This window comes from Pelobates fuscus, chromosome 2, assembly GCF_036172605.1.
Source record: "Pelobates fuscus isolate aPelFus1 chromosome 2, aPelFus1.pri, whole genome shotgun sequence".
Taxonomy (NCBI): domain Eukaryota; kingdom Metazoa; phylum Chordata; class Amphibia; order Anura; family Pelobatidae; genus Pelobates; species Pelobates fuscus.
Window position 1 is genome coordinate 364,447,583 of NC_086318.1, and position 72,089 is coordinate 364,519,671.

Consider the following 72,089-nt stretch of genomic DNA (forward strand, 5'->3'; position numbering starts at 1 on the left):
GAAAATAGGCTTATAGCTTCAGTGATTTTTGAAGGGAGAAAAAAAAAAACACCAAAAAAAACAAACAAACTTATAAATGCGAAACGAAAAGTGGCAGGAACGCAAGTACTTACAGTGCTTTATTTAATTTAACTTCCATAATTCACAGCTTCTGGTGGTAAGGAAATTATGACTCGTCTCATGGTTTCCTTGAAAAAGATATAAAAAATGGAGTGTAACGTTCAAATGATTTATTTGCTGGTTTAACAGTTACACATGAATTTACATGACGAATTGGTCTGCATCACAAAATGTTTATCAAATGTAGTGGACTTTCAAAACAGGTGGCTTGGCTATTCACATTTACCAAGATGTCCCGTGTTTTACAATGTTGAGGGTGGAACGGCTTTCCAAAGATATCTTGGAATTCATTATTCAAATTGTAACTCGCAACCTAGTAGTAGGAAGCATATCTCAAAAGCCATCAGTCCATATCATCTCCGGAGTCTGAGGAAGAAGGCGTGCTTGCACTCCTTGCTGTCCACCGGATAGTATTTGTCATAAAAGTCCAGGACATACTCTTCAGTCTTAAACCCAAACTTCTGATAAAGCAGCATGGCCGGGTTATTGGCAGAAACATGCAGGGTGACATCTTTTCCCATGCAGGTCTGCCAGGAGGAAATAAAAATGAACAAATACATATTAAGTGTACATTCTGTAGCTGTACGGAGAGTGCCCTGAGGCAGAAGCCATAGGTGTGGAATTTGTAAACTTGTGTGCAAAAAAAAATAAAAAAAATTCACACCCACCCTGGAGTGTCCCGGTTATGTTTCAATTAGAAAATGCAATCAGAATGTTCAGGCGTTTTCAATATTTTCATTATGGGGTGATCTAGTAATAATTTAAAGGGACACTATAGTCACCCGAACAACTCCAGCTTACTGTAGTTGTTCTGGTGAGTAGAATCATTCCCTTCAGGCTTTTTGCTGTAAACACAGTTTTTTTCAGAGAAAATGCTGTGTTTATATTCTAGCCTGGAGATACCTCCACTGGCCACTCCTCAGATGGCTACTAGAGGTGCTTCCTGGGGCAATGCGTAGACCTTGCATTGATTCAACGCATCTCTATGAGGAGATGCTGATTGGCCAGAGCGGTGTTTGGCTTGTGCTGGCTCTGCCTTCTTGACAGTCTCAACCGATCTAATGCTTTCCTATGTGAAAGCATTGTGATTGGCTCAGAACACCACTTCTGATGATGCCATCCAAGCAGGCAGATGAGGGGCAGAGCCGCCAGCAGCAGACTACAATAAAAGTACGATTTTGCTACATTTAGGGAGGCAAGATGGTTTTTTTAACAGTATATGGTCAGGAATACAGGTTTGTGTTGCTGACCCTATAGTGTTCCTTTTTTTGTATTTGTTATAAACTGTACATATCTTTTTAGTAAGCTCAATTAAACAATTAGTGGTGGTGTTTGTCAATTGCAATGCAGCTGATATTAATGGTACACTGTAGGCAAAATAACTGCCTTATCTCATTGAAGTGGTTATAGTGTCTGGAGCCCCCTGCCACTGACCTTCCTTTCAGTGTTTAACCGATTTTAATGGTTTAATGCTAAGCAAGGGTCCCCAGCATCAAATCTCCTCTGTGCTGCTCGGGCTCGAGTGTAAGCCACCCATTGCTGGTATGAATTGTTAGGATAGAAGGTGTAAATACTTCCTTAGCCATACCTTCAGTGAGGACTTGTCTACGGAAGTCCATGAACCCTCATTCAGTGTTAAAGGTACACAATGCACACCCAGACCACTTTATCTTATTGAAGTGATCTAAGTGCAGTGTCTCTGCGCACTTAACCCTGGAATAGAAAAACTGAAATGTTTCATTGCAGAGTTAAAATTGCCTCTAGTGGCTTTGTGCTCAAAAATGGTTTAACATTGAATAGAAGGATTTAACCAGGGGATTCCAGGCAAATGAATAAGATCAAATAGCTATAGTGTACCTATAAAATATGGTGTAGATTTCTTTTTTTTTTCCATCTGACAAAACTATTCTATACTGTTGAAGAATGGGATACTTGAGATTAGACAGATGCATAAATTAGTTTTAAGCAAATTGTCACAATAATATTCCTGGCAATTGTCAAACAAATTGATTCTGAAGACTTGGTTTGTTCACAAACCAACAGAATCACCCAAATGAAAATAATTCTAATCATCTAAATTAAACGAATAATAAAAAGGTTCTTCAAAGGTTGCTATATCGCAGTCTCTATTAACGGACATACATGGGTTAAATGACTTCCTTTTTTAGCAAAATACAGTTATAACACAGTGTGTTTTATTTTCCTTTACAAAAATAAAAAAAGTTTGTTTCCAGCAGATTCATATATGTGGGATACCCAAAATCTGTGTGTAAAATTACCTCATTTGATTCTAAGATTAATTGCTTGTACTTAATTCCTAATTACTTAAATCAGAAGCAAATCCCATCGTTTCATGAACCAAATAAATTTGATTATTGTTCTTATTACATCTCTTTGGTATATACTCATTCAAAATCTAATCTTGTATTTTTCCTTCCCTTCCAATATTATTAAACTAAGTACTGTCCCCTATATACTGCTCTGTGAATGAAATGAGACTGTTTGTAAAATCACTGTTAGTCTTGCTTGCAAAGAAGCGGTCACCAGAGTATGCAGGCTCTCCTTTATACCCATACATAGATATCTTGGCCATTTGGGTCATAGTATAGAGTTGAAGATCATTTTCTTGTGCTAGTTTGAGGACCTGCAATTTTTGGATCTAGTATCCTCCTTTATAATTTCTCTACATGCTAAAACAACTAAACCCAACTCAAGTAGAGAAACACAGAAGTGCCTGTAAGGACCATACCAAGCCCAGATTTCGTCTTATCCTGTAGTACAATATGGTTATTTAAAAATGAAAGAAAGCGAGAGGAAGAAAATCGGTACCTAATGCACTTGCCAATTACCTGAATTAAGTGGTATATCATAAATGTTGCAATGCCTGCTCTCCTCCATTCTGGATGAACAAACAGAAATGAGATGTAGGCCTCATTGTACTTAACATCAGGAACCATGAAGCCAAAAGCCACTATGACTTTTTTATAGAGCACCACCACGCTGAAATCTGGATACTGCAAACATTCAGAGAGATCGATGCCTAGAATACAAAAATATCATGAAAATCTGTTAGACTCCAGAGGAACTAAGTGGTGGAGTAGCACCAAGGGATTTCAGACGTGTCTGTCCTGAGTCGAGAATAGTGTTTTCATGGAGCTGGAAATTCCAGATACCAAGATGTTGAACCTTTCAGATCTCTTTCACTTGTCCTCTAAGACTGCATACCTGGTGGTTCAGTAAAGCATCATTTAAAGTCTGCCATATATTATGCAGTGTGAAATCTACCAGACACCTCACAATCAGTCCCATCAATATCCTACCTGGCCAGAAGAATTCCTGACACAGGCAGTTAATCGTGGGGATGTGGCTTGGACGAACGTAGCAGTAATCAATGGGAGATTCTGGCGCTGGCTTCCACTTGGGATCGTCTAGATGAGGGTAGGCAAGGATCTCTGTTAAGAGCTGCATCCTCGTAGATTTGGTTTCATAATCACGTCTGGTAGAAAAAGAAAACATTTACATAAGAACTTGAATATGCAAAGAGAATTCACAGAAGAACACATTCTAACTAGCTATTTGCATTTATTCACTTGAGACTACAGTCTTACATTGTAAAGTTGCCAATATTAGGACTGTTGGTCTCTATAGTCTTTCCTGTTTCTGTGCTGGAAGGGAAGACAATAGAGACTGAAAACCGTCAATCTCTGACTGATCCAAGGTGCATATATATGGCTGAAGGATCCTGTCATATACTAAAAAGTTAGGGATGTGTTTTTTTCCTAGATTTTTTATTTATTTATTTTGTTTAACATAAACTTCATTCAAAAAACCTTTTTCCTGACTGCACTATTTTAGGAATCTGGAAATCACGGGAATTCAGAGAGATCACCAAGTGTGGCAGAGAGTTTCAATTGTAAGTTTTAAACAAATGAAACCAGAAACTCCATTAAATACAAATGACTTATCTCCAAACACAACATTTTGCTTACTCAACAGGCATTAAGGAGGCAACAATGTCCTCGCTTTCGACATTTGAGCATCTCTGCAATCAAGAGGTTTTTAAAAAGACCTGATTTCTCTTCTTCACACACATTTATGTGCAGAACCCTTGATTTGAGGACCAATGGGAGGCAAATTTGGGCAAAATACAGGAGGAACTATGGGAGGCTGCATCAAATACATTTTTCAGTGGCATGTTACACCGGTTTTCTAAGACAGTATTGGAAGGCATCCGACAAACCTCTGTTGGTGCTTATGTGGCCATAAATGGACGTACCTCCATATGTGGTGGGACTGTCCTAAATTGCATGGGTTTTGAAGCTTAGCAGCAGGGGTCCTTCAGAGGTCTGTTGAACTTTTTCCCCAGGATGTTTCTACTTTCTCACCCAGTTAACAGAAAGCACACTCAAAAACTATTGAACCTGATTTCTTTAGCAGCTAGACATGATTGATGGCAGGTTATTTGAAAATGGAGGCCCCATCCCTACGAGAAGTTTCAAATACCAAAATAAGACACACATCATTTTCCTTAAAAGCAGAATAATAGGCATGCAAAAGGTGTCAATGATGATTGTTTGTTTCTATAAAATTTGATAAATCTTTTTAAATAGTTAGCAATTTTCAAATATAGTATATAATTTTTCTAATTCCTGTATTATAATCCCTTAATGTCACATTAATATTCCTATAGATCAGCAGTTCCCAAACTGTGTGCCGTGGCGCCGACATGCACACAAGGGTGCCGCGGAATGTTTCCAAGGTGCTATGATTTTAGCACCAAGGAAACATTGCTGCTGAACAGGGACTCTGTCGGGTGCCGCGGTCCTTTAAGATCGCGACCCGGTACCTCTAATGTCGGCTGGCTAGGAGGAAGTGACAGCCTGTCACTTCCTCCCAGCATCCTGCCGGGAGACAGCACCGGAGGAGGCAGCAGCAACCGGAGGAGAGAGAAGCAGAAAGTGCTCCAGACCTCTCACTCCCACCAGCAGCAGGACTCCAAGCCACCCTCATGGACACACAAGGTAAGCTAACAGGAGGGTGGCTGGAGATATTAAAAATTATATTGTTTAATGAACTGTTGGTTTTGTGCATTGCCATGTTAATAGTAAATTAGAAGTACTCACATTATTAAGTCTGGTTAGCATTAAGTATGGTCATATAATGCGTGCATGCTCTAGTGGTGTGTAGCAATATATGTCAATATTCAGTATATTTAAACATCATGAAATAGCACTTAATAGGAGATACAAACAAGGAAAGCATCCCCATAAACTTGATATACCAGTCAAACATAACGATACACTACCTTTAATGCCTGTTGTACTATGGTGAGATTGTATTACCATCTATGTTTTAAACACTTGTGTATGAGTGTGTGTATGTATGTATGAGTGTGTGTGTGTGTGTGTGTATGTATGATTGATTGTGTGCATCTGTGTGTGTCAGGTTGTGCAACTACAGGAAACGTTTGGTTGAAGTTATTGCTGCCAAAGGAGGTTCAACCAGTTATTAAATCCAAGGGTTCACATACTTTTTCCACCGGCACTGTGAATGTTTACATGGTGTGTTCAATAAAAACATGGCAACATTTCATTCTTTGTATGTTATTAGTTTAAGCAGACTGTGATTGTCTATTGTTGTGACTTAGATGGTGATCGGATCACATTTTATGACCAATTTGTGCAGAAATCCATATCATTCCAAAGGGTTCACATACTTTTTCTTGCAACTGTACATACATATTCATATACATTGACACACGCATACACCGACCTATACAGACACACGCACCCTGACACACACAAGCATTGATACATGCACACACCATGATGCAGATGCAACTGTATGTGCATACATCAGCACAACATACAAACACACTCCTGCAATCTAACACAATATTACATTCAAACACATCCCTGATTTCAAACTCCAACAGGATATGCAAACACACCCCTTCACTCAAACAAATACTTCACACAAACATACACCCGCATTTAAAAGTGAACATTACATTCAATCAAACCCTGCAATCAAACGCAAACATTACATACAAACACTCCTATATTAAAACACAAACTATATACAAGCACCTCTTCAAACACCAACACTGTACATTACACTATAGCGCCAGTAAATTCCGCAGCGCAGTACGGATATACAACCTAGAAATTGAGGTGCCTTGGAAAAATATTGAAATATTAAGGGCGCCTTGAACCTAAAAAGTTTGGGAACCACTGCTATAGATGAAGGCTATTTCTATAGATTAAGGCTGGAGGTTCTTGAATAGAGGTTAAAGGGAAACCACAAGAGGTAAGAAAACCACGGTGATAACTGCTAGTGAAGGAAGATCTTATAGGCGAAGAGAGTCAGGCCTCACTTCACATTCAAACTCAGTGAAGAACTGCATTTAACATCCTGCTGAAACACCTACAACTCTCAGGTACTGACTGAATCTTGGAAGATACTCCACCTCATTTATTCCTGGATTGCTACCATATTCTCAGTTACTATAGATTTGTTACCATTTCTACCTGTAGTTTGCCACTGTAATTTTCTGTGCATGCAGTTTGTACTATTATTGTCATTAAATGTTTCTGACCAAAATTTTGGGTGATAGAATTTGGTTGCTAGACTTTTCAATAGTCTATAACACATGGCTCCTCCCCGCCCCCCCCTCCAGCTGTTTGAGATTCTCACTCAAATACCTCTTCATTCCCTTCCTATTTTACCAATAGCTGCTTCTCTGTTAACTCTTTCAGCCATCACCTCCAAACTTCCACTGCTACCCCTCTTGTCTCAAATCCCCATGGTATCCTTTAGATTGTAAGCTCACGGGCCATCTAGCTAAGCACTTTGTATAAAGTCATTGTCCTGTTGCAACACCCATCTTCTGTTGAGCTTCAGCTGGTAGACAGATGGCCTTAAGTTCTCCTGGCTAGATATTAGCTAACGGGCAGGGCTGTCTCTACCTCTTGTATATGTCTGTGTATATTGTATGTTCTCCACAAATTGTGCTGCGCTGCGGAATCTGTTGGCGCTTTATAAATAGCAGTAATAAATAAATAAATACCAAGGAGAGCACTTGTCCTCTTCTCTAGATAGAGGTGATTTGCTAACACTGGCCTCGAACATTATAGTCACGTAGAACACTTCAACTCAATGAAGTGGTCTGGGTGCAGGGGTCCGGTAATAATTTTTCTAGTAACTTCATTGTTTACACTGCAAGGTTAAATTCACCTGTAGTGGCTGCCTTCCTGACAACAACTTGAGGCTCTTCCTCTTCCAGACAGAGTAAAACTCTGGGCATGCTGATAACAGCATATGATTGGATGATTGTGGCATTTTGGCATGCATGCGCTCTATTTAGTCCCCATGGCGACCTGGCGCCTAGGATTCGTCGAGCCCTGTTGTAGGGATCGACCGATTATCGTTTTTACCGATATAATCGGCCGATATTCGGTATTTTCGGCAATATCGGTATCGGCCAATAGGGATACCGATATTGCCGATAATACCTCCCAGGACCGCCAAGCTCATTACAAGCCCGGCGGTCCTGGGGGGGCGGGCAGCAAGCGTTTACTCACCTCCCAGCAGCTCCTCCAGCTCCCCAGTGTAAATCTCGCGAGACCTGTGGCCAGCTCTGACGGCCGCTGGTCTCGCGAGATTTACACTGGGGAGCTGGAGGAGCTGCTGGGAGGTGAGTAAACGCTTGCTGCCCCCCCTCCCACAGCTAAGCCAATGCCACTGGACCACCAGGGATTAACATATCCCCCCTCCCTGGCAAGGCAACAAGCAGGGAGGGGGAACAACAAAAAACAAATAATAATAATTACATTTATATATATATATATATATATATATATATATATATATATATATATATATATATATATAACATTTTTTAACCCCTTCAGGACCGCTGACGGTTCAGGACCGTCAGCGGTAAAACGTGCGTTTGGACCGCTGACGGTCCTTAACCGTCATAACGGTTTTGGGCTACTTACCTGATCGCCGTCGGTCCCACGGCGGCGATCAGCTCTCCTCCCGGTCCAGGGGGACTGCCTGTCTGCCCGGGCAGTCCCCCCTCGGCAGATCAGGACCCCACGTCACATGACCGCAATAGGGGTCTTTGTATCTGCCTGCAGGGGGACTGTCTGTGCTGACAGGCAGTCTCCCTGCAAGTGAAAAATCATTAAATAAAGTGTAAAACAAAAAAATCAGTGTAAAAAAAATTATAATATGTGTATATATATATGATATATATACATGTATTATATCTATATATAATATATGTATATGTATCATATATATAATGTCACACTAAGTGTATTTTTATATTTATATATACGTATATTAATATAAAAATACACTTATATTTAAATTACACACGAATATATACAATATATATAATAACTATATATATGGTATATATATATTATTATAAAATACAAATAATATGTTAATAAAAATAAATAACAAAAAATAAAAATAATTTTTAATAATTAAAAAAAAATTATATATATATATTCAATTTTATTCTAACAGTATTTTGATATTGATATATATATATTTATATCAAAATACACTTAGAATGTAATGATATATATATCTATGTATAAATAAATAAATAAAAATAATACGAAATATACATATGTCCACATACAAAATTACATTAATAATTTCATAAATATACACGTAGACGTCAAATATATAAATATGTATATATATTAAAATTCGACGTGCATATTTATGTAATATTTTTACCTAATTAAGTAATTTTAATGATTGCAATTTGAGGGACCTGCCTGCCAACCCAGGCCAAAAGTCCAGATAATTTAATTTGCTAGCACTGTGCTTAACCCTGTAACTTTCTATGACACCCTAAATCCTGTACATGGGGGTACTGTTTTACTCGGGAGACTTCGCTGAACACAAATATTAGTGTTTCAAAACAGTAAAACATATCACAGCGATGATATTGTCAGTGAAAGTGAAGTTTTTTGCATTTTTCACACACAAACAGCTCTTTCACTGAGGATATTATTGCTGTGATATATTTTACTGTTCTGATACACTAATATTTGTGTTCAGCGAAGTCTCCTGAGTATAACAGTACCCCACATGTAGAGGTTTTATAGTGTTTGTGAAAGTTACAGGGTCAAATATAAGGCTTGATTTTTTTTATTGAAATTTGTCAGATTGGTTAGGTTGCCTTTGACAGCGTATGGTAGCCAAGGAATGAGAATTAGCCCCATGATGGCATACCATTTACAAAAGAAGACAACCCAAGGTATTGCAAATGGGGTATGTTCAGCCTTTTTTAGTAGCCACTTAGTCACAAACACCGGCCAAAGTTAGCGTTTCTTGCATTTTTAACACACAAACAAATATAAATGCTAACTTTGGCCAGTGTTTGTGACTAAGTGGCTACTAAAAAAAACTGGACATACCCAATTTTGAATACCCTGGGTTGTCTACTTTAAAAAAATATGTACATGTTAGGTGTGTTTCAGGGATTTATGATAGATAACGGTGTTACAAGGTCACTATTGATACATTTAAAATATATATATATTGAAACAGCAATTTCCTACTTGTATTTATAGGCCTATAACTTGCAAAAAAAAGCAATAAAGCATGTAAACACTGGGTGTTTTTAAACTCGGGACAAAATTTTGAATCTATTTAGCAGTTTTTTTCATTAGCTTTTGTAGATAAGTAAAAGATTTTTCAAGTAAAAGTCCAAAAACATGTTTTTTTTTTTATTTTTCACCATATTTCATTATTTTTTTTAAATACAATATATGACATAATATAAATACTGGTATGTAAAGAAAGCCCTTCTTGTCGTGAAAAAAACAATATATAACTTGTATGGGAACCGTAAATGAGAGAGCGGAAAATTACAGCTAAACACAAACACCACAAAAGTGTTAAAACTGCTCTGGTCCTTAACGTACAAACATCGCAAAAACAGGCCGGTCCTGAAGGGGTTAATATAAAAAAAAAAAAATATTTAATAAAAAAAATGCCCCCTCACACATACACTCTATTATTATACACATACACTACACAAATACACTGTGTATATAATTCAATAGTGTGTGTGTGTATAATAATGCAGTGCGTGTGTTTGTATAGTGTGTGTGTATATATAATGCAGTGTGTGTGTATAATAATGCAGTGTGTGTGTTTGTATAGTGTGTGTGTATATAATGCAGTGTGTGTGTATAATGCACACTACACACACACACTCTGCATTATATAAACACACTACATTCACTATACACACACTACACAAATACACACACTGCATTCGTTATATACACACACTACACAAACACGCACACTTTGCATTTAGTATATACAGCATTCACTTTACGCACACTACCTACACACTACACAAACACTCTGCTTTCATTATATACACACTAGACAAATACACACTGCATCCACTACACAAACACACACTGCATCCACAATACTCACACTACACAAACTCACACTGCATCCACAACACTCACACTGCATCCACTACATACACACTACACACACACTGCATCCACTACACACACACTGCATCCACTACACACACACTGCATCCACTACACACACACTGCATCCACTACACACACACTGCATCCACTACACGTGGCATGTATATTTTGTGCATTTACCTTTAGAAGTTTTTATTTTCCAAAATGGTAAATGTACAGAATATCGGCAAATTATATCGGCTATCGGCCTAAAAGTTCACAGATTATCGGTATCGGTAATGAATTGATGTCGAGCCTTGTTGTAATGAAATCTTGTTCACAATGTAGTTTTGTTATTTCAGCAGCACTAAAACAATACAAAGTGCTACCTTAAGTGAATTAGCTATATATTTATATACACACACTAGACATTTTTGTTCTCAGTGTAATCATTAGCAAACAAATGAAAACTTAATTGGATAATTCAATAACTTCTTAAAGCAGCGCTGTCATGGCCGTATCCATTTTTTTTTTTTTTTTTTAAACCACCCTACATTTTATTGTCCCCCCTAGTCACCCCCAAATCTACAATTCTACCTTTTTTAACCACCCCACCCACCCTTTAACACTTAGGGCCCCCACCCTCCGCTCATGTAGGGGGGCCAGTACGTTCCCCCCTTTGTCACTTATGGCCCCCACTCGTTTAGTTTATTAGCCACCACTTGCGGTGCATGGGTGGGGGACACTATGTCCACTGGCTGCTTACTGTTTAATAGACATGCCCCTATTTGCAGCACAGTGATTACGGGCAGGAGGTTGATTTCAATCTCCCTTATTTATGAATACTAAGTAATTTATCACACTATTGGGGAGCTATCTCGTAAGCGGCTGCAAGAAGCAGCCACGGCACAAATCGGAATTTCATTCATTCAAATGAAGTTTTGAACCAAACAAAATGCACAATTTTCATCCGAACACGAATGGACAAACGGTACACATTTTGATAGGACGAAATTCTGTGAATTCGCCGGCGCCCTATATACCGTCCCCCCGCCCATCAGAGGAAGAGAAGAGAAAACAATAGGAGAAAGGTGAGTTTGGCGTGACTGTGCCGCGTTAATTCTGGGGATGAATGCATTATATCATTGGTAATTATGTAAATTTTTGAAATGTCAACATATTACTGATTACATACTATATGAAACTGAAAAGAACAGATACTACAATTGACCAAAATGCAGAGAAGCGATAACTGATTACACACTATAATGCATCTCCGTTTTTATGTAGAGAGATTTATATCTAACGAGGCAAAGATCTGCCTCATGCGCAGAGAATTACAGTAAGTGTTTTGTAAAGCGTCCTCCATATGTATAACATAGATCGGATAAACAGACAGATGTAATATCCATAAGAGGAATAATGAAATAAATTATGAATTATAAAGTTCTAACCGCAAATATACAGGTAGTCATTTTAGATTAATATCTCTGTTTAAGTAATATGGTGCTAACATTTAGTATATAAAACCAAAAACAATGTAGACTTATAGAAACTAGTGTGTAAGTCAGAAAGATTATTTATCGTTTAATTAATACAGGGCAGCTTCCTCTCAGGATGTTCCAGACTGTATCCCATACATAAGATATTGCCAAGCAAAAGTGTGGAGGATATAGCGGACTACCTACAGAAAAAACCCAAAATACAATAGTGTAATACAGTAAACCGAGTTATATGCACCAGATAATAATGCACTCACGAGATCAAGGAGTGTTAAGTCGCCTTGGGGTGCCTCCCCTTAGATAATTATGGGGTGTATCAAAGATTGCTTCTCCCCTTATTATGTCATCACCACGGAATGAAAGACTTGGGGAATTTCAAGAAATTTGCTCTACTTTATGGTGCAAGTAAAAATGTGAAATAAAATATAAACGAGGTCCTACGCGATTCGTCTTTACAAAAGACTTCCTCAGGGACCAATAAAACGCATACAAATATTAAAAGAATCCTACAATGAGGATAAAAGCAACATATGGTCTTCCCTTTGCTTGATTGGTGGTTCTGAACGCAACTTCTGGAAGTGGTGCACCGGAAGTGACGTCACGCGACCATCGCGGCAAACCCAGGAAATCCAACTGCAGACTTCTCAAGACATCTGGACATCGCTGGAAACACCCACAGAACCACCAATCAAGCAAGGGGAAGACCATATATAAAGAAAGACTCAGGGGGGAGGGTCATATGCTGCTTTTATCCTCATTGTAGGATTGTTTGTATATTTGTATTTGTTTTATTGGTCCCTGAGGAAGTCTTTTGTGAAGACGAAACACGTAGGACCTAGTAGTTTATATTTTATTTCACTTTTTTACTTGCACAATAAAGTAGAGCATATTTCTTGAAATTCCCTCAGTCAAGTCTTCCATTCCCTGGTGATGGCATCATAAGCGGATAAGGAATCTTGGATACACCCCCCCAACTATCTAAGGCGACTTAGCACTCCTTGATCTCGTGAGTGCATTCTTATCTGGCGCATATAACTCTTTGCTTTCCGTATTACACTATTGAATTTTTTGTTTTTTCTGTAGGTAGTCCGCTATATCCTCCACACTTTTGTTTAGTGCCAACATTTGGCTGCACTTGTGACAGGCATATTTCAGAGTTAAATAATTTAAACAAAACTGAATGAAAGAATGTGCACATTCAGCTCAGAATTGGCAGGTACGTTCTTTCAGCAGGGGAGATCAACAATCTGAAGATTTCCCCAAGCAGCATACTTGATGAAAAGCCAATTTATTTCTAGGCACTAAAGAGCTGATGTCTGAAACAGTATTATGACCGAGTAATGCACAATCCCATCTAATGACTACCGTGTCATTCATTCTTAAGCAGCATATAGTGCAGTGCAATAAATAGAAAATAATCCCTAGACTATAGAGAATTACCTTATATAGGGCTTCAGGAACCTAGCAGTGTACGGGCTGACAATGCTGAGATCTGCTTCCATGGCTTCCGATGCCCCCAGGCGATACAAGAAACGAGTATTTGCCTGCCGAAAGCTCTTTGTAGATGGCAGCGTGTTCTACAGGGAAATTAATTGTTACAGTATGTTAGCACCCTTTTACCCGATTCCATAAATCTATTTCAAGCAGTATCAAAGTATCAACACATTTTACAAACTGTGTGTGCTAGACTCCAGCAAGAACACATGTACACTATGAAAGAGACTAAACAGTGGTCTGTGAACAGGGCTGTCATTAGCCAATAGCAACTGTGTTGTAGCTTAGTTCCATTCATCCGAAGTGATTAATAAAATTGCTCTGAAATGCTGAACTACAAATCCTATAAAGCTTTTCCTGGTAGATGTTTACAGAATATGTTTACCTCCCGTTGAACAGAATGAATTGCTGAGCCACTTGTTGGTGTGGGCAGAGCTCAAGCACAAATCTGGAAAAGCCTCAACTTTAAAAAGTTTTCTCTTAATGCATAATCTAATTAATGTGTTAAAATGTGCGTCTGTGCTTCCAGGGGAAAGGTGGACATGGTATAAACACAGGCTCCGGCCTTGATAGGCATGCTGTCAGTACGGATTCTGGTTATCGTATTGTTATGCTATTGCCACAGAGACCTGCAAGTCTCATTGCTACAAGCTTGTTATTTTCCATGACGAAAAAAAAAAAAAAAAAAACATTTAAAAAATGTTTTTTAAATGTGCGTCTGTGAGGAATCCACGGCCAGTATGGAATGTCCCTTTAAAAAATTTTTTAAATTGGAATGTGACCCAACTAAAGTGCACCCCATAAAATTTGGACTGTGAGACCAGATTTGTAATTTTGATATGTATGCCATCATAGGTAAGAGAAATAGCACTATATCTACTAAAGTGTGAATTGTAAGTGAATGCAAAATTATAGGCCAAAAGAGAAAATTTCAGGGAGCGAACCCTGACCGCCATGCTGATCAGGTGCATATCCCAAGAGCTCCAAAGAAAAAGCCAATAATTCTGCCTTTTCAGACACTTATGGTCTGCATTTCACGTGACTGAAGCTACCTTTCAACCTTGTGGGCTCTAGTGGAATTCATCCAGCTGTGGTTCCAGTTACGTTTGACGAATCTGGCTTGGGGAAGACCTGTGGCCTTCTCCCTAATGGTGAGAGGGAAGCAGTCAATCCCTCTACTTTCTGATTCTTGTAATCTGCAGGGATTCAATAATTCCCTATGAAGGGGCACCTACTCAAAGTGAACCTATGAGGTGTAAGCCTAGGAAACCCCAGCAACGTAGGCTAAGGCAAGTTTGGGGGCTTATATCGATAATTTAACAAGTACATTTTCAGTTTGGTTCTTTTGCCGTAAATGCCAGGATGCCAGGAAATCCTGGCAAGTCACACTTTAGTGAACAACTGTCTATTTCACTTGCTTATGATTGCATTAAAAAAGTCTAGCTAAAACATAACAGAAGAAACATACCTCTTTAAGGAGGGACAGTAATCTTTTGGGAATTAAATCCCATGCTCATCTTTACTTACTTGGATGCCCTCCTTTCTAATGATAACAGAGCTTAACGCAGCCAACAAATCTTACCATATAGTGTCTCACCTACACTAAATGTTTTACTGCATTATTTTGTCTAAACAAAATACCTAATATGCCTTCTAAATAACAAAACTAACATAAAATATCTATAATTTAATCAGTTGAGCATTTAATCAGGAATTAAAATTAATGTAGAAACATCATCTAAAGAAAATAGCATATTTTTGTGGCAAATGGAACTGCACACTGCAGATATTTCCAATTATGTGTTTGAGGTATTAGAGGTAGAAATACAAGTCTCACGATTCTAGAACTAAATGGCTGAAGTTCTTTTTTTTTTTTTTTTTTAAACAGATATATTTCTAATGTCACTGTATTGATTTTACCTTGGAGATCACTTACCTGGAACCTGTCCAAGATCCTCAAGTCCTGGCTTGATGTCTGAAATGCCGGACCAGAGGACAGCTGTCTACTGACAGATCCTTCTCTTGCTCCATACACCCCACCTACGAGGAGCAGGGCAGCATTCACAGCTTGATCCAAGTCAAACAGAGGCATTCCTCGTTCACGTTTTGCTTTACGTACAAGCAGCTTGCGCCTCAGTCTCCTGGCTTCAGGAGTAACAGCAACTGCATTTGGGCAGGCTTCAAGGCGTTTCAAAAGCAACTTCTCTTCATACAGACTTAAAGTTTTATACTGTGTGCTTTTGGGGTTCTCTTTCTCAATAGGAAGAGGTCTCCTTTTGTCATGTCCTCTTTCGATAGAAGGCTCATCAAGTAAGTCACACTCCATCCGCTCTGCTCTTTCCTCTTCACTTTCTATCTCTTGTTTTATCTGCATAGACGTTTTAACCTTTTTTCGACCCACTGTACCTCCTCCTGGTGGCACATTCTGAGGTGGTATATATTCAATCCCCGGATCAATGACACCATCTGCATCCATGTCCTCATCGTCTGTGTAAAAGCAACATCACGAAAACACAACTTAGACAATGTAAAGTTAATCTTCCAGCATGAATCATAACAAAACCCTAAACTGGAAACCAAAAACAACATTAATGCAATTTTGCATCTTTGCTTTATTAACAATATTCTAATCCGTTCAGCATGATTTACAATAAGTCCCTTGTAGCACAATACCCTCATGTTTGGGTACTTCTTGTAGCCACAGCTTTCGATACTGACCTGGAGAAAGTGAACGTGTGATGGAAGACTCATATTAAGCTCAAAACGCAAGTAATTACAATAATGCCAACACATCAAGTTACTCTATGACCTAGGATACAGATCTAGTTTCCCAGGTCATTGTCGAGGGGCATGGTTACAAGTGGAAGGAAAAGCACCCAAAAACACCCTAAGACAGCCTGGTCACATCTATATTAGCTACACACGGCCAATAAAACCATCTAATTCAGTCACAGAAAGGCAATGCTAGGAAAGGTGAGCTAAAAATCTAATGCCATATAAAGAGTTGATCATGATAATAATGGTAGACGTATTGCCCTTGAGTTGTGCACTTAAACCTTGTGCTGAATGGAAGTCAAGAGGATTGTATTAGGATGTAAGATGCTTTTACAATTACTTTTAAATGAGCTACCTCAAGTGTCGTGGTGTGGGAAGCACTGGACTGCATTACTCACCATGAAACAAAGCTTGTGGTGGCATGACATCAGGGATGAGATCAGCCTCCGAAAGTAGACTTGGGGTGGCTGAATGAGATGCAGGAGTACCTGGAGCAGAAAAGTCCAAGGATGGAGAAGGAGATGGGCTTGTTGTAGGACTCCTGTCTGAAGAACTCATGGATGAGAAGTCAATCATTTCCCCCTTCTCAAGCATAAAGTCAGGTCGTTGTCTACTGGAAAGCTTCACAGGAGTAGAAGATGTGCTGCGGTCGGCATAGCCTGCAGCCTCTTTCTGAGCTCTTCTTATGTCCTTGGCTTCCTGAGTGCGTGATCTTTTCTCCTTCAGTTCAATGGCAGACTCCACAGGGTTTCGACTTGCTCTCTTTCGGAGACCTTCCACTGTGATGACAGGCTCCAGAAGGGGTTTTATAGGAACTGGAGACACAATGCATCTACATGACTGAATGTAATACAAGCCTTGTCGGGCACTTTGAAAACCGCGTTCTTATGAAACAATGTGTTGTGTGCCCATAATTATAAAAAATCATCTAAACATGGATTTGCTCTCTATATGGCTAAAAAAATAATTATTCTATAAATTGTGCTAATCAAACTGCCAGCATTGTATATATATATATTTATTAGCTGTACATAATCTTAATGATTTAGCTCGGTGGACTACTGTGCAGCTGGCAAGCTGTGAGCATTGAAGTAAATGCCCCTCTTCCAAGTGACAAGACAGCATCTCACAACGAGAAGCCATGAATTGTGCGATGTCTAAGCTCCACTTATTTCTGTTTTATTTGCATGTTCTATGTTGTGAAGGTAAAGGGATTCCTTCACTTAAGTGTTAGAGCTGGTTTTCACCTTACTGGTATTGTGTTCATTAGGGGGGGAGTGGATGTATTAACGGCCACTCCTTCCATTTAATGGAATCATAGCGTGAGTAGAGGAAGCAAACTTTGGGTAGGTATATTTTTTTAACTATTCATCTGTAACTAGTTGAATATTAACTTTTCACACAAACTGTGTGGGCAGTTTCACTTTAAAAGGGAAGTGCCTGGGTGCTATGATGCAAAAAGAAATGCATCCAGAAAAATAAGGGCGGATTTTTCCAAAGTTTTTTTTAAAGGGCATTATGGCACCTTGGTGCCTGCAGTTATTAAAATAAATCAAACCTGCCTTATATACATTTAAAATGTCAACATGCTAGAAATCTAGGTGAAAGATACATATTGCTCTAAAATATTTTTAAATCCTGAATGTGATCTAAAGAATTATTTAATCTGTACACAAAGCCACTATTTTATGTACCGGAAATCTCTAACATTGTTATAAATAGAGCTTCTTTGTTTCTGATATTCAGGAGCAAAGCTAAATAGGTGCTAATTGAAGACCCCACTATATGGACACCCTGATTGTTGGAATACAGGAAATGAAAACTCACCTTTATACAACCTGATCCTAAGTGCTCCAAGAACAAAGATTGTTTGGTCTATTTTGTGTGAAATTTACTATAATTGTTACATTGTTTTACCGAAGTCGTGCCCATGTTGTCCACAGCAGCAAATAGGAGATAGAAACTAAAGCACTGATTTTATTATTTAAAAATCTCATTACACAAAAAAATAAGCCTGAAACAAACTGGGCTCACCTTGGGTGTTTCCATTCCTGTAAGTGCAAGCAGGGAGACTTGGATGCAAAATTGTGACTTTTTAATCTATTAGTAAAGCCATTAGTCTTAATTAGGGACAAGAAGGTGATACCAAGTCAGTACCAGAAGGTGTGGCTACAAGAGTCAGCAGACAGACCAAAGATGACCAAAGATTTTTTACAAAGCAAAAAAAAGAAAATGGTAGTTGGTATGCAAACCCAACCTGAATCATTTATTGCAGCTATGAACACACAAGTTGAAATTAAAAGAATCATCTTCAATATTATGCAGAATTGTATAGGAGTCCTTCCCCATTCATCTGCCATGGCTATTATGTTTTAATATCTGCTCCAAGCTAGAATGGCACACACTGCTCCTGCTCGTTACTAAGCAGGCTGCATTAACACAGTGTTGCCAAATCTAGGTTGTACTCCCAACAATCTCTTCTCATAATTAGACTGCTCTACTTGCAGGCAGACATGAAAACCTATGAATACTAACAGTTAAAAGATGTACTAGAAAGAGCCAAGAATTCCGAAAAGGTTCCTGTTCACATATGAATGATGCCCAAGAGAGCTTACCATACAGGGTGTTCACTAAAACAAAGATTATATCCTTTGGACTTTATCGTCTTAGTACCAAGAAATGACTGTACCTTTTGTCTTCTGAGTCGTTGTGAGGTACTTTTCTCCATCAGGTTTGAGAATAGGGGGTTTATTGTGAACAAGCTTCCACCATCCTGGCTCCCCAAATTCTTGAGCTCCAGACCGGAAGAACAAGGGACTGCCTACAGACAGGCACCCAGCCACGGTGCTCCACCAAGTAGATGTCTTCTTCCTGAGCGAAAGAGAAGGAAATAACCAATGACGGAGGTCATCGAACAAAGCAATTAATATTCAAGCTTTAGACCTAGTTATAGACACCCAGCTGGCATTACACAGTTTAAAAACTATTCTGCAACCTGAATCGAAGGAGCACTTGAACAAAAAGTTGAGCGGTAACAACATTTTTTTTACAAATAACTAAACAAACCCTAAAGTAACAGAGTAAAGAATATCTAATTTGGTACGAAAATTCTATGGATGACATGTTCCTTAACGCAAGAGAAGGGTAAAACAATGAGAAAAATTTACTTTGATGGAGTTAAAAATGTTCCTGCAAGAAATTTTAGCTTTGAATTTTATAATTACCTTCCAATAGACGCACTGTATCCCTAGCAGTAAAATAATTTGTCTGCTCATGCAATGCGCACAATATTTTCTAACACTGATGGTCATAGAGGACCCAGCCTATCGTTTCATGATCTACACTTTCAGAACGAAGAAGTGCAACAGTGATATTGCATGGCCGTAGAGTAAAGCAGCGCCACTATTTATGAGCAATATAAATCAACAGATGTGTTGTCGTAGTGCTGAAACTTAGCAGCCCATCTACAGGTACAACTAAGAAAATACACTGTGAATTCTACCAAGCATTTTCCAATGCATTATGTATGTAATTCACTGAACAGGTCTCTTGTCACTGTGATCACTGTGTGATCTCTTAAGAGAGATTCATCTGTCTATCAGAAAACATAAGCCAATCGGTGGTCTCCCACTAAAGCTGGAGGAAAAAACTCTGCACACAAATCCATATTAAGTTATGGCATCATACTTAAATGTGCACTTCATTTAACAATTATGCTGTACTAAATGATAAGCAGTTGGGTTTCTGTGAATAGTTTACTTGTTCGTTTTCCACAAAGCTCAAACCAGCAGTTGATGAGGGTACAGTTAAAATAGAATTTATTTTTTTTTTTCTTTAAAGCTTATTAAATATATTGAAACTTGATATTTTATAAATTATGTATATTGATTTATTTGAGAAAATGTAATCTCTTTATCTGGCTGAGCAGACACATTGAGATTCTACAGTTACCTGACCAACTGATACTTAAAGCGGCACTGTCATGGCTGAAACCCCTTTCCCGACTGCACTACATCTAATTGTCTCCGTAGTCACCCCCAAATGCCCCTTTAACCTACCCCCCCATATTACCTATTTTTCCATCTTTGTATTTTGCCGGGACCTAGGTCCAGGGCACCGCCAACTTTGTGTGGGTAGATGAAGTCCCTGTGGGACAGTTAAACACTTGGGCATGTGAACGGGAATTTAATCTATTCATTAATTCGTCAAAAAGACGAATAAATGAATAGAAATTTCAAACAAATGTTCTCTTCGTTCGGTTTATTACAAGGAGGGAGACCTCTTTGTTTGGACCGACTCCGTCCTGGTAATATGTAAAAATTGAAGTGACAGGGAGCAGTGCTCCCTGCCACTTCTTAAGCCCCCCATGTCCGTCCTCACTCTATGGGGGGTCAATATGACCCCCATAATAGCATAAGGGAGATTAAAGTCTCCCAAATGCCCCTACTCACTATGCCGCAAGTAGGGGAATGTCTACTAAACAGTGAGTAGCACTTAACAGTGAGGGGCCCTAAATAAAAATGGGGAAACCTATTGTCCCCCCCCCCGCCCCCACCCATGAGCAGTGGGTGGTAGCCCTAAATTTTTTTTAAAAAGGGGGGAGGGGGGGACACCTGTTGTCCATGGGTGGGGGAGAAGGGGAACAATAGGTAGTCATTAGAGGTAGTCTTAGCCCTGCAAAGTAATTATTGAAGTTTCTATAAAGCTGCAAGGGTTAACATTGCAGGACTAAGGGGAACAGGGACACTGCATCCAGACCACTTAAATGAGATGAAGCGGTCTGGGTGACTATAGTGTCCCTTTAAGGTAGGATGGATACCAAATGGGAGGACTAAAAAGACTGGAATAGAATTATCTATCATAGATTGACCCTATGAGAGTCAGATGGGATTGCATAAGAAAGGTGTCTAGCATCCAGTCAGGACCGAGAAGGTTAAAGAGAGAATGATGTGAGTTTCCACATTAAGGTCCGTCTTAGACTTACCGACTTCCCAGAAGAAACGTCCAGTGTTTCTCAATGAAAGAACAAATGTCTTCCTTCCATCGAAAGTAACCCATTCGACCCGTTCCTTCCAGAGACAGATTATACATAGCCAGCATGACAACCTAAAACAGGAGAGTTGTTTATCAGTGCAGAGACTCCCAGAACCTGATGCAGCTACAAGTTTGCCTGTCTTGAACCAGATATCAGAGGAAGATTTGATCTGATCTGATCTGAACCAGAATCTATCAGGCATGGGAATCTAAGATGCTCCTTAACACAAAATAGATTATTAATATAAACCACATGATAATTTTTTAAAGTAGAAAAAAAAAAAAAAACTCTAAAAGCCCAAAGATATGGAACTCAGCTGAAGAGGAAAACTACATGATTTTACAAGTTTAGTGGAAGCGGGGCAGGTTATGTGACTGCACTGAAGAGAAAGATACATTTGTGAAGGGAGATTCATATAAGAAATTCAATGTATGAAGAAGAAGCCAACTAGGAAAACGTACTCATGATTTGCATAGCAGCTAAGTGATACGTTTCACTGGACAGGTGAGTTTTTAGAGAGTATTTAAAACAATGGAATCCGTGGAAGGGGCTTGTCAGAGTGAGGAAGGGGCTACCACAGGATAGGCGCAGCATGGGAGATGTGATAATTGAAGACATATAAAATAAAGCCACGCACACACAGAGACAGCTTAGGTTTAGAAATCAAAGTGAATTTCCAATTTAAGACCAGAATAGCTGAATAAAAAGCATAGCTGACAGAGAATTTTCCCAGTTAGGCTTTATTGACCTTAAATTTGAAATTCACTTTGAATCCACTCAGAACGTTCACTTCAGTGAATAATCCTGTAAGTTTTTGGAGACAAGACCTGTAAGCTGTTGATGGAGGGACAGGCAAAAAAGGGCATTGATGATCAACAGCAGTTACGTTAAAGAAATCTTATGATGATTTGGAGACCGGACAAAGGAGCTGAGGTGCAAATCAGTTAAGACAGAGATAGCAGTATTTATTATTATTGCCATTTATATAGCGCCAACAGATTCCGTACATTAGATACATATCAGTATTTTGCTGCTTACCTGCTGCCAGGTTAATTTTAACCGCTCAAACTGTTCTTTGCCATCTTCTGAACAAGCAGAGCATATGAATTTGAAAAAGTTATCGCCTTTCAAATAACTTGGTTGATCTCCTCTGAGCTGGACTGAAAACACAATGATTGTATTTGTTTAGAACATGCGTGAAAAATACTTAAAATGCCGCCGGAGTGTGACAAGGTTTATTTAAATTGTTTTAAGATGCATTTAAAAATGAAGGGACTTCTAACATTCAGGCATTTATTATGTTTCAGAGGAGCACAAGGTAACAGATTATTTAGCAGGTTCGGAAGGATATAAATACTAAATGTTTAAGGGAAATAAACATTACAAACTTTTTTTTTTTTTTTTTTTTTAAAGAACACCTAGTATAGATAAGTAATGGCAGTCTGAGGGAAATGGACAGAATAAATTCAACACTTTTAAATACCCAAACTATAACTATTGGGACAGCAAGAAGCACAACATGTTTAATCAGTACTAACAAATAGAGCATTTTCTACTATTACAATCTACTGTAAGTTTTTGTCCCATTGACATGCAATTGGCCTAGATATATTGTGGCCACATACTGGCCCGAAAGTGATAGAGTTATTGGGCCTAAGAAATTAGTGGTCATTGTTGCCATACTAGCCAATGATTTAGAATCATCGCACATATAAAAATAAATGTGAAAAGTGTATAATCCTATTTAAAATCACCTATATCAGCAAACAAATATGAGGATTCACATTTACCATATGGCCCCAGCTTCAGGTGTCCCTTTGGAGGTGGACCATAGGAAGGTATAAATTTGAGGAGATTTTGGGTAGTAATATTACTATAATTCTAATTTGGTATACATGACATACATAGGGAGTATATACATAAAAGCACGATCACTTTAGTTATGACACATTCCATTTTTTTAAAATGTTTGTCACATTAATTTTGCATTATATATATATATATATTTATTTATTCACAATGCTCTTAAAACAGATTATCTAAATATACATTATCTTATTTAGCAATATTTGTCTCAAACATTCATGTAGGACCCACCGATATTGTTGTACTGTGAAGTAGTGGTGGGTTTAACACAATATGGCCATATAGTGTAACTGAATCCCCATATTTGTTGAAATAGGTGATTTTAAGTAGCCTTATCAAATTTAAAAATCTATTATGTGTGTGGATTTCCTTAATCTGTATTATGTATACATTTTGGTCTTTACGGCAGCACCATTCCTGTAAACTGAATGTTTCAGGTGTGCCCCCAATTCCCTCTGTTATTAATACAGAATATAATAATTGTCTGCTTACAATGACACTTGTATCTGAAAAACCGAACATATTAAATTAATGACATTGCAAAAGCTGAAAGAACTTAAATCAAAATTCCTCTAGACTTCCCAACCTAGTACTGAAGCATACTGACTGATAATTTATAGTATTGTTACCATATGTGCGAGAGTACAGCTTTGAGTTCTATGGAGGGTCCCACAAGAAGGTGGGATCCTCAACAGACCGAGCCAATTCCCTGCAGCTGTTACTGGTAACAGCTGGGGAATTGACACTACTTTGTCACGCTCTCTCTTATTATTATTATTATTGCCATTTATATAGCACCAGCAGATTCCGTAGCGCTTTACAATATTACGAGAGGGGGGATTTAACTATAAATAGAACAATTACAAGAAAACTTACAGGAACGATAGGTTGAAGAGGACCCTGCTAAAACGAGATTACAGTCTATAGGAGGTGGGGTATAAAACACAATAGGACAGGAAATAGCAATCAAACAAGGTGGGAGTGAAGCAGAGCTGGAGGAGAGAGTAGAGTGCTGCCCTTTAGGAGAGAACAAGACACAGGTAGAGGTTACTCTGGGAGGCCATAAGCTTTCCTAGATGGGTTTTGAGGCACTTCTTAAACGATTGAAGACTAGGGGAGAGTCTGATGGCGGTAGGCAGGCTATTCCATAGGAAGGGAGTTGCCCGCGAGAAGTCACAGGCAGAGCGGAGAGACCGAGAAGGAGCACTTTTTTTTTTTATTCTTTTTTTTTGTTTGTGCATAAGGGTAACAGGCGAGTTTGTACTGCCACAATAGCTAGTACCGTCGAGTTTGCATTCATTCTTAGTCACTTGGCATTAATGACGTTGCACTTTTTTTTTTTTTTAAAGTAGTTATATAAACAAGATAATATCATAAGCTTAGTAGTGATGGCAATTTAGACATAGACAAACAGAGAAACAGTGTGTCATATTAACTTTGCACAGTTTCATGGGTTAATACAGGAATGTAGGAGGAATGTAGGAGCATGCTAAGTCTATTGAGGCAATGGAGTGTTATGCAGGCTGAACATTGTGATTGTACATAGTCCTATAGATTGTGTAGCGGTTGTGCTCTGTTAAAAGTTTGGCACACGTTTATACTAGTGTTGTCAGTCAATAGGCATACAGAGAATTGCAGTAGGTTAGCGTGTGAGTTGTAGAGCATAGCATATGAGCATAGGAGTAACACTATATGTCTCAGGGGAACAGGAAAAAAGCTATGCCGTGATTGAGGGTGTGTGACTGGTGTGAGTTAAAAGTCATCATTTAGGGGGCGGAGCCTGACTGGCAAGCTGGCTGGACGTGCTCTGTAGGAGCTCCTGCCACAAGAGCCACAAATCTGCCAACTACTCGGGCTGTAATGGCACAATCCTCCTACAAAGGAGCCCACAATATGGGGGTCACCCACTGGAACCCGGTGAGACCAAACCCGACGACCGGGAAGACCGGACGCCAAAACGGCAGCATGGGGCCTACCTTGGGAGGTGGCGAGGGAAGACGGCCGCTTCCCCGCCGCGTGCAAACAGCCGCAAGCGACAATGACGCACACCACCCCCCCCCCCTATGGACCGGTGGGGGAGATCCCGGTCCCCGCCTGGAGGAGAAGCACCGACTCCATACCCCACGACCAAGCCTGCGACCCTGCCAAACAAGGTGGGAGTTGGGGCCTCCAAAATGGCGGACAACGATGCACTCAAACAGCCACAGCACTCACTCAAAATGGCGGCTGCCTGCAGGGGACAGGCACAAGGACGCCAAGCTGGCACACGGCTACTGAGCGACGACCTGCCAGCCCGCATCGACCAACTGTTTGAAGACTTTTGGATAAGGCTGCAGGAGAAGCTGAAACTCGGAGCTGGACGAGAACCGGCACCACAACTATTTGCCTCCTCTCATGTGAGCAACGCCTCTATGGCGCCGAGACCAGGCCGGATTGGGCCCTGTCAGACCCTGCGGAGCAGGGGAGCAAGGGGAAGCCTTAATGCCCCAGACACCTTCGCCTACCCAATGCGTGATACGCCGACGAAAGACGACCCACGCCACATGATCTCCCTCCCAAGATCGGGTAAACGCTTACCCCGAAGACATCTGACAAAGTCCTCACAGGCACCTGCGGCAGAAACCCCATCTAGGCGGCGAACCATACACCGCACACCCCACAAGCTCAGGACACCACGAGAGGCACGACCCCCTGCAACAACTCTACCTGAGCAGAGCACTCCAAGGGGTACCACCTCACCGCCTCACCTACGCCGGACGCAGGCAAACCACAACCGGAGTCAGACACTGCCAGGTTCCACCGCCTACCCCCGGAGGAGATCAGATCCGGCACCGACACGTCCCCAGGTCAGTGAATCGAAAATACCAGCACACACACAAGCATGGGGGCACCTAACCCAGCGACAAAGCCCATCCTTTGCTGCCCAGAAGCCTCTCGACACGAGCCTGCTGAACGCCCCCGGAATACACCAGCCGCACCGACTACCACAGCCCCAACAAGGCATCGGTTGACCTCCAGGGGGAATAGGACTCAAAACCAGGCACAGTACCCTCGGTCACACAGCCCTCTGTGCCCCATTTGAACTCTCACATATGTATACTGGACTAATCTTAACTGCTAGGGCTACCTTAGTGTTTATTAGAGCCACTCAAGTTCTTATCGAAATCTAGCATAACTTGTAACCACTCTCTCAAAGCTCAGGATGAAGCCATAAGCAGCATATGTTCACCCTGCTGTGTGTTAGTCACAGCCCGTTACTAACAAACATATCTCTTGTATGCAGCATGCTCCTTGTTAATAAGCCTGTTTTACATGTGTACACCAGTTGTCTAACCCTACCATTACTGTTATATGCACCTCATAACTTGCCTAGCCTGTACTTAACGGTATGTTTAAGTTTGAATATAAAAACATGATTCAATTAAGCGACTCCCAAAACTGAATCAAATACACCAGTATGCTGGTAAAAGTACCATTACACTGGACACAGCGTCTTAATTTTATTCTATGAGCAGAAAGTGTAAGCCACGTTATTTTAGTTTAACTTATGTTATGAAAATGCTTAAGCAACGACAAGCGACACTGTAAACCGCATAACCCAACCTTATAAAAATGTGCAAGATCAACCCTGTACCTCTGTTTATATGTTTTATAATGCGCTGGAGGATTGCCGTTGGGGTACCTCACAAGCGATTGTACTAAGCTTATGCACTACAAAAATGAAGAATTAAAAAAAAAAAAAAAAGTCATCATTTAAGTAGTAAGAAATTACCATGAGGATGCCTAACAGTTAAACACTTAAACATATAAAAACGATTGAACAGTTAGGAACGTTCACACTTTGAGGGTTATTGTAAAGTTCTCTCCCGCGTCTCTCTGGTCGGCGTCTGTCTTGGCATAACGGTCGGTTAGGTGGGCCAGGTAGCGTAAATAGTCCAGGTGTGGATCGATACAAATCAGTCCGTGAGAGGAGAGCGTGACGGTAACTGAAATGTCTAGGCTGCATATTAGTGGTCGATCACCCCATCCCTTGTCTTGGTACCTGGCTTCTTCGGGATGTGAGAGTCTCGATGGCCCTGATCTTGTCGTGTTGTTTTTCCCATACTTGAGTCGGGTTCCGGTTCCTGCCGGTCCGGCTGCGTGCAGCTCCTCCGCTGGCTCGTTGCGGTGCAGTGCCGGCTTGCTCTTGAGGCCTCAACCTCTGTAGTTGCGAGATGTGCACCGGGAGGCTCACCCTTGCTGTTTTTAATCGTCGGCGCCGTTTAGGGGAGCCACCGATAGCAACCACTCTGCGTCCGCTCTTAGGGCTGGAGATTTCTATGGGCATACTTGCAGAAGTGGTCTGCAGAGTGGAAGCGGCGTGCAGCTTTCTCTCTGTTACCTTCCTCAGCGTCGTCTGTGGGTGCTTTGGACGTTGAATAGAGTTCGCCGGGTTGGGTTTGTGTTTCGCCACTGCTGTTGGCAGTTGCTGTCGCTTCGGCATGTAGGCTCCACGTGTCTGCTGGTTGTGGCTCACCTTGTGTGTCGCTGGAGCTTGCGGTGGCGTCGGCTCTGTGCGGGTGTCAGCTGCCTTGCAGGTATGTTTGTGCCCGCCAGTTGCTCCCTGGACCTGGTGAACAGCTCATCTAAGTTAGCTTCAAGAGTTTGCTTGCCGCGTGTTGTAGAGTTAGGTGCATCCGCCATCTTGGGTGTCGTCTCTCTTTTTCTGCACGAGGGTGTCTCCGCTACCTCTGCTTTGTCCAGGGCTGCGGTCGTCCAGCTCGGCAGGGACCGGGATAACCCCCACGGGTCCACTGGGGTCGGGGGGGGGGAGGCAATGTGAGAGTGCTCCCCCTTCAGCCAGAGAACCGGGAGAGCGGACGCCTCTCCTTGGCTGCCACCCTTGTAGGCCGCAGGCTGCGATGTGGTCGATTCAGCCACGAAGGGTCTCATATCGGGTATCCCCCGATGCAGCATCGCCCCCTGGTTGGGACTATGGCGGTCCACAGCTGGTACGCTTGGGTGGTCGGGCGTTAACACCCAAATCTTGGCCTCAGGCTCAGGAGCTCTTAGCAGGCACGTCTGCTTTGCTCAGCAGGCAAGCTCCGCCCCCAGCTCTTATAGATCTGTGAAGACATAAGAGGGGCTTGATTGTTCAGTGCTTAGGTATGGGTTAGCACTTTGAATTGACTCCTATAGGATACATGAAGCAAATATAAAGACGGCAGAGGGTGAGAGGACCGACTAGAGAGGAAAATTAGTCTGGTGGCAGCATTCATTAGACTGTAGCGGGGCAATACGACTTTTGAATAGACCAATTAGGAGAGGGTTACACTAATCTATGCGGGAAATTACTAGAGCATAGACAAGCTCCTTGGTAGCATCTTGCTTAACCCCTTAAGGACACATGACATGTGTGACACGTCATGATTCCCTTTTATTCCAGAAGTTTGGTCCTTAAGGGGTTAAAGGACCACTATAGTGCCAGGAAAACAAACTTGTTTTCCTGGCACTATAGGGTTATTAAGTCCCCCCCACCCTCAGGGCCCCCCTCCCGCTGGGCTGAAGGGGTTAAAACCCCTTCAGCCACTCACCTTTCTCCAGCGCCGGGCTTCCTCAGAGCTGGTGACCTCTCCTCCTCCTGCCAACGTCAGCGCCAAATGCGCATATGTGGCAAAAGCCGCGTGCGCATTCAAACTGCCCATAGGAAAGCATTACTCAATGCTTTCCTATGTACGTCCAGCGTCTTATCACTGTGATTTTCACAGTGAGAATCGCAGAAGCGGCCTCGAGTGGCTGTCAGGGAGACAGCCACTAGAGGCTGGATTAAACCTCAGTGTAAACATATCAGTTTCTCTGAAACTGCTATATTTTCAGTTGGAGGGTTAAAACTAGAGGGACCTGGCACCAAGACCACTTCATTGAGCTGAAGTGGTCTGGGTGCCTATAGTGGTCCTTTAAGAAAGGGGCAGATGCGGGCTATGTTTTTTGGATGGAATCTACAGGATTTGGCCACATACTGGATGTGAGGCTCAACGGTGAGGCCAGATTCAAGTATGACGTCAAGACAGTGAGCTTGCAAGGATGGACTTTTGTGGATACGACTAACTTGAAGGGAGAGCGGAAGAGGAGGATAAGTGTTAGGAGGAGGAAAGACTAGGAGCTCAGTTTTAGAGAGATTGAGTTTCAGAAAGCAGGAGGACATCCAGTCAGAGATGTAAGAAAGGCAAGCAGTGACACGTTGCAGGATGGCAGGGGAGAGGTCTGGGGAGGAGAGATATATCTGGGTGTCATCAGCGTACAGGTGGTAGAGGAATCCAAATAAGGTAATACGTATGCCAAGAGAGGCAGTATAAAGATAAAATAGAAGGGGACCAAGTACAGAGCTTTGGGGGACTCCAACCGAGACAGGACGAGGGGAGGAGGTATCATTAGAAAAGGAGACGCTGAATGAGCCTTGGGAGAGATAAGAGGAAAACCACGAGATGACAGTCACAGAGACTGTCTGTTTGAAGAAGGAGAGCATGATCAACGGTGTCAAAGGCAGTAGAGAGGTAAAGAAGAATTGGTATGGAGTAATGGCCTATGGATTTAGCTGCGATTAGTTTGTTAGTAACTTTGAGCAGTCTCAGTAGAGTGGAGAGTGCAGAAGCCAGCTTGAAGAGGGTCAAGGAGAGAGATGGAATTGAGGAAGTAAGACATACGGGTAAAGACAAGTCTTTCCAAAAGCTTTGAGGAAAAAGTGAGCAGGGATATGGGACGATAGTTAAAGGGGGGAGGACGGGTCAAGAGATGTTTTTTTCAGAATAGGTACTACAGTGGCATGTTTAAGGTCAGCAGGGACAACTCCAGAAGAGAGAGAGCAGTTGAAGATGTGTGCTAAGGAAGGCACAAGACATGGGGGGAAGAGATCTGATAAGATGAGATGGGACAGGATCCCTAAAGGTGTCCCGGAGATGCTGCTTGTACCAGTGAAGTTTACGTTAGCTTGTTGCGGCGGTGCTCTGTACTGTCTATCTTGAGGCCTAGTGTGGCCTACCTGTCCGATAGGGATCCTGCAGGCCGAATTGCGGCTGAGTCCTGTGTCCTCCCCCCTTGGACCGGTGGGGGTTATCCTGGTCTGTGCTACAAGAGCTCTTGGTGCCCCTGTGTCACCTAACTGAACTCATCCCTGAGACCTGCTGAAGCTTGCACCCGAACACGGAGACTCACTCTAAGATGGCGTACGTAACATTTCCTAACATTAACTCGCCTATACAGCCCGAGGGCGCTCTCCATTACTCATTAGAGCGGTCTCTAAGTAAACTGGATGAAATCTTCACCCGCTTCTGGGCAACATTGGACAATCGCACTGATAGGTCGAATAGGGGAGGAGGAGTACAGGGGCCAGTAATCCTCCTTCAGGCAAAGTTTAACCTATGAATAATGTTCACTCTTCTACATGCCTACCTAGGCCAGAACCTGAAGCATCGCCCATGCAGACAAAGGGCTATCTGCCGTCGGCGATACAGTATCACCAAAGCCTTCTGCCCCCCACAAATGGGGAAGGACATGGACTTCTTAAGACTGAGTCTGTTACATGCAGATGCCAGCCTCAATTTGGACCTTGGGCTGAAAGGATGCCTGGTCTTACTCCCGCTATGCCTGTACCTCCAGTAGCCTCTTACAACAACAATGCATTTCCCGAGCCTAGGGATCAGCTGAATGAACACAAGCTAACATATCTCACAAGTTATATGCTCACATTCAAAACTGCTGTGTTTTTTCCTGTTATTTTCTCTTGTTTTATTAACCCTATGCATACCTTGTAATGCGGGTTTACGGTGATATTGGGGGACCTCAAAGTCCGACCCACTATGAGTACAAAGGTTGTTATGTAGCACCACTACTCGACTGTACATGACATGTCTAAAAGCCAAACTTACAACTCTTGCTTGATATATGTCCCAATCGACAGTTTGATTTAACTGCTTAGCCTGATCTATTTTATGTCTCCACCCAGCCATATACTGAATTACCATGGTTTATTTTATTGTACCTACACTATGCAATATGCCTATCTAAGCTTGTATACTGTTCCTTTAAAAATGGTGCTGAACCCTAGACATCCACTGCTACCCACGCGACTAGCGAAATACTGTTAATACATTGTCTTATTCTGCTTGTAAAAAAAACAAAAGCACCGCAAAAATAAATGTAAAAAAAAAAAAACAGGTTAATTCAATTGCATTTGTTATGTGATTTTGGTAGTTTTTTTAATCTGTTTTCTACCGATCGATTGGAGTGTTGCTGAATTTAGTGCTGTTCATTGGGGTAAACAATATATTGAATGTGACAAATCCCCTAACTTGCAATACTCTCCTATTTGGATGCATTATATTTCTGTCATTTAAAACTATAATAAAAGCAGAATTTTTATTTTTTTCAATAAATAAATTGTGGGGGCATGGCCTGGACACAGAGCAAGCTGGCAACCTCAAAGAGAAGCTCTGCTTACTGAAGCCCTAAATAAGCATGTAGGCAGCATTTGAAAGCAGAGACAGAAGACCTTAGGGGGCTGGCCCGAAGGACAATTCTTTAAGCACGTCAGCAGGTCTCTGAGACAGAGCGCATAGCAACAAAATGGAGCCCTTGTTTTCCATCTCTTCGGAGGCATCAGGAGAACATTCCACCCTCACATTCCCGATGCTTAACAGCGATAAAGAGTAGCATAGGAAGTGGTGTGTAAAGAACAGGGGTCCCACTACCGGGGATCGCAGCAACATGGCATGCTAGTAGGACACATTGGGTATCCTCTCCCTCAACTGCCAGTTAAAATATTACAGAATTCAGATCTACATTACTATGAGAACTTTATCAACAAAGTAAAGGTAGAAAATTACACAGGTGAGTGGAGCAGCCCAGAGGCAGCTTGTTTATAGATAGCGCAGTACTATCCCATTCAAACAAAAGTAAAAGGTCCCATTTCTTCAGGAAACACATTTTAAGGAAAGTTTATCACCTACTCTACAAGATAATTCCTTTCCATTATGCTTCTTTGCAAAAACAACCCAAAAGAGCAGGGGTGGGGGTACTTATGTCTACACACCTGGACTTTCAAGAGGTGTGCATCTGGGAACCAGAGGGCAGGTACATCTTCCTCAAGGGTACTGTTACAGAATATTGCAATACGTTTGTATCTCTATATGCTCTGAACAGACATCAACCCAAATGTATACACCAAGTGCTGACCAAGCTCACATGCTTTCAAAGTTTTCAAAGTACCTCTTAGATTCATTGGTGCACCGTAGCGTGTACCTCAATTAGGTTTTAGAATGATAGAGGTCTTTAAGGGCCCTGCACTTCGTGAATAGTTATAGAGTGTTGAACCCAGGTGTACGCAGCTCCTGTACTCCGACTGAGTACCTCCGTCCTCCTACCTAGCTGCTATCAGGGATTGTGGAAAGCTTCAGCACCCGTTGCCAAAGCTTGACTGGGGACTTTTTCCACCCTGGACCATGCTGTAGTTCTCTCTTTCCATGCAAGTATTATTAATTCTGCCTTTGCCTCTTCAGCTCCTCTCCCAGGCAGGTATCCATACCTTTGTCTACACTGTGAACAGCTACTGCCTCTCAGGCCCAGCTCGTTTTAACTTATCCCAGGAATAAGTGACCAAAGCAGATAGCCAACAGGTCAGAAGACGGTTACTGGGATCTCTGAATAAACCAACCAGGACACACAGTTCCCAAATGGAACTAACACAATGCTTTATTTTAACTCAGGACTAGCCCATATGTGCATTACATCAAACTTACGGTTACAAACTTGAATACAAATAACCAAATCAAATGGGGAAAAATACAGGAACATATTTATGATATTAACATATTTGTAAAGGGGTAGGGACTAGAACATAAGTATAATCCGGGGACTTATATAAAGTTTATTTCTTATGATCATGGTAATGGTGACTACAGTCACACCGGATGGTTGGGACTACACTCTATACTACTTGGTCCTCCACGGATGCTACACCCGGATCAACTGTTTGTTCAACAAGAGCATCTCCCAAACCTCCAATCGGCAGATTTACACCACTATATGGTCGGACCACAGTCAGATTCAGCTAGTATTAGACTCCCCTTTATAAGCCCAAAGGAGTAGTCGTGGAAACTTAATGAAACACTTTTGCAAGATGCTGGTGTCCTTAATCAGACCACACAAGCCCTAGACTCTTAACGAGACATCGGGAATATTGACATTAACTTTATGAGAGGCTCAAAAGTGTGTCATCCTGGCACATTTAATGGAAAGATAAAATACTGAGGGCGATAAAATGCACAAACACAGGAAGGGCACCAGGGCCTAACATAAGGATACTATAAGAAATTCAGAGCAACTTTGATTCCTAAATTCACAAAGGCTCTTAATGCTACACTGTGAATCATGTCCTCCTCCTCCAAACTCTTCAATCCCTCGGTCTCTGTGACACTGTCCTCTCGTGGTTCTCCTCCTATCTCTCCCAACTTTCGTTCAGTGTCAGGTGGACTCAGATATTTTTAAACCCTTGCCCCTCTAATTTAAGACTATGTCCTCTTGCTGTGGTAATTTTTCTTCTTTTAAATATAGTCTCCTCCTTTACTGTGTTGATTCCCTTTACGTATTTTAATGTTTATCATATCCCGTCTCGTCTTTCCTCCAAGCTATACATGTTAAGTTCCTTTAACCTTTCCTGGTACGTTTTATCCTGCAATCCATGAACCAGTTTTGTAGCCCTTCTTTGAACTCTTTCCAAAGTATCAATATCCTTCTGGAGATACGGTCTCCAGTACTGCGTACAATACTCCTAGTGAAGTCTCACCACTGTTCTGTATAATGGCATGAGCACTTCCCTCTTTCTACTGCTAATACCGCTCCCTATACAACCAAACATTCTGCTAGCATTTCCTGCTGCTCTATTACATTGTCTGCCTACCTTTAAGTCATCAGAAATAATCACCCCTAAATCCCTTTCCTCAGATGTTGAGGTTAGGACTCTATCAAATATTCTGTACTCTGGCCTTGGGTTTTTACGTCAAAGATGCATTATCTTGCACTTATCCACATTAAATGTCAGTTGCAACAAAACTGACCATTTTTTTAGTTTACCTAAATCATTTGCCATTTGGCTTATCCCTTCTGGAACATTAACCCTGTTAAATATTTTAGTATCATCAGCAAAAAGACATACACATCCATCACTAAGGACCCTTGAGATAGTGTGATGACGTGTAGATGACTTTCATCATTCATATTGTTTTACGGAAACCAAGGCAGTTCTTTTTCAAGAGATATAAGCCTGAAACTCATGTACGTAATTCGTATTCAGATCATATTCATTGTAATAAGGGCTTAAAATGGTCACTTGCTACTAGCCAGTCTTAAATGAATACTCTAAGCATCAAAATAACTTGGCTTATAGAAGCAATTTTAGTGTATAGATCATGCACCTTCAGTATCACTGCCCAATTATCTGCCATATAGGAGTGGTTTTGTTTGTTTATACAGTCCTAGCCACACCTCCTCTGGCTTTGACTCATACAGCCTGCATAAAAAAAAAAGTTTAATTCTCAATCACAGTGTCTATTATATTCGTTTTATTTCCTGCTGTGTTAATGGGGCTTTAAAGGACCACTCTAGTGCCAGGAAAGCATACTCGTTTTCCTGGCACTAGAGTGCCCTGAGGGTGCCCCCACCCTCAGGGACCGCCTCCCGCCCGGCTCTGGAAAGGGGAAAAGGGTTAAAACTTACCCTTTTCCAGCGCTGGGCGGGGAGCTCTCCTCCTCCTCTCCGCCTCCGTTCCTCCCCATCAGCTGAATGCGCACGCGCGGCAAGAGCTGCGCGCGCATTCAGCCGGTCACATAGGAAAGCATTCATAATGCTTTCCTATGGACGCTTGCGTGCTCTCACTGTGATTTTCACAGTGAGAATCCCGCAAGCGCCTCTAGTGGCTGTCAGTGAGACAGCCACTAGAGGATTAGGGGGAAGGCTTAACTAATTGATAAACATAGCAGTTTCTCTAAAACTGCTATGTTTATAAAACAATTAGTTAACTCTAGCTGGACCTGGCACCCAGACCACTTCATTAAGCTGAAGTGGTCTGGGTGCCTAGAGTGGTCTTTAAGCAGGGGATCAGATATTCTAAATTAAATAGAATGTTCGATAAAGGAACATCTAATTTAAGATTAGATTCCTCTCTACAGGAAATATGTAGGGAGATTGTGCATTTCACATGCAGGGGAGGTGTGACAAAGGTTGCATAAACAAAGTCATTTAACTGTCAGAGATTTGAGTAGTGAAACTGCAAGTACATGATCTATATACTAAAACTACTTCATTAAGCTAAAGTTGTATGGTTGCTTCTAGTGTCACTTTAAAAACTACTAGCCATCGCAAGCCACAGCATACTCATCAGGTCTAAATTTTCACTTGCCAATGGCTAGTGAAAATCTTGAGCCCTGGTTAAGGAAAAGCTGTGCATACACATTAGCGAGCCCCTACTTTCACAAATTTACCAGCATGGAAACAACTATATGGAATATGTATTCCTTACAGGCTACAAAGGACTTACTTGCTGGAATCCATTTTTGACATTTCTCACAATAAAATGGCATTTCTTCCAACCATGGCGAGTCCACCTCATCACCAACATCACTGTTTAAGGAGTCACCACTCTGATCATGAGACAAATCAATAGATGCTTGGTCTTCTGATTCCACTAATAAGAGTGTCTCTCCTTCCACCTCTCCCTCTTCCAAGCCTTCAGAGGTGGATGTCCTTGTGGCATCATCATCAACATGAGTCATATGGGTATCCATCTCACACAGAAAAATACCAACTAGTCCTTCAAGAAACCAATATCAACGTACCTAGTTTACAACACTAGACTAAGAGACCATGAGCATGCTCTAGAGTCAAATCTAGTATAGCATTGAACTAAAGATTATGGTGCAGTTGTCCAATATGCAATGTTCCATAAATGAAGAGAAATGAACTGAAAAAAATATATATATATATATATAAAAATAGAAGGTTGGATGATGTTGAATTTTTTAACATGCCAGCTTCTGCAATTTTTAAGATTTGTTCGGCCTTTCACTTAAGATCATTTTGTCACGTTGAGCCTCAAGCTGTCTGGTCAAATTAATCTGTTCCTCTAAGAGACGGAGGTTTTCCTGTTTACGATTCTGTCTTTCAATGTCCCGATAAACACCCTCACGTAGTCTCTGAAAACCGAAAGGTTGGACAATTAATCAAATTTTAAAATTATTTTTTTACAAATGCATTTATATTGTCATGTCTACACATTTTTATTTAATAACTGTTGTGCTTTTGAAATATAGTAAAAAAAAAAAAAAAAAAATTTAATAGAGAATGTAATACATCATTATGGTCCATCAGGAGCCGGTCATTTCCTCCACTGAGAGCTGGAAGCTCCGGCAAAGAGCTTATGTTAGCTGTCCTGAGCTCATTGGCTGAGAGCGTCAGCTGACTGCTGTCAGTCACTAAACTAAACCCTCAGTGGCTAGCTCAGAGAAGAGAGCATTTGGCTCTCGAAGCTGGGGGGTCACTGGCACGACTGGACCCCAAGAAAATTCTAAGTACCAGGCCACTCCTGGCACCATAATCACTACGCCATGGTGGAATGCAACCATGTAGTTTCACCTAAGGGGCTACTGTACTGTTTGGATGCCATTTAGTTTCTCTGCAAAGATACAGGGTGGCAGAATGAAGAATATTAAACGAAATGTGCATCTACTCATGATGAAGTTTACTGTTGGAGCAAAAGAGGTGAATTTAAAACATAAAGCAGGATTTATGTGCAAATGTTGGTTTGTATTGCTCTCCAAAGTTAAAGAAACGTTAGCTTGGGGTATATGAAGGGTTGGAAGGAATGGAGGTAAAATGCTATTGGCTTATTGTGTTTGAAGTTTAAAGCTGACTTTGAATCTCCCTCATCCAGAATAACAAGTATACCCTCTGATACTAATTAAAGAGTTTGGCAAAATGATAGAAGATTAATTGTATTGCACCTTAAAGGAACAGAAATCTTTAGTCCTAATCTGTTAGTTTAGTTATAGAGTCATTCTCCCTTTTTTCCAATTAATTTTAATAAATTAATGCCTTTTACTTAACCTTTTCTAGTACCGAGGCCCCCTCTGCGCTGTTTACCTAGCTTCCTCCTGCAACATCAGCGATGGTCCAACCAATGCTCCAACTGGAGCTTTAAGGACCTTATGCGCATGCATGCGAGCACCATGCGTACTTTCGATCTTCCCCTACGGAAAGCACTGTGTCAAGGCTTTCCTATGTTTGCTTCCATGTCATCTGACAGTTTTACTTGGTCAGGGCCACAGAAGCGCCATTAGTGGCTGCCAGGAAAACAGGCACTAGAGATGCAGTTTCTTTACAACAAAAAAAACGGCTCAAAGGGACACTATAGGCATCCAGACAACATCATTGTTCCCTTAGCCCTGCAATGTAAAACATTGTAGTTTTAGAGAAACTGCAAAGTTTACATTGCAGTGTTTAGACTGCCTATAGTGGCTATCTGCAATTTGATGCCGTGAAATGACACTGGACATCGTCACGCTTTGCATGAAGACGTTCTACGTGTAAAAAAGAAAAAAGAACATAGTAAAATACTGAGTCAATGATTTCCTATGGGGGAAGGACTAATGTGCATTAGGTTACCCCCAATCACTAACGTTGGGGGAGGAGGAGCCCGACCCAGCCCCGAGTGACATTGGCACTGGAATCAGGTAGCTGAAAAAACGTGCTGTGGGGTGAGTTGCTATAGTGTTAGGAATATAGCTTTATATTACCAACACTATAGAGTTCTTTTAAAAAGAACAAGACAACTGCACCCAGGCTAGAGAGTGTCAGCTGAGCCTTCTAAGCCAATCACTGCCCCAATCCATGACATAAAGCGATATGACACGAGGAGGTAGCATACCTCAGCTATTTTGTTATCGGAGACTGGGCTTCGGAATGTGGGGACCAAGAATATCAACTAAACAAGGAGCAAGCTTTTTTTTTTTTTAAGCAGTGAAGCATGAGCTGGTCCCCCAGGCAGCATAACCACTTCAAGACATTGCCTATAGTGTTAATTTAATAATTACTGCTCTAGGAAGTGGCATGTTAAGTTTGGCATGGCAGATACACTGCAATGCGTTCTTGGTGCCCAGACAGTCGTTTCAACATATATGACCAACCTGTAACAAGGCAATGTCACAAAAATAATCCTTTTAACACAGTTCTACATTGGTGTTTCAGCACTTACAGTTAACAAAAGTAATAACAGAAAGGCCTAAACCCATTGGACGTGGTGGTAACTTGTGCAAAGATACGTTGTAAAAGTAAAAGGTGTTATTTTTTTATATTGTATTACTGTCGATTAGAATATATTTCTGCAGGCACTGTAACCCTGTAATGCACGTCCTACTTTAACCCACCTGGAGTTAGAGAACATATCACTACTGATAATGAATGTCAGTTTCAATGATACATAAATAATAAAGAATTATAACTAGTTATTCAGAGACTCGGGCAATATATAAATAATAAAGAATTATAACTAGTTATTCAGAGACTCAGGCCAGGAATCCATGCACTCATTGAATATTTAATAATGATCACATAATGACAATACAATAAGCGTGCTCTTTGTTGTCCTGATTCACACTGTGTCCCCATGCCTATAGCATGCACCTCCCCATCAATACTCAATCCATATGACCTTTATAAAGTACGTAGAATCACTGGGGCCAAAATAGTGAGAGTAGCAGGAGAGCGGGGTTCGCGCCCTTGACACCCACCTCTCTATCCAGCTTCTGCTTAATGTGGACCCCAATAACCGTGGCCCCGGACAGGAGGACCGAGATTCCAAGGACCACCTTGGATCGCGTAGACATGCTTACGGCTGCGCAGTGCAGTATGGGGGCGTAACCACGGTGGAACGCAAAGACCGGAAAACGACACCGCTGACCCGGAAACACATAGCCGAACTGAGTTATAGCTGTAGAAGGACCCTGTCGTTTCTGAGGATAGGAAATAGCTTGCTAGTTCCTATCCTTCTAATCTAAAGGACCTTTTCGCCCCCTAGTGGTCAGGTCCTGTATAGAGATAGGAACTATCCTGCTCACACTGAGAGAGCTAGTTCCTATCCTTCTAAAGGACCTATTGCTCCACAGTGTTCAGGTCCCCTTAAAGCAGGCTTCCCCAAACACTGGCCCTCCAGATGTTGCTGAACTACAACTCCCATGATTCTCAGCCTATCTATTTCATTCATAGAATCATGGGAGTTGTAGTTCGGCAACATCTGGGGGGCCGGAGTTTGGGGAAGCCTGTCTTAAACTATAGGAACTAGACAGCTCACAGTGAGAAATCTAGTTCCCATCCGGCGAAAGGACTTTTAAAGCTCCAGCTCACACAGGTCCCTCAGGGGTTTATTTACTTAGCCGCTAATTTTAACAAATTACAGTGCGAGAGGCAACATTTGCAGCGTAATTTACCTCAAATGCGAATTCAAAGTGAATTTAAAATTAAAAGTGAAAATAGCAGAACTGAAAAAAATTCTCTAAATCTGCTTAGTTTTTAATTCAACTACTCTGGTGTTCAATGTAAACTTCACCTTGAATTCTCACTTTACTGACTAACCGTGATACCTCTAGAGTAGACTGTAAGCTCCTTTTGAGCTGGGTTCTCGTCAAGCTGAAGTTCCTGTAATATTTTGTAATTGTCTCGTTTATTTTTAACATTCACCCTTTCATAATATTGTAAAGCGCTGTCGAATAAGGTGGCGCTATGTAAATACCAATAATATTACTGCTTTGCATTTTAGCCTTACCTAACTATATGGACATTTGCCACAGCTGAAATAGCTGGTCTGGAAAACCTATCAAACTTGGCTATATTAACAGCGCAGCTATTTTAGCCTGAATTTTGACATTACAGAGATATTTACTAAAGTGAGAATTCAAGGTGAATTTCAAATTTAAGGCCAGGGAAGCTGCACTGAAATCGCTGACTTATAGCATTTTTCCAGTTCAGCTACTTCCACCTTCAATTTAAAATTCACCTTGAATTCTGACTTTAGTTAATAGTCGTGTTTGACACTCTTAATACAGTTTTTAATTGTTCTCAATAAAGCAATTCATACTTTTAGCTTAATATTTATCTTATTAGTCCCTTTTTTTTTGTTACCCCTTTTATTTGGTAATGTGCATGCTTTCAGCCATGCCTCCTTCCCAAATGTCTTGATTTCAGTGGGACAGTACCTGTTTCAGGTTCCTGTGCCATCTTCATTCTCTGGTGTCTTTCTTTTAAAAGAAAGCATAGCACAAGCACATCATTAGACAGGCTTGTACTACACTAAGGGCACTAAGACCATGCGAAGAGCGCTGTAACAGTGCATGGTCGGCCATTAGTGGGCCAGCATGTGTGATTGGCAGGCGGCCTGGTGTGTCTTTTCTTTGGACAGATCTGCCTATCTTCCAGGCAGGTCTGCCCCCTTTGGGCAGAATTTGAAACTCAAGTCGTGTCACTGTCACCCAGAGGTTTCCTACTTCATAGGAAGCTGATGCTGGGGAATATATGCTTCTGATGTTGTAGTAAAGCTCCTTTGGATGGGATGACCTCTAACTAGACATGTGCAATTAGTTTTGTTCCGAATGTAAATTTGGCCGAATTTCGGATGCTTCCGAATTGCCAAAGTGATGAATTCCCGAATTGCCGTAGTCCAGAATTTCACAAGTGCCGAAATTTCTAAATTGCCTAAGTGCCGAATTTCGGAAGTGCCAAACCGAACCGAAATGCCGAAGTGCTTCGGATTTCTGAAAAGTGGCAAAACAAAAGAGGCAGGGAAAATTATGTGAATGATTACAGGAATCTAGACCAATAAGCTAATTCCTGGCATTGGGAGTTCAATTTGATGTGTAAGTGGTTGTGGTGGCAGTAGGGTTAGGAGTATTGTTAGAGTAGGGTTAGGGGTAAGGTTGGGTTAGGGTATAGTTAGGGGCAGGGTAGGGTTAGGGGTAAGGTTGGGTTAGGGTGTAGTTAGGGGCAGGGTAGGGTTAGGGGTAAGGTTGGAGTAGGGTTAATTTTCGGGTAGGATTAGGCTAGGAGTAGGGTAGGGGTAGAGTTACTTAACCTAACCTACTCTTAACCCTACCCTACTCCTAACCCTACCCCTACTTCTAACTCTGCCCCCAACCTTACCCTCTACCCCTACCCTACTCCTAACCCTAACCTTACTGCTAACCCTACCTTAACCCTACTCCTAACCCTACCCTAAACCAGGGGTAGGGTTAGGGCTCAGGGAGCCCTACAAATGTATAAGTGGTTGCGGTGCCAAAACTGCTGCATAGCCGCATTGCCGAATCAACGAAGTCCCGAATTTCGGAAGTCCTGAACCAAAGTCCCAAATGGCCCAAGTCTTGAATGACCGAGGTTCCGAATTTCGGAACGCCCGAACCGAAGTGACGAATTGCTGAAGTGCTGAACCGAAACAAATCCTTTGCCCATGCACATCCCTACCTCTAACTTACATTTAATGCACTGGAATGACAGTACCTACAGCTTTTCTCTATCTATCAGGAGCTCATCAGTACTGATGATCCCGACCAATAAAATAGCAGCAAAGCATCTCAGCATCTTATAGAGAAGCACTGACTCTAGCTCTTCTCACAGAGAAGCATTGCCTTCTGTTTTATGCTCTGACACAAATCAATCAGGAAGAGCACTCTCCAAGATGTCTAAATTACAGTCAGGAGCGTGCATATTAGCAACTTTATAAAAGTGCCAGTTTCCCACCAGAGGCTTCAAAGGACTGGGTGGAAATCAGAGAGACTAGAGTCAGCATGCCTTTATTTTGTTGGTATATGACGCCCATCAAACTATATAATAGGAATAGAAGGGACCTTCCTAACTCTTTGGTGGTCCTTCAGATGCTTTGGAAAAGATAACTAACCTTATCACTCCCCCATTTGGCAGACAATTTCCCCTAGATCTATAGGCCCTTCTCCTGTCTAAGCCACTAGACATTTTAAAGATAAATTAAAACACATTAGCTTCTAGAGTAGTATTACTAGTCCAATTAGCAAATATAAAAATTCCTTAATTTAATTGTCACTATCTTTTGTAAAACCAATGAAGCTATGGAAATAGAGTGACAGCCTAACCTCAAATCATTTCACGAGAATGAACACTTAGCTTTTTCCTAACAAAGCAATTGTTTTCCCCTCTTGCTAATGTAGATTTCCTTTCTGGGGGAGGGGGGAGGGGGAAGATGCAGAGGGTTTCGTACCCCTTCTTTTTATCTGCATCTCTCTTGCTTTTTCCTTTTTGCCCAAATTTTCCCCTTCTTTAACAGTTAGTCTATATCAGGGGTGCCCAAAGGTTAGATCCCCAGATGTTGAACTATAATTCCCATGATGCTTAGCATTTCTTTTAGAATGGGAAAGCATCATGGAAGTTGTATTTTTTTTAATTCTCTTTATTAGTGTTTTGTATATAAAACATAAAAAAAATAAAAAATTACATTTACAAGATTTTTTGCCTTGAATATAAAATCAGTCGCATAGTTGCATAGTTCTTATTATTATTGTATTTGTTATCTTTATCAAGAAGCTAAATATGCGATACATCTGAAATTAATAGTTTTGATGGTACGGGTATTTTATTTCCATATTCAATTGATAACATATTTGGTGTTTAATTAGAACCAGTCAGGTTTTGATGGGCTTTTCTAATTTCTAGTTATGATTAATTTAGCAGCAGTCAGCATATGTAGTAACAGAATCAATTCTTTATTCTTCATACTGGGTAAATTAATATGTAAAAGCATCAATTCAACTCTAATTGGTATCTTTATATTTACTATTTTATTTATCCTTCTACCGACTTCTTGCCATAGTTCTTTAATGATCGGGCATTCCCACCATATATGTAGATAGTCTACGTCCTTTGTACCACATATCCAACATTCTGAGGAGTGGTTAGGAAAAATTCTATTAATCCTTTTAGGGACTAGATGCTATCTATTTTAAATTTTGTAATGTAGTTCATTTAAATTCAAACAGTGACGGTTTTTATTTAAAACCAAAATGTATCTATTCCATTCCTTATGTGGGATTTGCAAGCCAGGATCTCTGCTCCATTTCTCTATAGCTTTTGGGAAATACTTCTTTTCCATTTTATATAGCAGGGAGTTAGCTTTAGAAATTATTTTTTTAGTGTCAGTTAGATTGATGATTTGTTCAAAATATTTTACATTCTCCTCATAGATTGGTTTTAATCTTTTTGTTATATAAGATCTTACTTTCACATAATCAAAGAAATCTTTATTTGTAACCTTTCCTAATATAATTATATCTTCAATGGTTTTGATATCTTTTCCAGACCATGAGATTAGGTTAGTATCAGGTAACAAATCACCTAATAATTCAATTCTAAGAAAAGGGAAAATATTCTCGTCTATGCCTAGTTTTTGTTTTATGTGGAACCAGTTTTTCAATATATGATTTAGAGCAGAAGTTTCTCCAAGAAAATGTAACCTTTTAATTTCCTGGGTTGACAACCAAAAAAGTGAGGAAATATTCCTGTAGGGACCAATTGTCCTAGCTTCAAGTTTATACCAACTTCCTCTTGGGATGAATCCTGGAAAATGCGTATAACATGGGTTAAAAGAGTAGCCTGGACCAATCTTGTCAAATATGGAATTCCTAGGCCTCCATCTTTTATTTTCTTTGACAATAATTTAGCACTAATTCTAGGTCTTTTTTTCCCCATAAAAATTTAGTGAAAGAAGATTGTAATAGATTGACCCAACTTTGAGGGAAATTACTAGGAATTAAACTCAAAATATAGGTGATTTGGGGTAGAATATATGCTTGGCTTTTATAGTGTTTATCTTAACCCACCATGATATTTCTTTCTTTGACCACATATTTAATTTAAAATTAATTTCTCTTATTAGGAGGAGCAAATTAATCTCCATCCATTTTGGGGATTTGTTGAAATTTTTAATCCCAAATAAGGAAAATATTCTTTTGCCCAAAGGAAATCAAACTTATCCATAATCTCTTTTTCATCTGTGGTGTTGTTATGGTACTTTTTCAGTAAACCAAAATGTTTAAGTGTCTATCTGTTCCTGTCCAAATTAAAGAGAATTGAATTGCGTATATACGCTGAAGTAATTCAGTCTGACACACGGAGTTCAGGTTAAAATAACTTCGAGGAAATTTATTGGCAAGTGCAGAATCAGAGGGCGCGCAGGCCCTTTTAAGAGACATTTTCGTCATCATTGATTATCAAGATATCAGTGAATAAACATCATTAATTGGATTAATTGTTAAGTGTCTGGGTTAGTGTCCACCTATCAATATAATTAATTGGATCAAAAGCTAAGTGGTTAGTTCCGTGTCCACCCACCAAGAGGTGGTACTTTTTCGGACACGGGTGGGGGACAAGGGGTCTTGAGCGTCATTTTACTCGGTCGGTGATGTCAAATCTCGTGGTTAGGTGCAAGGTCTCTTATGAATAGAACATTTCATTACTACTGTGTTCTCATGGCCTTTAAATTATACTATGTTGCGAGTTAGGGGAAATTCAACAGTTCCTGGGTTAGTCATATCCTTATGGAGAATACAGTCTTTGTCTATTGTATTAGATGTGCTGAGAAATACTGTCATGTAATGTAGTTTTAAAATGAACAAGTCAGGTTAGGAGGACAAAATGGAGGATTGTCACAGTATAAAGTTAAAATGGAGTTAGTGCAATAATTGAATACAAGTACAATAAGGTTTTTTAATAATTCTACATCAGTCCCCCCTATGAAATGTTAGATTCTAAGAGATAAAAACTTTATTAAGTTAGTACCAGGAAGACGTGTTAACCCAAAGGCACAGAAACCCTGTGGCCGCTAGCTAGGTGTTAATGCAAAGTGCAAGGCTGTCCCTAGTTCTGACCCTGATAGGCTAACTCATCCGTCAGTATGGCTCTCGAACACTTCACACCCATGGGTATCCCATGGCAGCTAATCCACCACTTCTCCAACACGGGGTCTTTACCATTCACTGACAGATGCTGTCCCTAAGTTAGTCCCTTCCTAGAATTCCTGCACTTTATCATCAAAAGGGATGGATTGCAGCGGCAAACAGGGTGAGTTGAGATCCTGGAAATCTTGGTCATCAACATCAAGTAGTGTGAAAGTGGGTGCCGCTTGGTCAATAGTCTTCGTGAGAGCTTTCCTCAGGCAGGGGAAGACACAACAAAAGAGAAGAGCAAAGATAAAAAAAGAAATTAGTATTGCCATACCAATATACATTAAAGCCTTTTTCCAACCCGTCATCCAACCAAACCATCTGTCCCAGGGATCTTTTATCCCGGAATTCCTTTTTAATTCTTCTGAGAGGTCATTTAATTTTGCTATGGCTAATGTAACTTTACCATTAGGACCTGTGTTTTCTGGGATGTAGGTACAACATGTCATGGTGTCGGGCAAAATTTTACATACCCCTCCTTTTTCGGCTAGGATCATATCCAGGGCTATTCTATTTTGGAAGGCCATTTGGGATGTTGCCTGCAATTGTTCGGCTAATCCCTGGAGGGCATCTCTGGTGTAATTAACGAAACGCTGTTGATTGTAATAAATGTAGTTTATCCAATTTAAGTTCTTGTTTGCAGTAACTATGGTAAAAATTGATTCAAATCCTGCAGCAACTTCATCTCTTGCTTTAAATTCATTGGGTACCCCCCTAGGCACCCCAATGGCATCAATGTAAATGTGAGGGTCAAAACTTCCTTTTACTGGGGCTTCACGCTTGGCCTTAGTGTGGCTGGACTCATGGGTGTTGGTGTGTGTGTCAGAAATAATGTGTATAGGCATAATGGCCTTGGCCAATGTACACTCTCCCCACCACTCTGTGTCCATTCTGGATCTTAACTGTAAATCCCCACACAACCAGTAAATATCTCCCAGTGACCTAGTGTGCTGCTGCAGCAAACGTACAGGAACAGTTCTATAGGTAGTACAATAACCTGCGGGAAAGTTACCCACGAATTTACCAATCCCATCATGTTTGACATAGCAAGTGTAATTACCTTTATATACGGTAACACCATGAGGAGGTCTTACATTTTTGGCTATAAGAGGATACTCCGCTGTCCATGCTTGACATTGAGACCTGTTGAAATTATATTGGTAGGCAAAAAGACTTAAAATGCAATTTTCTTCATCTACTGGCAGGGTTAAAGGTACAGTGCCCAGATGAGGCCGGGCACCACCACACACATAGCATGCGGTTCGGTTATGTTTGTTGGCATTATATTTCATCCATTCTAACCATAGGTTAACATCATTAAAACCTGTTTCAGCGGCCATAGTATCTTCAAAGGTGGGGTTAGCAATGGCCATCATGTCCTTAAAGGACTGGATGTGTGGTTTTAATGGGTTTGTGACCATATGAGTAGCTCCTTGCCACTCAGGGGAATTACACATATCTTTAAGGTAGAAATGCCCTAATTTAGTATAGGAACCCTTTTTCCAGTACATTCCCAATACATACTGGTCTGCATCTGTTGGGCTTGGATGCTCAACATTAAGAATTAATTTCATTGGTGTGCCTCCTCCAGGCTTTCTCAGAGTCATTCTTTGAAGGAGGGACCTACCATGATCATCTACTTTAGATAAGGCACTTTTTGGCTTGTAGCCCCAGGAAGGTCCGGCATTCCATCCCGCCGCCCCCCAATGGCCACAATTATGCCCCCATTGTTTGTCAACTACACAAACATATGGATCTTTTACATGAGGGATATCTCTATAGATATTCTGGATTTGTGTTGTAGTGAATGGGCATTCTACGATGTCACAATAATCAAAGGTATAGGTAGCCACACGGGTACATGATGAATTATACCAGAAGGTGTACCCACTAGCATCTTTAGTGATGGCTACTTGCTGGGCCTTAATTAAACTAATTAAGGAGACAATGTACCAGAGGTACATGGTTGTGCGGTATCTGCTTCCTCTGGGGCAGGAGACTTCTTGCAGTGGGAAGCGTGGATCCAATGTGGCCTGCCGGCCAATTTGACGGAAGTTGCGGTGATCAGGAGAACTTGGAATGGCCCGTCAAATCTTGGTTCCAGGGTGCTTTTCCGCACGAACTTCTTAACCAGAACCCAATCTCCGGGAAGCAGGTTATGGGTACCTGTGTTCAGATCAGGATCTGGAATTGAAGAGAAAACTTGGGCATGTATTTTGTTCAAGGCACTTGCAAGTTCAGTTACATAGTCTACTAAAACATCTGATTGAAGCTGTAACTGCTGTGGATAATAACAACCTAGCCTGGGTGCTGTCCCAAATAGAATTTCATATGGGGATAACGAGTGTTTCCCTCTAGGTGTGTGCCTAACGCTGAACAAAGCTATTGACAGACTTTCTGGCCAGGGCATTTTTGTTTCTTGTGACATTTTTAACATTCTGGCTTTTAGAGTGCCATTCATGCGCTCTACTTTACCACTACTTTGTGGGTGGTAAGGGGTGTGGAAGGCTAGGGTCACTCCCAGAGCAGTCCAAATTTCTTTAGTCACTGTTGCTGTAAAGGCTGGGCCTTGATCACTTTCAATGACTTCTGGAAGTCCAAATCTACATACAATGTCTGTAAGTAGGCGTCTTGCGGTTGTTTTTGCAGTGATATTGGCTACAGGGTAGGCTTCTGGCCAGCCTGAGAACATATCCACCATTACTAGTGCATATTCATGAGGCCCACTCTTGGGCATTTGGATATGATCAATTTGAATTCTCTGGAATGGGTACATGGGTTTTGCTAGGTGCTTTGCAGGCACCTTGATTGGTCTTCCTGGATTACATTTTGCACAAATGACACAGGCCCTGCAGAAGCTGTTGATCAGGGTTGTGATTCCAGGTGCTTCATAATATTTTTGAATGAGGGCGGCCATTAGGTCTTTTGACAGATGTGCAGGCCCATGGGCCCATTGGACAACTGCTGGGTATAAGTTTCTTGGAAGGCAAAATTTAGAATTGTTGTAGTAAATTCCGTCCTTTAGGACAGCTCCTTTCTTCTTCCATTTCTGGATTTCTTCAGGGGTAATTATAGCTTGTTGTTCTCGTAGAATTCTTAGGTCAGTAGGAAGAGTTTGTAAGGTAAAGATAGGAACTTCTTCTTCTTGACCGGACACTTCTTCATCCACTTCCTGCAAATTTCTGGCTGCTTGCTTAGCAGCCTGATCGGCCAAATGGTTGCCCTTTGCTTCATCTGAATCCAATTTCCCATGTGCCTTTACTTTCAAAACGGCCACTTCTTCAGGGAGTAGGAGGGCATCCATTAGTTCCTTGATTGCAGAGCTGTGTTTGACTGGTGTACCGGCAGTGGTAAGAAATCCTCTTGTCTTCCAAATGAGGCCGAAGTCATGTGCCACACCCAGAGCATATCTTGAATCTGTATAGATGTTGGCACGCTTTCCCTTGGAAATCTTGCATGCTGAAGTCAGGGCTTGCAATTCAGCTTCTTGCGCAGACATTGCTGGCGGTAGAGGTGATGACTTGAGAACTTCCTCTGTTGTGGTTACGGCATATCCTGTATGGTATTTTCCTTCTTCATCAGCATACCTTGAACCGTCCACAAACAGAGTAAAATCCGGATCCGGTAATGGATTCTCATGCACAGTTGGTAAGTGTACTGTTTCCATTTTCATCTGTTCGAAACAGTCATGAGGAGTTTCTGGGTCATAGTCATTTGTTATAACTAGGTCTTTAAATTCTTTTTCCAGGAAATGTCGTGGCCATGCTTCAAGAAGGTCAGTTGCTGGGTATTTGGCAATGCCATTTTCCTGTAGTTGTGATTCATCCATGGTGGCCCATAATTTTGCCATGGGCCCAAGGTCATTCCATGATCTTGTCTTTAACTTGGTAACAGGAATATGTGGAATAGCAGTATCCCAATGATGGTATAGGTAATTGAGTTCTGGGGGCAGTTGGATCAGGACCATGCTGTTGCCTTCCGAGTCACAATAGAAATCTTGGGCAGTGAGCTTTACTTCAAACCAGTGGTAGAGCTCATCTTCATAGCAAGGTTCAGGAGTAATGTCTGGCTTGTACCACATGGTACAGAAGGCGTAATCTGGACCTTCACAGAGAGGTGTCTTGTCCTCGTGAAAAGTTAAATGTGGATGCATTTTCTTGATACATCCACAGAGAAGGTAAATGTAGGTTTCATCTGTGACAAACCCATAGTAGATACCCCCCTCAGGGAGTGGAAGAAGAGTGGATGGGTTAAGAACTTGACACCTTTGTATAGAAATGTTGTCAGGCAGAAGAAGATGACATTGCAGACGTAGGTGTCTAGCGGGAGACACGTGCTTGAGCTGGACTTGGTTGATAATGGCAGAGATGTCATGAGGGGCCAAAACAACCAACGGGTGGCCAAGGACCAGGTCTGAAGTTCTTTCAATAAGTTCTCTTGCAGCAAAAACAGCCCTAAGGCAGGAAGGGGTCCCTCTAGCCACAATGTCCAGTTGGCATGAAAAGTATCCAATAGGCCTCTGGCGGCCTTTTAAGTCATTAGTTTGGGTAAGAACTCCTGTAGCATGACCTAGTCTTTCAGAGACAAATAATTTGAAAGGCTTGGTATAGTCTGGTAGGCCCAAGGCAGGAGCAGAGACAATGGCACGTTTAAGAGATTTGAAATTGTCCAGAGCTTCGTTGGTCAGGCCGAATGGATCTGACTTGAGTGCATCGTAGAGAGGTTGCATAAGCAGAGAGGCCTCTGGGATCCATGCTCTGCAGTAGGAAATGAGGCCTAAGAAGGCATGAAGAGATTTTGAAGTCCTTGGGGGTTGAATGTCCAGAATTGTTCTGACTCGGTCCCGAGTGAGATGTCTGGTACCTTGAGATAGGCAATGTCCAAGGAAAATCACAGAGGGTTGACAGAATTGCAGCTTGAGAAGCGAAGCTTTACATCCTTGTTCTGCCAAATAGCAAAGCAGACTAATTGAACATTTTTCAGTAGTGGGTATATCATCTCCACAGAGCAACAAATCATCCACATACTGGAGTAAAACAACTTCTGGGTGTTCAGCTTGCCATGGGTCAAGAATAGTACACATGGCTTTGGCAAATTGACTTGGAGAATTTTGTGCCCCTTGGGGCATGACAGTCCATGTATATTGTTGCATTTCATGGGTGAAAGCGAACAGGTATTGACAGGATGGATCTAGTGGAACACTGAAAAAGGCATTAGCTAGATCAATGACTGTGAAATACTTTGCAGAAGGTGGGACGCCAGAGAGCAGGGTATGGGGGTTTGGTACAAGAGGGGTGTCCAGGACAGTGGCTTCATTGACCGCACGGAGATCCTGAACCATCCTGTACTTTACTGGCTCACCTTTTAGAGTCTTCTTCTTCACAGGAAATAATGGAGTATTACATTCTGATTTACACTCCACTAAAGCACCCTTTTCCAGGAGCGCTTTGATGTGAATAGAAATGGCTGCAGCCTGTGCTGGTTTTAGAGGATATTGTGGTTTCCTTGGTAACTTAGCTCCTGGGATAAGCTTAACCACCACAGGTGGGACATTTAGATGACCTATATCCTCTGGGCCTGAGGACCATAACTTAGCAGGCACCTGAGTTTTTAACTCATCTGGGAAATTGGACCTAGGTTCTGCTGCTTGCTCATTGGGTATATCTAATTGCAGCATCAAAGGTAAGGAGCACAGGGCTGAAGTGTCAGAAACAGATAGAGGTGTAGACATTTCTACCTGTCCATCTGGAGTGAAGGTTATAGACGCCTGCAGGCGTGAAAGGACATCAGCGCCTAACAGGTTAATTGGGCATGTGGAGGAAACTACAAAACGAGCAAGTAAGCTTGTGCCAACCCGCAGAGGGGTTGTTAGAGGACTGTGTCTCGGTTGGCCATCCACTCCAACACAGGAGACATCAATACTTGACAAGAAAGATGGGTCTGGCAGGTCTTGTTCTCTGAGAACACTTCGGGCTGCGCCTGTGTCAATAAGAAATGTGGTAGGTTGGCCTTCAATGGGTAAAGTCACTGTGGCAAGTGGCCCCCCTCCCTTATCCCCTGTAAACACTGCCATGACAGGGGTTAATGACACAGGTTTGCCAATTTCCTAATCATCATCTGGTTCCTCAACAATTGGAACCGTTTTCATGGTCTTAGGGGCCGGGGCAGGCTTGGGAAACTTTTTGGGCTCCCCTGTAGGAAACTTTTTGGGCTCCCCCGGTTCCCTTTTGGGTTCTGGACAGTCACTTCTGTAGTGTCCCTTAGCCCCACAATTAAAACATGTTACGTCCTCTAACTTGACACCCTTGGTGCCAGGGGTGATGGGGGTGGCACGGGCCACCATGAGAGGAGCTGAATTGGGTCTTCTGGGGGTTTGGGCAGATTCCAAACCTCTAGCAACTAGGAGTAACGTATCTAGGGGAACAACCTTGTATTCAGGGCGTGCAGCAATGATTCCCTTGCGTATGGAATCTTTAACACCTTGGACAAACGCACCTGATAGCATTTGTGAATGAATTTTGTCAGTGAGATCAAATCCCAAATCTGTAAACATTTGATATAATCTTGCATGAAACCTTTCCACTGATTCTCCTTTGTCTTGCACAACATCAGTAAGGCCAGCAGCTTGATCTGCAAGTTTATCCTTAGCCCAATCTCTCAATTGATTGCAAAAGGTTACTCCGGAGGGATAATCAACATCACTTGTAAGCAGATCTGTACTGAGGTGGCGAGCCATGCTGGGCCAATATGCATCCCCTGCTTTAATAGCACAAATGCTCAGTAGGTCACGCCAGGCGGCGGAATAAGTCTTTTGTATCTGAACTATCCCTCGGTAAAAAGGCATAGGCTGTTTCTCTGGGTCAGGGAGAGATTTCATTAAAGCACTAGCTTGTGTGGGGTTAAAAGCGACATATTTAGGAGGGGCCTGTTCTCCCCGACCCTGATGGCCGAAGGGATCTTCAATAGAACGGTGGGCTCTCGCAGCCTCCATTGAACCCTGGGACAGCCTGTCATCCTCTTCCTCATCTAGCTCTATTATCTGGGACCTTCTGCGTGAGGGGAACACCTGAGGAGACAGGGCCGGGGGATAGGAGGGAGCTCCGGAGGCGGGAGTTGCCATTGGGTCATAACCTTGGGACCGGTAATCACCGGGAAGCACCGGCATCAGGGGTGCTGAATGGCTGGGGGCCGCCATATTGGAGGCGGGGAAGGAAGTTGCATTGGGGTTAAGGGAAGACGTGGCGGCCATGTTGGATGTGGGCACGTCCGGGGCAGACTGAACCGGACTGGGCATGACCGGAACCTGGGGAGTGACTTGGGGAAAGGGGTATGGCCAGTGAGGATAGGGGTATGGGAAGGGGTATGGCCAGGCCATTTGGGTAGGAGTTGGGGCGGAACCTGGAGTGGGCAGTGAGGTTGGGGAGGGATTAGCAGAGGGGGTGGGAAACTGGGCTGTGGTCGGGGCGGGCGAGGGAGAGGGTGGGGAAGAGTCAGTAAAGGTGCCTGAAGGAGGAGGAGCCGGAGTGGGATCAGCAAGATTGACAGTGGCAGGAGAGGAGGGGTTAGTGAACTGGGCAGATGCAGATGGGAGGGTAGGATTATCTACGGAGACAAAGTGTGAGGAAGGAATGACAGATGAGATGTTAGCATTAGACTCAGAAGGTGGCTTGGGGATGGATGAGGATGATGGGAATGTTAGGGAGGGAGAAGGGGAAAAGTAGGATCCATCAGAATTTAGGACCGGGCAAACGGGAGAGGTGACGGGATGGGGATTGGGAGGATTAATCAGCTGGCAATCTCCCATTACTGACTGGATCTTTGGGATAGACATCCCCCGGGCGCCATTTTGGGGCGCTGGCTGAGGAAGAGCCCCAGCAACACAATTATTATGATACACAAACATTTTCACACCCTTGTGAATTATTTCTTCTTCAACCCAACCTTCTTGCTGAATAGCCTTTGCTACTCTGTACCATGCTTCAGCTGTTTTTAATAAATCATAATTTGCAAGCTTGCCTTTCTTTTCCATCAACAATCTACGCCAACTTTCTGGTTGTAATCTACCACATGTCGGCACAGCTATTTTACAAACTTTTGCAATCTTTTCAACACCTTTAACCATCTCCTCACCCTCTCTGTCATCAACTAAATCACATGCTAACCAGCCCTTACTGGGCTTACTTAAATCCTGCCCCATGATCCCTTCTCCCCTACACCAGCGTCCCAGATATAGGGAAAGATAAGGAAAATTGAACCGGAACGTCTACAATGCTCGACTGCCACCTGAGAATCGTGGGTCTTTCTCAAGTGCGTCTTCCCAAAACGTAGACTAGTCACTGAATCCGCCTACCCGGGGTGGTAGACACGGATTGGAGCGAGGTGAGAAGTGTGTGACCAATCACTTCTCTATTAAGAGGAATGGGAGTGGATAGTATAATAGTACAGGAAGTGTAGAAAAGGTAAAGAGTAAGGGAAGAAAAAATCCTTAGAGACAGATACAGGAGTTTAAATGACTCCACATTAAACAAACAAGACAACAGTACAGTTGAAATACAGTGCATGCATCACAGTTCAAATGAAATCAACAGTAATCCCTTTCCTTCTACATGTGCTTACTCCAAAGTCACCTTTCTCAACCTCGTAGTGTCCCCGCTCGGAGAATGACTTCCTCAAGTCTCACTACCAGCGGCCAAGGATAACAGCTAACACCGGTCCGAAATCCTTTCTAGCCTCCCTCGTTACAGCAGTCCACTTAAAGTGGCCACGCCACCCTCACTCCCGTAGTGCCCTTATAAAACCCACTCTATAAGTCTCACTACCACGTGATGCGGAAAACAAGCAATGCCTGCCTGAATCCCCCCAGGAAACTGAGTCCCCTGCCACAAGGCTAAGTCTCCTACCACAGTTAGAATAATCAGTGGACCTTCAACTCAACTAGAGCCGAAGGGTCCGGGTCAGGACGTCCCCAACTCAACTAGAGCTGGATGGTCCGGGTCAGGACGTCCCCAACTCAACTAGAGCTGGATGGTCCGAAAGCGCACAGTGAAGCTAGCTAGGCTATCAAAGTGACACAAAATTGGATCACAGGAAACTATGATTCTACACAGATCCCACAATTCCACAAACTTCTTTTTCCTTACAGCCACAGCCACGAGGCTCCTAAAAGAAGTAAACAGGCAAAGAAGACCCCCAGGAACACATCCACAGGTCAACCCCCCTTTTTCCCTACAGCCACAAACACGTGGCTCCTAAAAGGAGTAAAACAGGCAACAGGACTCCAGGCAAATCCCCCGGGTCCACCCCCCCCCCTTTATCCCAAAAGGGGAAAACAGACAAACACAGGACCCTCAAGCAGAACTACCACTGGTCCACCCCCCCCTTTATCCCAAAAAGGGGAAACAAATAAACATTCAGCCCGGGCAACCAAACTAGACACACCCAGGCAACAGATAGACTAAATGCAGGTAACAAATGGGTAATAAGACTCCGGGCAAGATATTACCTGTCTTTGATGTCCTCCCGGGAAGCAGTCACAGACACGTGGACGGGTCAATCAAAGGGGCCGGAACATACCGGTGGCTCTGCAGAAGTCTCTACCGTGTACTTGGAGGTGATCAGTCTCCCTTCCTTCCCCCTGGATTCCTCCGTCCACCCTTGTCTTCCTTAGGACGGCTCACCGGCCAGACATAGCCCGGGGTCCCTGTTCGGGCGCCAAAGTTGTTATGGTACTTTTTCAGTAAACCAAAATGTTTAAGTGTCTATCTGTTCCTGTCCAAATTAAAGAGAATTGAATTGCGTATATACGCTGAAGTAATTCAGTCTGACACACGGAGTTCAGGTTAAAATAACTTCGAGGAAATTTATTGGCAAGTGCAGAATCAGAGGGCGCGCAGGCCCTTTTAAGAGACATTTTCGTCATCATTGATTATCAAGATATCAGTGAATAAACATCATTAATTGGATTAATTGTTAAGTGTCTGGGTTAGTGTCCACCTATCAATATAATTAATTGGATCAAAAGCTAAGTGGTTAGTTCCGTGTCCACCCACCAAGAGGTGGTACTTTTTCGGACACGGGTGGGGGACAAGGGGTCTTGAGCGTCATTTTACTCGGTCGGTGATGTCAAATCTCGTGGTTAGGTGCAAGGTCTCTTATGAATAGAACATTTCATTACTACTGTGTTCTCATGGCCTTTAAATTATACTATGTTGCGAGTTAGGGGAAATTCAACAGTTCCTGGGTTAGTCATATCCTTATGGAGAATACAGTCTTTGTCTATTGTATTAGATGTGCTGAGAAATACTGTCATGTAATGTAGTTTTAAAATGAACAAGTCAGGTTAGGAGGACAAAATGGAGGATTGTCACAGTATAAAGTTAAAATGGAGTTAGTGCAATAATTGAATACAAGTACAATAAGGTTTTTTAATAATTCTACATCAGTGTTAAAAAAAAGAGAAAGAGCCATTGTTTTAGAGGTGTTTAGTTTGTAATTCAAAAAACGTCTATATCTGTGTATCACCTCCATTAGTTCGTTAATTGAATTTACTGGGTCTTCCAGCAAGATGAGAACATCGTCAGCATATAGCTTTATTTTTATTTCCACTGTAATCTTTAAATCCTTTTATTTTATTGTTGTTTCTTATCTTAAATGTTTCTCAATAGTTAAAACATAAGGAAGAGGAGAAAGCGGACAACCTTGTCTAGTGCCATTATTTAATTTAAAAGAGTTAGAAGAGATGCCCTGGCCTATTACTTTCCCCGTAGGGTTCGAGTATAAAACCATTATGACTTGATGGAACCTACCCGTGAAGCCAAAAGCTTTTAAGGTGTTTGAAAGGAAATCCCACCTGACCCTGTCAAATGCTTTCTCAGCATCTAATGACAGGGTCAGCATCGGGGTCCTTCTGCACCTTACGTTCTCAAAATTATTTGACAATGTTCGCATATGGCTTGCTGATGATCATCATGGGATGGCTCCCACCTGATCAATATGGATTAGGTTGTTTATAACAGATTTAAGTATATTTGCCATAATGCCACCATATAATTTTAAGTCCTCATTCAAGAGATTGGTCGGTAGCTTGTTACCTCCCAGGGTTTTTTCTCTTGCTTTAGGATAGTTACTATATTCCCTGTTAATAGTGAGTGGGAGATCTTTAATTTCCTCACCAGCCGGAGAGGGCCAACAGCATGGTCCATGGCCATCGAGGCCCACCTGGCGTTTTCTGCAGAACCCACCACCGCCAACCTAAAATCCCAAACCGCCCACTAGGGACCAGGTTGACTAACCCTGGTCTAATTTCTTATAGGAGTTGTGGACTGCAGAGTGGATGGTGTAGTCACGTTCTTATTTGTGTAAAGTGGGCAAAACATCTCTCAGGTTATGAAAGCGGGTTTGAGACCCCAAAGATTTACAGGAGCCCTGCAGTGGAAACTGGCAGTGTTAAAGGGCAACTGTCACCTCAACATTATCTTTTAATATAACGATCCTTTCATCAAGTATTGAAAGAAAATAAATAATTTGTTAAATGAAGTATATGTAAAGAAAAATGAGAATAACTCATCCCTAACTTTAGCGTTTTTAGTTACATACATGTACCTTGGGTCAGGCAGTGTTGAAATTTGACATTTAGTCTATTTACTTATGTCAATGAAGCAGGGAAGACCATAGAGACCAGAGAGATTTTCTATTTATATATATTTTTTTTACATATACTTAATTTACCAAAAGATGTTTCCTTTCAAAATTTGCTGAAAGGATCACTATATTAAAAAAGAATGTTGAGTTGACAATTTAAAAAGAGCCATTTCCAGCAGGAGACACTTCACTCATCCCGACAAAAAAGCAATTATGGCCTTTGACCAGTTAATATCCAGTACAAAGTATGGGCTGTATTTGTCGCGAGGCTAACAAGGCATTTGCCTTGGGCGGTGTCACGTATTCATCCGCACATAAAAATGTAGTTAATAGCATTTACTGTCCTGACAGGAAAGTTGTGCCGAGCAACATTACCTTCCTGACAGGAAAAGGTGTGCCGAGCAATATTACTGTCCTGACAGGAAAAGTTGTGCCGAGCAGCAATTATGTACATGGAAACCTGGTAATTACTTTTGGGGTCAAAGGCCGGTCATGGCCAATCAAATCCACAGGAGGGATTGTGCTGAGCAGCAATCATGCACATGTAAACCTGGTAATTGCCTTTGGGGTCAAAGGCCGGTTACAGCCAATCTGATCCACAGGAGGGGTATTTAAACCCAATTCCCCTCTTGCTCATTGCCCTCTCGTGGTTTCATGCCTATGGTTATCCGAGAGTGCGTTCCTGATCTTGATTTTCTGGTATTTGAATTTGGCTTTGTTTTGACTTCCCTGATTGACTTTTGGCTTTCCCTCACAGTATTTTGACTATTCTTGGAGACGTTAAATCCGGCCATTCTAAGTTGCGGTTATACGTTATCCTTAGTCCTAGGTGTGACACAGTACTGCGTGCTGGATCAATTAGTAATCCTGACAGGCGGCACTTTACAGGGGGCAGCAAAAAATGCCTCCCCTAAATGCCCAGGCAAATGGCTTGTTAGCCTCGTTTTAATGAAGCCCAAGAGCTGGCCAACTTTTGGCCCCCCTAGGGCAGGCGGCGAGGGAGCTCTGGTCTGTGAGCATTCCATGCTCAGCTTCCTCGCATGCCGCAGAATAATCTCGGGAGCCGGAGTGATGTGCACCCACCCGCCTGCCTGTCTTCCTGCCTGCCCAGCAGCCCCCCAAAAATATTATTATTTCCTCAAATGCTCACAGGTTTAGTATAAACTGCTATTTGATTTATAACTATGCAAAAACAACTTGAAAGTTCTGACCTATGTTTAAGGATAAAACAGGTAGAAACAGCTTTTCGGGATGGGTGTGTCACGCTATTAAAGTAAGCATGTATGATATGCTCTTTATGTTAGGATTGTGGTTTGAAAATATTAAGAATGCTTTCTCATAAATCAAAGATAAGATCATTATATCATAATTAAAGTAACTGCCTTCCCCATTACAGCTACACCTAGATGTACATACCTGTCCTGTTGTGCCTTTAAGGTGTTTTGGATGGTATAATGGAGGACAGAATTAGAAAGTTCATACAATTTGATACATATTTAATATAATAAGATTTCACTGTGCAGTTTTTTTTTGTTTAGAGAGATTATTTTTATTTATTTATTTATAATTTTTTTATTTTTGTTGTGCAGGATATGACCGGGATGCTTGCAATGCCAGAATAGCCGTAGAAAGCATGTCCAAAACATACATTTACATGTTGTATGGAGTTCAGTTGCACATTTTTTTAAGATATAATAAACAAGATTAATAAACAGGATTACTTAATAAACAAAGGCAGCATAACAAAGGAATCAGGCTGGTTCCGACTGCTTGGTATGTTTAACTGAGGTGTGCCTGAAATCAGGAGAGCGGTAAAGTGAATGCTGGTGTACTTGCTAATATTGCCTATCTTAAATGATAGTGATTGTTGAGTTACATGCTAATAGTGACTATCATAACTGATAGTGAATGTTGGGTAACAAGCTAATATTGAACACTGCACAAGTGGTATTATCATGCTTAACTAGCTAGTGTAAGTACTACCTGGCGCCGGTTGCTTAAGACTAAAGAGAAATATCTGCCCCATGACAAAAGAGAAACGTTGTTACTGGCGATAAATAAACAGGCTTAGTAGTTCTGTCTGATAGATTAGTAAGTGAGCTAAATCAGGTGTCATGTGACGACACTGACTGCGTATGTGACTGACTAGATTGGTAAGACAGGACCAACATAGATTGTGTGTAGTTATGTGCTAACATGCAACAACGTGGCGCAGTGTACAAATAGATTACTTTTAATGACGATCATGTACAATAAATGTTAATTTATTTAATGGATCACTATAGTGTCAAGAAACAAACTCGTTTTCCTGACACTATAGCATACTTAGGACCCCCCACCCTCAGGGTCCCACTCCCTTGGCGCTGAAGGGGTTAAAACTGCTTAAGCCACTTACCTTTACCCAGCGCCGGGCTCCCTCGGCACTGGGGACCTCTCCTCCCCCTGCCAACGTAAGCTCCCGAGTGGAGCGGAATGCGCATGCGCGGCAAGAGCCGCGCGCGCATTCAAACAGTCCATAGGAAAGTATTTCTCAATGCTTTCGCATGGGCGTTCTGCACGCTGGATGCGCCTCTAGCGGCTGTCAGGAAGACAGCCACTAGAGGTTTTATTAACCCTGCTATGTAAACATAGCAGTTTCTCTGATCAATATGGATTACATTTGAAGGGTTAAAACCTGGGGGAACTGGCACCCAGACCACTTTATTGAGCTGAAGAGGTCTGGGTGACTATAGTGTCCCTTTAATACCGTGGGTTGCCATGGATAAGTTTGTAAATGAACAAAAAAACAAACGGTTTTAAATTAATTTTATACAGAATCACTATTTCACAGGCTTTCACAAATATTCAGGACAGAACTATTGATGAGATAAAACAAGTACCGTATGTTGTCTGCTTCAAATCACTCTTTTGGCATTCCATCAATATCCCTTAATCCTGCCCGTTATTCCAAGACACGTCTTTTTTTATTTACTAGTTCATGTAAAACTTTTAAACATAAACTCTGCATTTTTGCTGAACACTTAGTAAATCTGATATTTGTACTATATTCCCCAAATTATGCTCAGGTAACTGTTCTGGTTAAAACAATACCCCAATGTATCCATTTGCCTCTATCTTGTCTATCTATCTAAGTTACGGTTTTACAATTAAACTTTTAATAGATGGATTTGATGGACCTATTCCTCATTTTTGAGCATTTTTAGCAGTTTACCGTTTAAATTACACTATAAATGTATACCATTTGCTAAAGTAGATACCACAGGGCATGCCATGTGGTATATTTGGAGCCTCAGTTTATAGACATTTTTTCAACAATTTCTTTCAAAGAATATGACATTATTTTTGTTATTTTTTTTTTAACATGCATCAGTGGTGGCTCCACCCCTTTTTATGTTAGGAAAATACATTATTTGCAGTAGTTAATAACCACAAACATTCTTGTAAGGGGGGATAGCAAGCCAAAAAATATAGGGGTAAAATAATGCCTCTTTAATTCTGTAGTAGGTTTCAGTTCTGCCTGGGCTCTCCCCCCTCATCGGTTGCTGCTTGGAGGAGTTCTCTTAAGAGTATCTAGGCCAGGGCCTACCTAGACCATTTGGCACCTGGGTGGACCCTGCATATGGCATCCCCCCACCCCCAAATTTAAAATGTAAAAAACCCCACAATTTAAAAAAAAAATGTAAGAATATTCTTCATAAAAATTTGTTAACTGTATGTAAGAAATAATCCCACCAAGGCCCCATTAGAGACTACAATGGAGTCTAAAAGGACCTGGAGAATGGTCTCTCAAACACTCTGGTCCCCATTTACAATATAGTAATATAACATAGCTCTCTGATACCCAGCCCAAATTGGCTCTTCTCACCTAATGACTGCTGTTGGCTGCTGTGGCTGGCAGACTTCTCCAGCGGATGGTTGGCTGCTTCAGCTGGCTGGCTGGATGCTGTGGCCGGTTGGGAGGTTGGCTAGCTGCTGTGGCCAGCATTTCTTCTCCCTGCAGGCGTCTGTTTCTCCAAAACCCCTTTGTGTGTCTCTTCCCCCCAGCCCTTCTGTGTGCCTTTGTCCCTCCAGCCCCTTTGCATGTCTTTGTCCCACCTCAGCCCCTCTGTACGTCTTTGTGCCACAAGCTCTGTTTTACTTTCTTCCCCCATCCTTATGTATATTTCTTTGTGCCTCCCAGCCCCTCTATGTGTCTCTTTGTGCCCCCTTAGCCCCTCTGTGTGTCTTTGTCCCACCTCAGCCCCTCTGTACGTCTTTGTGCCCCAAGCTCTTCTGTCTGTCTCTTTGTGCCCCCCAGCCCCTTTGTGTGTCTCTTTGTATGCCCAGTCTCTCTGTGTGCCTTTGTCCCCCAGCTCCTCTGTTTGTCTGTTTTGTGTGTCTGTTTGTGCTCCTTCCTCCTTCCTGTGCCTTTCTTTAGCCTCCCTCCCCTCCAGTGCCCTTAATTTTCCCTTTCCCTCCTGTGGCTTTCTTTTGTCCCCTTCTCCTCCCGTTCCCTTCTTTTGCCCCTTACTGTGCCCTTCTTTTGACCTTCCACCCCTCTTATGCCCTTCTTTTGCCCCATCTCCCCTGTACACTTTTTTGGCCCCCTCCTCTCCTGTGCCTTTATTTACCCCCCTTCCCTCCTGTGATTTCTTTAGCCCCCCTCCCCTCCTGTGCACTTCTCCCCCCCAGCCCCTCTGGTACATTCTTTTACCCCCATCACCTTCTGTGCCTGTGGCAGGAATGCCTCTGCCACGTGTGCTTGGCGCACGAACAGGCGCACGAACCAGAGACCACCCGGGAGCTTGTTAAGCCTAATTGATTTGTACCAGTAACAGTTTGTACCGCTTTCCACCGCAGTGTTCTAAGTGTTTCGTCTAGGTGGCAGCTGTGAGCATGAACAACCATGAGGTGGCGGCCATCTTGTTCCTGTGAACGCAGGCAGCGGTGTTTGATCGTCGAGTTCATGGACACTGAAACTCTGAACACTGCTGGACTTCCAGGATCACCTGTGTTTAATTTTACACAACTTAGAAGGGCACTGTTCGGTGGAAAAGTTCCCACGAACAAGCTGAACACGCTCAAGGGTAAGAACATTGACTTTTTAAACTACCGAACTAGGCCGACCGCAAGCCCTGATTCTCTGGAACTGATTGGGCATGGGTCCATGTGTGCGGTCGGTCAAATTATGACTTCCAGGAAATTCCTCAACCCCTGAACCGATCTGGGTGATTTTTGGATATGTTGGTCACCCAGATCGGGGATGTAACTTTTTTCGGGGGGGGGGGGGGGGGGGTTTATGGGTTTAACCCCTTAAGGACCAAGCTTCTGGAATAAAAGGGAATCATGACATGTCACACATGTCTTGTGTCCTTAAGGGGTTAAGGGGTTAAAGGTATTTTGGGGGTTTTGCAAAAATGTATGTTTTCTGTTCCTGGAGATAATTGAGTTTAATACAGTGTCTGACTTAGTTATCTCCTAGGCACAGAGGAGGGATTATTTTGTTTTATGTGGGAGTGTCCTGGACCTGAAAGCCAATGTAATCATGCATATGTTTTTACTGTAGTCTACTCTCAGGTCCAGGGGGGAGTGCCCCTTGCATGGGGACCTGCATATAAGGCCAGTTGTGGCTGCCAATAAACTAATTCCTGTGTGGGGGAGAACGGCTGTATCACTCTGGGGATTGCTATACCACTATACTCCCCATGGATTATAATCACTTGTTGTTTTAAGAGCATATTGCTACACTCTCTTGGAGGAGAGGTCTACCCACTGGAAGCTGGATCCTGGTCTTGGGTCCAAGGTGGGTGGAGGACAGCGAGACCCCAACCAAGCTGTAAAGCTTAGAAGTGGGGATTACAGCGCTGATGGTGTCTAGTGCGAAGACGCTGGACAGTGAGAAGACGCTGGACATCCATAGGAAAGCATTAAGTAATGGCCGCGCATGCAAATTCGGATCTGACATAGGCAGGAGTTGGAGCATTCCATAGCATAGAGGGAGCCCAGCGTTGGAGAAAGGTAAGTGGCTGAAGGGGTTTTAACCCCTTCAGCCTAGCGGGAGGAAGGGTCCTGAGGGTGGGGGGACCTAATGACCCTATAGTGCCAGGAAAACGAGTTTGTTTTCCTGGCACTATAGTAGTCCTTTCATTAAATTATCTCCCAGGTACAGAAAATATACAATATTTATAAACAGCATAAAACACATTTTAATATTTCAGAACCCCACGTATGTTACTTCACTGAATAGCTGGGATCTGAGCGCCCACTTTGCCAAAATATCATTGACCGATCAGCCACAAGGTGAAGTACCCAAAACCGCTCCAGAGAAATTTGGGCTTCGACCGGTCTTCTTTTGGGAATTCTTACACGAATGCCGATGAAGGCTCCCCCTGGCTGCTAGCATACGAATGTTTCCCCTGTTCAGTAGTTTAGGTCTCCCGAACGCCATTCTCCTACTGGTTCGGGAAGTTGAATGGGCAGCCGTATTAGTTTATCGGGTGCTCGTGGAGTAGAGTAGCTGAAATTAGTTCCAGGTCGTCAACGATGACCATGTACCGCTGCCCACGTTCGAGAGACAAAATGGCCACCGTTTGTTTGCTCACGTGCATTCGGTAATACGAACAGCGGCCACTCAGGGGAAACACTTTCTTTAACAAGCAATTTGTGGTTAACAGCCAGGGGTGTTCGGTTGTTAAATGATCCGAACCCAGGGACCACACAGATGGGGGCTCGATAAACAAACGGGGGGTACAGAAAGCCGAACAAAGGGAAAGAAAAAGGGTATTATAACATTCATTCTGCTACAAGAATATACAGAAAGGGAGAGAAAAGAGCAGAATGGACAGAAAGGAATAGAAGAGAAAAGTGCAGAAGGAACGGAAAGAAGCAGAAAGGACAGACAGGACAGAAAGGGAGAGAAAAGAGCAGAAAGGGAGAGGAGAAAAGAGCAGAATGGACAGAAAGGGACAGAAAAGAGCAGAAAAGACAGAGAGGGAGAGAGGAGAAAAGAGCAGACTGGACAGAAAGGAGCCAAGGAGGAGAGAACGTGTCAGAAGAAAAAAAAGACAGTGTCAGAAGAAGGAGAGGAAAAGGAGATTGGAGAAGGAAGGACATCTTGGAAGACACGTGAAATGTCCACTTCATCCTGGAAACTGGGCTGGCTCAACTGGACACCAAATTGTGAAGCTTTCTCTCCAGGTAAAAATAAAATATACATATCAATGTTAATGTATTCACTTTTTGTTTTATTTAACTTTTTTTTTTTAAAAATATTTGAGATGCAGACATATTGGGCATTTTTAAAGTAACACTGATTACCATAACAACTTCATCTAAATGATATCATTATGGTGCCAGTAGGCCCCCATGGGCTCTGTTTCCTTAAGGGGTTAAACATTTCTTGAACACCCTCCTTTTTTTGAACACCCTCCATAGATCTTCAGGCCCTGCAGCAGGATACGGCTTCTGAATCTGAGTTTCAGGAAGCACAGAATGCCGCTGGGTAAAGGCGCTGCTGATTGGCTAGAGCAGTCAGTTGGCACTCTAAGCCAATCAGTAGCTCCCAATTTATAAAATACATTTTATGAATAGGGACTACTGATTGGCTTAGAGCATCAGCTGACCACTCTAACCAATCAGTAGCACCCATGCCTGGCTCCAATATATGTTCTTCCTGAAACTCATTTTCAGAAACCGAATGCCGCTGGGGGACTTGCAGATCTGGTGCTCGAGGCAGTCTTTGGGGTTAAGTCATATGAGAGCAGTTTAAACCCTTAAAGAAAAGAGAGTGCCCAGAGGCCACCTAACACCATTACATCTTCATTTCAATAAAGTTGCTATGGTGACCAGAATGTTCCTTTAATTTGCTTAAAGGACTATAGTGTGAGGAATACAAACATGTATTCCTGACACTATAGTTGTAAAAATGCTGTTTAGATGTCCCCCCTGTCCCCACCATTAAAAAGGTGTTTTTATGCATCTTATTTCCAGCGCTGCACCGGTGCCGCCGCGTTTCGCCCTGCTTCGCCTCCATTGCTAATGGGTGACCCGTTTTTTTATTTCCACATTCTGGTCACCCTGTCCATGACCGATCTGCAATCTGAGTAGGTAGTCTTTTTTTTTGAGTGCATATAAATATTACAAACTTTTTTGTCACCATAACTTAAAAGTAGTTCTATTAATGGCTAGTCCCCCAGATGTACTAAAAGAACAAATAATTTAGAGGAGAAGGGATTCTCCCTTGGAATAGTCTGTTTGTCAAAATGTTGTTCGTGAATAAATGGGTAATAGGTGAATAAAAAGTGTAAATATTTTTTTTCTATAATCACTATGCCCTAAAAATAAAAAATAAAATCTTCTTATATAATAATTGTATGTGCCTGGATGACATCAGTGGTATCCATTAGCCACAGATGTCTTCAGTGATGTCATACTGTTCTTATGATGTCACGGACCAAGCCTATAAATACCAGGCACAGCTGAGCTACTAGACAGTTCATGCTTGACTTTTACAGAGAAACACATACACCCAGAAGAACATGGAATGTAGGAGAAGTGGCGCTGGGATTTTAAATCTACGTACAAAACCACAAGGTAAAAATGGCAATTTAAGGAAAAAAGGAAAATGTTCCCATATAAATGTTTCCACATAAAATGTAAAATTCTGAGTTAATTAAACCCATGATCTTTCTGGTCTAGACACCCAGTAGGTGTCAAAAGTTTATTTATTTTAGATGTTCTAAAATCTATATTGATACTGATGCCGTGCTACTGGACTACCTATCTATGTTCTACCTATCTATGTTCCTCTTTCAGGTTATGACCCAACTAGCGTATTACAGTCGTTTCCTAACTGTAAGTCTGTCTCTTTGTGATTTCTTTGTGGCACAAAATAGAGCTATTATTATTATTATTATTATTATTATTAGCATTTGCATAGCTCCAACATTTATGTGTATCCATATTACAATGTATACGGGTGTAGTTATCACAATGTATGTTTGTATAGTCGTTTTGCAATATATGCACATATAGTCATGAAACAATGTATGCTGATAGAGTCATATGCCAGGTTTTCCTTCATACAAATATTTGTGCTGTGAGGTGTCTTTGAACTGTTATTCAATAATCTCAGAGTTTTCAGGAGTTTTATCTGAGTGGAAAATCTGAGGCTAAATTAAGTATACTGAGAAAATGCTTTGACTCAGCCATAGTCACAACTTGGCTGTTTTTGCCATAGTTTTGGCATTTGGTTTGAATTTGCTAAATCTCAAAGTCTAGTAAATAACTATGTGAGTATTTGCATATATCTATATAGTTACATAACTATATTATGTCCATCAACTTCAGTCGTTTTAAAATCTGCTCTTCTGTTGATTCCAAAGAAGGTAAAAAAAATAACCTGTTTGAAGCACTTTCCAATTTTGCAACAAACTAGGGGGAAAAACCTTCTCAACTCCATAATGGCAGTCGGATTTCTTCTTTAATCACAAGGCTGTTTAACAATATGTTATATATTGTGTACCTGAATATTATGTTTCTGCAAGATTTCATGCAGTCTGTACAGACTCGGATAAAACCACCTCTTCAAGCATTGAATTCCACATGTTTATTGTTCTTACTATAATGGACCGTTTCTTTTGCTTTATACTAAATCTCCTTTTTTTTTTTTCAAAAGAAATAGGTTACCTCATGCCTATGCATATTCCTATTTTTAAATAGATTTCCAGATAATGATGAATATTGTGTACAGAGAAAGGATTGGGGGCACACCCGAGACCTGCATTTTGCATGAAAGGTGCCGCCGCAGTGACCAAACTACATAAATGAGAGCATAAATAGTTGCGGCGCACTCAGACTACAAAAAATATAACACAAAGAAGGCTACTAAAATGCCTATCTAAGAATAAATATAGGGATTTGGTTCCACCATATGGCCATATGTTGTTAAGCCCACCACTAATTTCAAAGTACCCCAATATTGGTGGGTCCTACGCTAAAATGTGGGGGACAAATTAAATAGTACTAGTGTTAAAAATAAAAGGTGTTAAATTAAATCCTGGTAAGAGCATAGTGAGTATACACAAATAAGTGATGAAAGCAATTAAAAACAGTGTTAAAACTAAACAATTGACGTGTTGGTGCCAAAGTGAGTATACTCACTATTGCAGATGATATCTGTGCTGACTGGAGAAAATAATTAAAGTGACCTGCCTATTGAAAAACTCCTCCTATATATACACCTGTGGCTACCTCTAAAAGAGCCTCTGAAGCTGGGGGGCTTGGGCGGGGTGCTTAATCCCAAAGGAATCTGGTCTGGATTCCAAATATAATGTGTACAGAGAAAGGATTGGGGGCACACCCAAGACCTGCATTTTGCATGAAAGGTGCTGCCGCAGTGACCAAACTACATAAATGAGAGAATAAATAGTTGCGGCGCACTCAGACTACAAAAAATATAACACAAAGAAGGCTACTAAAATGCACATCTAAGAATAAATATGGGGATTTGGTTCCACCATATGGCCATATGTTGTTAAGCCCACCACTACTTTCAAAGTACCCCAATATTGGTGGGTCCTACGCTAAAATGCTGGGGACAAATTAAATAGTACTAGTGTTAAAAATAAAAGGTGTTAAATTTATATAAGCTTTCTATAATTTCTATAAGCCAAACAGGTTTAAATTAGTTAGCCTTTTGTCATAACTAAAAATTTTCCATTCCCCTTATTAATTTTACAGTCTACCTCTGCACTTTTTCAAGTGCCATAACATCCAGATGCTCCAAATTGCACGGCATATTCAAGGTGTGGTCAGACCCTTGATTTATAAAGAGGCAAAATTTTATTTTTGTCCCACAATTTAATGCCCCATTTATGCATGAAAATACATTACTGGCTTTAGCAGCTGTTGATTGACATTGACCATGATTGCCTAGTTTAATGCCTAAAGCTATTCCCAAATCCTTCTCATGTATTGTTTTCCCTAACTCATAACCATTTGCAATATATGCCATTATAGTCATATCACATGGTGTAGTGATATCACATATATGCTTCTATAGTAACTTGACGACAATATATAATGTTGTAATCACATCACAAGTTATGCTATTGTAGTGATATCAAAATCTCTATTGGTATAGTATAGTCATATCACAATGTATGCTGGTGTAGTCATTTGCCAATATATCCCGGTTTAGTCATATCACAATGTTTGCTGGGGTAGTTATATTGCAATGTATGCTGGTATAGTTATGTTGCATTATATCATGGTTATCACCTGGCTGTGAGCTGCGTTATTACACTGTATATTGTAGCATTATCAGCAGGCTATGAGATGCATTGTTACACTGTATTTTGTAGTATTATCAGCAGGCTGTGAGATGCGTTATTACACTGTATTTAGCAGCTTTAGCACCTGGCTGTGAGCTGCATTATTACACTGTCTATTGCAGCTTTAGCACTTGGCTGTGAGCTGTGTTATTACACTGTATGTCGCAGCATTATCATCAGGCTGTGAGCTGAGTTTTACAGTGTATATTGCGGCTTCATCACCTGGCTGTGGGCTGCGTTATTACACTGTCTATTTCAGCTTTAGCACCTGGCTGTGAGCTGTGTTATTGCAATGTGTATTGCAGCATTATTACCTGGCTGTAGGCTGCGTTATGATGGCTGCGTTATTACACTGTATATTGTAGCATAATCAGCAGGCTGTGAGATGCGTTATTACACTGTGTATTGCAGCTTTATCATCTGGCTGTAGGCTGCGTTATGATGGCTGCGTTATTACACTGTATATTGTAGCATAATCCGCAGGCTGTGAGATGCATTATTACACTGTGTATTGCAGCGTTATTACCTGGCTGTAGGCTGCGTTATGATGGCTGCGTTATTACACTGTATATTGTAGCATAATCAGCAGGCTGTGAGATGCGTTATTACACTGTACATGATTGCAACTTTATAACCTGGTTTTGAGCTGCGTTATTACATTGTATTTAGCAGCTTTAAAACCTGTCTGTGAGCTGCGCTATTACACTATATATTGCAGCTTTATCACCTGGCTGTGAGCTGTGTTATAACATTGTATATTGCAGCCTTAGCACCTGGCTGTGAGCTGCGTTATTACACTGTATATTGCAGCTTTATTACCTGGCTGTGAGCTGCGTTATAACATTGTATATTGCAGCCTTAGCACCTGGCTGTGAGCTGCGTTATTACACTGTATATTGCAGCTTTATTACCTGGCTGTGGGCTGCGTTATAACATTGTATATTGCAGCCTTAGCACCTGGCTGTGAGCTGCGTTATAACATTGTATATTGCAGCCTTAGCACCTGGCTGTGAGCTGCGTTATTACACTGTATATCGTAGCGTTATCACCTGGCTGTAGGCTGCGTTATAACATTGCATATTGCAGTTTTAGCACCTGGCTGTGAGCTGCATTATTACACTGTATATTGCGGCTTTACCACCTGGTTGTGAGCTGAGATATCATACTGTATATTGCAGTGTTATCACCTGGCTGTGGCTGCGTTATTACACTGTATATTGTAGTATTATCAGCAGGCTATGAGATGCGTTGTTATACTGTAAATTACAGCTTTATCACCTGGCTATGAGCTGCATTATTACACTGTATATTGCAGCGTTATCACCAGGCTGTTAGCTGCATTATTACAATGTATATTGCTGGTTTAGCACCAGTCTGAAAGCTGTGTTATTATACTGTATATTGTGGCTTTATCACCTGGCTATGAGCTGCATTAGTACACTGTATGTCGCAACATTATCATCAGGCTGTGAGCTGCATTATGACATTGTATATTGCAGCATTATCACCGAGCTGTTAACTGAGTTATTACAGTGTATATTGCGGCTTCATCACCTGGTTGTGAGTTGCGTTATAACACTGTACATGCTTGCAGCTTTATAACCTGATTTTGAGCTGTGTTATTACATTGTATTTAGCAGCTTTATTACCTGGCTGTGAGCTGCGTTCTAACATTGTATATTGCAGCCTTAGCACCTGGCTGTGAGCTGCGTTATTACACTGTATATTGCAGCTTTATTACCTGGCTGTGGGCTGCGTTATAACATTGTATATTGCAGCCTTAGCACCTGGCTGTGAGCTGCATTATAACATTGTATATTGCAGCTTTAGCACCTGGCTGTGAGCTGTTATCATACTGTATATTGCAGGTTTAGCACCTGTCTGAAAGCTGTGTTATTACACTGTATATTGCGGCTTTATCACCTGGCTATGAGCTGCATTAGTACACTGTATATTGCAGCTTTAGCACTTAGCTGTGAGCTGCGTTACTACACTGTATATTGCAGCTTTAGCACCTAGCTGTGAGTTGCGTTATTACACTATATATTGCAGCATTATCACCAGGCTATGAGTTGCATTATTACACTGTATATTGCAGCATTATCACCAACAGTGGTGTATCCTGGTTTTGTGCTGCCCTAGGCAGGACAAAACTCAGGCGCCCCCCCGCGCGCCACCCCCACCCAACCTTTACCCCGCCCCGCATTCTAAATACACACACACACATTCACTGACAGATACGCATACACTAGCTAACAGAAACACACACACTAACAGACACACACACTAACAGACACACACACACACTCACTAACAGACACACACACACACTCACTAACATACACACACTCACTAACAGACACACACACACTAACAGACACACGCACTGACACTCACTAACAGACACACTCACACTCACTAACAGACACACGCACTCACTAACAGACACACACTCACTCACACTCACTAACAGACACACACACTCACTAACAGACACACACACACTCACACTCACTAACAGACACACACTCACTCACTAACAGACACACACTCACACTAACAGACACACACTAATGGACACACACACACTCACACTCACTAACAGACATACACACACACTCACACTCACTAACAGACACTCACACTCACTCACTCACATTAACACTTTTTTTTTTTTTTTACTTTAACCCCCCCCAGCCTCCTTACCTTTGGGAATGCTGGGGGGGTCATCTTTTTTCCCTGGTGGTCCAGTAGCTGCTGGGCGGTCGGGCGGCGCTGCTGAGCGGCTGGCGAGGGAGCACTTGCTCTGAGCTGTCTGCTCAGCTCCCTCGCGCGCCGCACAGTGAGGCTGGGAGGCGGAGCCGGAATATGACGTCATATTCCGGCTCCCAGCCTCACTGTGCGGCGTGCGAGGGAGCTGAGCAGACAGCTCAGAGCAAGTGCTCCCTCGCCAGCCGCCCAGCAGCGCCGCCCGACCGCCCAGCAGCCCAGCATGTCTGTTAGCCGCAATGCCTTGGGCATTTGGGGGGCGGCTTTTTTTGCCGCCCCCGGGAAAATGCTGCCCAAGGCAAATGCCTTGTTTGCCTCGCGGCTAATACGCCCCTGATCACCAAGCTGTTAACTGAGTTATTACAGTGTATATTGCGGCTTCATCACCTGATTGTGAGTTGCGTTATAACATTGTATATTGCAGCGTTATCACCAGGCTGTGAGCTGAGTTATTGTAGCGGAGTGGAAGTATTATCCACGGTATCTCCTCTGGTAGACAGGATAGCTCAATCCCAAAACAGGCAAAATGCAGGTTGCGTAGTTACATGACAGGTGTATAGTCGCCATTTGGGCAGTCGGAATCCAGGACAAACCACCCCCATAACCTAACCCAATAACACACGGACACTAAGTATTATGGGGAAATTTGTCCACAGCTTTATTAACCAATAATTATAATAATAATAATAATAATAATAATAATAATAACAATAATAAATTAACATATTCAACATGGGTCATTGCCCCCCATACTCCGCCCCCTCGCATCCTGTTCCTTCGGCTACCATACAAAAGGCAATGACCCCCATATAATAACACCTATACATATTTATAACATATTTATAACATACACCAACATTCCAAAGTGCCAACCAACCATTAACCACGGCAGGGGTATACCCGGATACCCCTGCCACACCAGGTTCTGAGTCACCTCGAGGACTCGAAACCTCTCAACCACCGATGACCACAATCTGTTATTCCACCTCACGTTCATCCAGGGGAGCCTATTTCCTCTCCTTCGGCTCCCCGTCCCGCCGCTGTGAAAGAAACGGGTTAAA

General features: G+C 41.9%; 2 protein-coding genes across 4 annotated transcripts; both read right to left on the bottom strand.

The window, feature by feature from the left end:
* Nucleotides 1–215: 215 nt before the first annotated feature.
* Nucleotides 216–36,309, bottom strand: KAT14 (lysine acetyltransferase 14). 3 transcript variants are annotated; one of them, XM_063443691.1, is made up of 10 exons: nucleotides 35,836–36,309; nucleotides 22,440–22,561; nucleotides 21,351–21,472; nucleotides 19,056–19,237; nucleotides 16,765–17,181; nucleotides 15,528–16,078; nucleotides 13,538–13,674; nucleotides 3,441–3,616; nucleotides 2,970–3,160; nucleotides 216–647 (listed from the first exon to the last, which is right to left on the bottom strand). In XM_063443691.1, exons 1-10 carry the CDS (start codon nucleotides 36,080–36,082, stop codon nucleotides 474–476), a joined length of 2,319 nt encoding a protein of 772 aa, XP_063299761.1. In that variant the 5' UTR covers nucleotides 36,083–36,309; the 3' UTR covers nucleotides 216–473. The 3 variants fall into 3 exon arrangements, with proteins under 3 accessions (XP_063299761.1, XP_063299763.1, XP_063299762.1); XM_063443693.1 differs by lacking the exon at nucleotides 16,765–17,181; XM_063443692.1 differs by lacking the exons at nucleotides 216–647; nucleotides 2,970–3,160 and adding an exon at nucleotides 3,167–3,337.
* LOC134587376 (protein PET117 homolog, mitochondrial) lies at nucleotides 36,304–39,235 on the bottom strand. The gene is made up of 2 exons (XM_063443695.1): nucleotides 39,083–39,235; nucleotides 36,304–36,490 (listed from the first exon to the last, which is right to left on the bottom strand). The coding sequence occupies exons 1-2, from the start codon at nucleotides 39,176–39,178 to the stop codon at nucleotides 36,341–36,343; spliced, it is 246 nt and encodes an 81-aa protein (XP_063299765.1). The 5' UTR covers nucleotides 39,179–39,235; the 3' UTR covers nucleotides 36,304–36,340.
* Between the last annotated feature and the right edge of the window lie 32,854 nt (nucleotides 39,236–72,089).

Bases quoted from the DNA above. Each gene is read 5' to 3' on its own strand.
- KAT14 (XM_063443691.1), bottom strand. From the start codon at position 36,082: ATGGATACCCATATGACTCATGTTGATGATGATGCCACAAGGACATCC. The intron at 19,238-21,350 runs GTAAGTCTAAGA...TCTTTCGCTCAG, and splicing joins ACGTTTCTTCTGGGAAGTCG to GAAGAAGACATCTACTTGGT. The intron at 13,675-15,527 runs GTAAGTGATCTC...ATTTCCCTGTAG, and splicing joins GGATCTTGGACAGGTTCCAG to AACACGCTGCCATCTACAAA.
- LOC134587376 (XM_063443695.1), bottom strand. From the start codon at position 39,178: ATGTCTACGCGATCCAAGGTGGTCCTTGGAATCTCGGTCCTCCTGTCC. The intron at 36,491-39,082 runs GTGGGTGTCAAG...TTCGGTTTTCAG, and splicing joins AGCAGAAGCTGGATAGAGAG to AGACTACGTGAGGGTGTTTA.